The sequence below is a fragment of the Tenrec ecaudatus genome, chromosome 9 (genome assembly GCF_050624435.1).
Source record: "Tenrec ecaudatus isolate mTenEca1 chromosome 9, mTenEca1.hap1, whole genome shotgun sequence".
NCBI lineage: Eukaryota > Metazoa > Chordata > Mammalia > Afrosoricida > Tenrecidae > Tenrec > Tenrec ecaudatus.
In genome coordinates, this window is record NC_134538.1 from 157228173 (window position 1) to 157286833 (window position 58661).

The 58661-nt window shown below is 48.2% G+C and overlaps 1 protein-coding gene and 1 pseudogene across 1 annotated transcript; one reads left to right on the forward strand and one right to left on the reverse strand.

Annotated features, from left to right (window-relative positions):
• Positions 1 to 221: 221 nt before the first annotated feature.
• On the forward strand, positions 222 to 47110 carry IFT56 (intraflagellar transport 56). The gene is made up of 18 exons (XM_075558722.1): positions 222 to 554; positions 975 to 1112; positions 2954 to 3046; positions 4746 to 4860; positions 6284 to 6333; positions 10617 to 10762; positions 12994 to 13165; positions 16405 to 16479; positions 18697 to 18799; positions 21102 to 21157; positions 21657 to 21710; positions 24455 to 24518; positions 28806 to 28894; positions 29088 to 29171; positions 37045 to 37114; positions 37873 to 37979; positions 41030 to 41163; positions 45167 to 47110. The coding sequence occupies exons 1-18, from the start codon at positions 552 to 554 to the stop codon at positions 45276 to 45278; spliced, it is 1665 nt and encodes a 554-aa protein (XP_075414837.1). The 5' UTR covers positions 222 to 551; the 3' UTR covers positions 45279 to 47110.
• Positions 20008 to 20741, reverse strand: LOC142457346 (small ribosomal subunit protein uS3-like; annotated as a pseudogene).
• Positions 47111 to 58661: the final 11551 nt, after the last annotated feature.

Here is a 58661-nt window from a genome sequence, read left to right on the forward strand (position 1 = left end):
GCACACATTTAGTGGTTCAATCAACAAATAATTATGACTTTTTTTTAAAAATTGGGTATAGGTACCTAAGGTAACAAGCAACCTGTTGGTGCGTTGTTTTGGGGGCGCCGCAGCTTCCAAACGTTCACTCCCTGCCCAGGCGAGGCTTTCTCCGAGCTTCCGGTCACGTGCCAGCAGCGCCCCGGAGGTTGCTATGGAGCCCGACGCGGTCCAAACCGGAAGTGGGTCCCGGGCAACGACTTTCCCGAGAAACTTGCATTAGAAAGCAGTGCTTACGCGTTGACCACGAGGCCCCCGTCCCTGAAGTAGCGCCGCGGCAGCGGCCGGGGAAACTCCGGCTCGCGGAGAGGAAAGCGCCGCGTCCCCAGCGGCCGAGGCGCAGCGGAACCCGGACGCGGGCGGCCCAGGCTCCCGGCGGGCGCTGCTCGCGCAGGCCCAGCCTCCCGGCGGCGTTGCCGTAGAAACGGGGCGCGTCGAGCGGACGTGGCGGCGCGCCCGGGTTGCGCCTTCGCGGTCGGTGGGCCGAGGGGGCTCAGCGGACTGGCGCCAAGATGGTTAGTGGCCCCGCAGAGGGAGGGGGGACTTGGCGTGGGCGCCTGGGCTGGAGACGATTTCCGGGCCGCGTCGGGCTTTAGCGCTGGGCTCGGTGGCGGGCGTTTGCTCTCCCCGGGTTTCCGCGGGAACGGGGTGTACCTGTCAGGACCCCCCCCCCCCCCGGTGCTCTCTTCCCACCTCCCTCCCCTGCCCGCGGTCCTAAGCCGCGGCGGGCGAGAGGAGAGGCCGAGGGCAGCCGGAGATGACAGCCGCCGGACCAGTCCGCGCCCCGGGGCCGGCCGAGGAGTTGAGAGACGCTGAGAGTAGCTTTTGGTCCCGCAGAAGACTCCGTTATTGGACTCTGTGTTGCGCTCAGGACCCCAGGGACCGCCACCTGCCGCGGGGAGTGGCGCTCACGGCTGCCCTTGTGTCTTTCACAGATGCTCTCGAGGGCCAAACCCGCTGTGGGCGGGGAGCTCCCGCACACGAGCAAAAGGAAGAAGAAAGGCAGGAAGATTCCGAAGCTAGAGGAGCTCCTTTCTCAGCGGGATTTCACCGGCGCTATTACCCTTTTGGAGGTAATGTCCCACGAAGATTGCTGCCCCGGAGGTGACGGTCGGAGCAGAGATGAATGTTTCCCTTGGAACCGGTGGGCGTATCCTGGGGCTCTTCCCAGGAACCTCTTGTGAAGGTTGCATGGACGTAGTAGGGGCTGCAACAGCGCGATCAAACAAAGCCACGATGGTGCCCACACCAGGCACAGTTTGTTCTGCGGCACCGCAGTGCTCCTCATGTCAGGTCTGTGGCTCCCTGGCTCCCTGCCTTGGACATGTTATTAGGAGGGACCAGCCCTGGGAGGAGGGGGTAATGCCAGGTGAAGTAGAAGCTCAGGTGGGGTGGGAGGTGGGGAGAGAGAGAGAAAAGACCCTCAGTGAGCTGGATTGGCCCGTTGGTTGCACCAGTGTGCTCTCAAGGTGTAACCTTTGTGATGATGGGGTTTCCTGTGCACACAGGGTCGCCGTCAGTCAGAACTCCACTCTTAATAGGCCTTGGAGTCATCTAGACTTGTGTGCATTACTGGGCTCCTGCCCTGGGCAGTCACATTTCTCCCATGGGAAGCTGTGCTCTGACAGCTGAATCCCAGGAAACTGTTCTGTGGAAGGGACGCTTTACAGACTTGCTGTAAAGGGCGTCAAAAGGAGACGTTGGGCACTATTCCTACTCAGTCATTGGTTTCTTACCAGTGCGCTTTTGTGTTAAACTCATGGAATCTCTTTGGTGTCCCTTGTCAGGTATTGAAAGCTTGAACATTGACTTAAAAGCACCCCCTGGTGCTGTAAGTCGGGGCTGCCTGGGTTCTGTGGGCTTCTGTGTCTCTTCGCTGTTTCTTTCAGGCAGTGGCCACATGTTCCTAGACTGACTAGAGTGGGCAGGGGCCCAGGCTTGGTGCCGCAGGCATCCAGGGGCAGTGCCAGGCTGTGAAAGGGAACTGCTGTGCTTTGGGATCATGAGCAGACCTGTGCCCACACCGGTTTCTGGGCAAAGTAAAAGGAGACCGCAAGTAAGAATGGGTTCAGACTTAAGTTACTGATCTCAAATTGCTAGCATTTGGAGAAAGGAGGATTTCTCGTGACGTGGAGTTGGTTATGCCATACGTCTTTATCTCTGACCATTTGGTGTTAAAGGAGTGGCTTCTTCATGGGATGGCAGAGGCACTGCAGTGCTGTTGGATGCTTTTTCAAGACAGCTGGCTCACTGCTTGGTGGATCATCCAGGCTTTTCATTCATTGCCCTGCAGTGAAAAACCATGGTCTGAGATGGACACGTCACCTTCAGAAGTGTACAGGTGCAAATGGAGGCATGCCAAGAAACAGTAGCTTCCCTTTTTGGTGTTTTTTGTTTAATAAAAGTCTGATTTTTGCCACATGGTTTTTGACTTGCATTGTATGTTTTTGTGCCAGCGGGGCGAGAGTGCAGGGTGGGGGTGAGTGCAGCCCAGCAAGGGGCTCGTCTGTGGTGCATCTCCCTGCCTTGAGTTCTCTGTGCGACCTCACACCTCGGTCACTGAGCATGAACTAACTGCCTCCTCTAACACTCGGCTCCTTGCTACCCTCCAAGATGTTACTCTGGTCCTGGCAAATGTTTTCTGGAGGAAGGTTTAAGTAAATAGAGCAATGTCAGTGTGCACTCTTTGAAAATACAAATTCTTTGCTAGTTACGCTCCATCCCATAGAGATCAATTTATTTGAAGTGAATATTGTTTTGCTTCTGTTACTTATACATTCCTATCATTCATCAATAAAGTAAAGAGTGTTTAGAAACCATTCATCTTTTGAAACCAGAATTTTAAGATGCTTGTTCCTTAAACAATTGAAGAGATTAAAAAATATTTTTTGTTTCCATGATTTTTCCTCTGAAGTTCAAACGTCACGTGGGGGAGGAAGAGGAGGACACTAACCTGTGGATGGGCTACTGTGCCTTCCACCTGGGCGACTACAAGAGAGCCCTGGAGGTGAGTGAGAACATGGCACAAGTGTGCACAGAAAGGGGGCTTCCTCTTGGCACTGTCACAGAGCATGCCCGACACCCAACTCATGCCTGCCCTCCAGGGTTTCTGAGATCACAACTCTATGGGAGCTGAAGGCCTCATCTTTCTCCTGGGAAGTGGCTAATGAATTTGAGCCATAAACCTTGCAGTTAGCAGTCTGGTGCTTTCTTGACAGCACCACTAAGGCTCCTTTACTAATATGAAAACAGCCAAACACGCTGCCATCGATTCAATTCTGACTCATAGACACCCTATGGGACAGGGCAGACCTGCCCCTGTGGGTTTTTACGACTGCAATTCTTTATGGGAATAAGAAGCCTTGTCTTTCTCCAGAGGTGCAGCTGGTGGTTTCAAACTGCTAACTTGTGGTTAACAGCCTGACGTGCAAACCACTACTGCCACCAAGGAGGGGAAGAAAAACACAAGTGCTAAAGTCACTGTGCCTGCTGCCCCAGCTCTCCCCCATGACAGAACCGCCCCCAGTGGAAGTTCCTGTGGTGTCTTGCTTCCAAGCCTCTCTGGGTAGCTGGTGGAGTGTTACCTTGTTCCCTTTTGGTTTCTGATGCACACAGTCATACCACTGTTCAGACATATTTTGATAGCTGACGCTGATTGTCATCCCCACAGTATCACAGCCTTCTACCCCCTGCCTTCCTCTGCTTCCTGCTGCCACAGACTGTCTTTCCTCTCCCTGCCTTCTGAGCTGTCTCTCCCAGCAAACGCTGCCTTTTGACCTCATAAGAGTGGTCAGTTTAAGGAGAGTGCCAGATAGTAGCGGTTTATTAGAGAATGTTCAGGAGAGGAAACAATAGCCAGTTCAGACAATTGTATGGACATATATACTGTTGCTATTTCAACCCTTTGCAGCTGGCATGAAAGGTACAGCCAATGTCTCTTTATATAAAATGTTGCCATTTCAACCCTTTGTAGCAAGTGTGAAATGTACAGCCAGGTCTTTCCCAGCGTTTTCCAGCCCCCTTAGGAGAGACCGGTCTCTTCAGCACCCCTCACCCTCTCACCCACCTCTGGTAGTCTCTCCTCACCTTTGCTTCCTGAGCATTTGCTCCTCATAGGGATCAGACAGGATGTGTCCTTTTGTTTCTGCTTAACCCCCTCAGCAACATATTTGTATCCATTTGTAACATGTATCCATTTGTAACATGTGGGAACTTCATTTCTCTTTACAGTTAAACAATCAGCCTTTTGTATAAGATTGTGTCTGTGTGTGTCTTCTTTCAAAAGCGGTGCATTTTACTTAGTTCTTTTCTTTCTAGATACAGGAAAAATAGGATTATCTTTACATGTCCCAAGTATTGTTTTAGCAACGATGTTTTTTCCCTTCTCCTTGTAAACCCTCCCCATCTGCAACTCTGACTGTAAAACAAAGGATCCAAACTGAGAGAAAGAGACAGTCGCTCTGGGTCCAGCTACTTTCAATTCACACATGAACTTGTTCAACACGCCCCGCATATTCTTGACTCCCAGAAGGCATCCTAGAGAGAGTTGAAGGCTCCTTTTCAGGTACTGAGCATTGGGGAAGCAGATAATAGTCCCCAAATGTTCAGTTATCCCACCTTGGCAAGAAATCTTGCTCTGTCAGGAAAGCACGGCCCACAGGTGGCTTCACTGTCAGAACGAGATCACAGCCTCACCTGTGTTTCAGGAATATGAAAACGCAACAAAAGAGGAGAATTGCAACCCTGAAGTCTGGGTGAACCTGGCCTGCACTTATTTCTTTCTTGGGATGTACAAGCAAGCTGAAGCAGCTGGATTTAAAGGTAAATTAGGATATTCTTCACTTTGGAGGCTTTAATACAGCTCATTCTATTTCCGGTTATGGTAAACACAGTGGCATTAGAAAGCATTTTTTAAAATAGCCTTTAAAAAATAAATTTGAATAATTTTGTGCTTGAGGGGAAAGTTCATTCCCCGCTGTGCCCCCACCCCAGAAGCAGCTGCAGCTGAAAAGCAGCAGGAGGAAAGAGGAAGGATGAGCCCTCACTCAGGCCTCGAGGTAGCGCTGGGGGAGCCTCTGAGGCTCTGAGTGGCGGTGGCCCCTCTCTCAGGTCCAGTGGTGATGGTGTATCCTTTCTGACGCTTGGTGGGGGTGGGGCTCTCTCAAGCCCTGTGGCATTGGTAGAACCTCTCCGAGGCTCTGTGGTGGTGGTAGGGGGTCTCTCTAAGTCTTAGGGGGTAGGGGATGGGGGGAGTTTTCTCTCAGGCTCTTAGTGGTGGTGGTGGTAGAGGTGGAGAAGCCACTGACAGGGCCTTCTCAGGCCCATGATGGTGCTGGGCCTCCCTCAGGCCTGTGTGTCTCAGTCCCTTGTGGCGTGGTCCTCAGGCTGTGGGCAGGAGGTGGACTGTAGTTATCCACCCTCGGTGGATCTGACAGCAGCTTCCCCCACTGCTGAGTGAGAAACCCAGTAATTTTCCCTTGAAGAAGCCAGACTTCTCTTTCCTGTTCTGACCGTCATCTCGGGAGAACTGTTCTTAAGATCACAGTTGCGTGTAGGCGCCAGAGAGTAGCCGTGGGAAGATGATGGTGTGGACCAGATGAAAAAATGCAGGCAGTGTGGACAAAGGTGAGAGAAGAATATCCCTGGGGGAAGTCTTAAGAGACATAACTGATGCTCAGTTTGATGGAGAATGTGGAACTTGAAACCTTTACCCTCCCCTCTCTCCCCCTCCCCCACCCCACCCCTTTTTTAGAGCGAAGTGTGACATTTTAGAGCAAAGTGTGAGATACAGGATTGGACATTCAGAAGGAGGAGAGTCTGCTAAGGGTGTGAAGGAAGCTTGGAAGTTGAACAGTGTTAATTAGCCTCCTGCCTGGGTTGCCTGCTTCAGTGTAGCTGGTGGTCATCACCTTAGAGGAGCTGTGGGATTGAGGTCGGGCAAGTCTTTAGGCAGAGCTAGCCGTGGATTGTGGAGCAGGAGGTTCTGGAAAGGTTTGGCCAGGAAGAACCGCTGAAAGAGAGGGCCCTCGCACCACGCTGCGACCACTGCAGACCTGTGTCCATCCCCGTGCTCAGTTCAGCATGAGCAACACCTGTGGGGCGTGCTCCCTCACCGAGTGTGGAGCCTGTACTGTGGGTCACGGGGTCTACCGGGCTGCAAAGAGCAGAGCCCCACAACACTGCCCACAGAAGGTTCCGCTCTTAACAAGCAGTTGAGTGAGCAGTTTGTTTGTTTGATTTTCAGCTCCCAAAAGCCGCCTCCAGAACCGGCTGCTCTTCCACCTGGCTCACAAGGTACCCATGTTTCCAGCTCACGCTGCTTCTAGCTTGCACCTGCCTTTCTCTTGCTCCCACCTCGGGTCCCACCCTGGAGAAAGATAATCAACTAGAAATCCGCGTTCATGGTATTTCCTACAAGTAGAAATAAGTTCGAAGTCAGGGTTTCTCCTCCCTCCATGGCCTCTGCCCATGGACTCTGTTTAGAGATGCTCGCTTTTAGGTCCTGACGCTGTGGTGGTTCAGGAAGGTTAGTCTGTCTTTTAGGAAAAAGTTAATGGAAAAATGAAATGAAAAGATAAGGGAACTTTTCCAGGCTCTGCCTCCTGGGTCTCTTGCTGCTGCTTTAATGGTATAGCTGCCATCTGGATCCAGGAGGTTCACTGTGCAGAGATCTTAGGTTCAGAGGAGAAACTATTCCTGCCTCTTGCTAGTAATAAGATTCTTCCTCCTCCTGCAGAGGGTTAATTTTATACACAGCAAGGTGGCACTCCAGGAAATCCTGGTCCTAATTACTCACAGGTGAATCCTGTAAGTATCTTCCCCGACCTTCTTCCAGTGCCCATGAAGGGAAAGGTCATTAGTAGGTGGGGGTGTAGTACTACAGGTAGGTATGTATTTTCTTCTAGCGTTTTTGAAGATGGTCCTTCATTGTTCTCAGCTTCTATTGTTTCCACCCAGTCTTATTGTAGCTCATTTAAAGGTTGTGTGTTGTTTTTCCTGACTGTGCTTGAGATTTAGTCACTGTCTTTGACTTTTAACACCCTGAGAATGGACTATGAAGAATAAATACAAGGGGGTGCCCCCCCCTAAAAAAATAGGAATTACGCTGGGCAGTGGAGCTTTCACAGTAGAATGCATTTTTGCAGCTCACTCTGCGTTCGTGCACCCAGTGGGGTCACCTGGGAAGACTCTGGTCACGGTGATTTTTTTCCTAAAAGTAGTTTTGCTTGAACCTGTGAAGATGTTTCCTGTTCAGGGAAAAGTGCCATAGAAACTGTTGTGAGTTGAACACAGCTGACAAGGACAACACTGTGGGGAAACTCAGGTGTGCACATGGTTTTTGTTTAAAAAAGATCAAGTATCGATTGATGTCAAGCCTCGTTCCGGACACCCATCAGCTTCCCAGACGGATGAAAATGTTGACAAAATGCATGCACTTTTGCTCGGGTACCGACGCTGGGCCATTTAAGTGATGGGGAAGTTATCTGGATCATCTTGGAGCTTGGCTCGGCGAGTTTGAACAGAAGATTTGAGAATGAGAAGGGTTGGGTGAAATGTGAGCCTTGGGTTCTGACTGACCAGGAAAAAGAGGGTTGAGTAGAAATATGCCGAGCTTTGAAAGAACAACTCTGAGATGACCCATATTTTGTTCCAAGGTCATTACCGGTGAGGAGACATGATGCTGTTCTTACAACCCTGAACCCTTACAACATCAACCAAGCCAAGATGTCATCGTCACCTGACCCCCAAACAAAAACTGCTCATCAAGTGAAATCAAAGATCAAGACGATGCTTATTTGTTTTTGTTTTTATTGAGGGGGATAGTGCATTTGGAGTTTGCTCTACCAGGTCAGGCGGTTAATCAAGCTTTCTATTTAGAACAGTGGATCTCAACCTTGCTCATGCTGCGGCCCTTTAATACAGTTCCTCATGTGCTGACCCCCCCCTACCGTAAAATTACTTGTGTTGCCACTTCATAACTGTAATTTTGCTACTGTTACGAATCGGGCAACCCCTGTGCAAAGGTTGTTTTACCCCCCCAAAGGGGTCGTGACCCATAGGTTGAGAACCGCTGTTTTAGAGGTTCTGAAAAGATGTGTGACAAAAAAGGCAGATGGGGGACTGGTTTTGCCACCACATTTGACAATGCACTTGTTCACACAGTGATCTCAGTGCACCAGTTTTTGTTAAAAAGAACCCCAGCATACCTCTCTTGCCCCACGCCCCTGACTCACTTGACTTTGCTCCATGTGATTGTTTTGTTTCCTTGAATGAAGAGGGATATGAAAGGACAGCAGTTTGACAACCAAGACGAGGTGAAGAAAAAAACAAGGGAGGTGCTGTCAGCCACTCAAACAGATATGTTTGAAAACGGTTTCTAAGAATGGAATCACAGAGTTGACAGATGTAATGGAGAGTACTTTGAAGACGATGTAGTTGTTTGGTGTAAAATTTTAACTACCTAGCTTAGTGAAGGGATTCCACTTTTTTGGAGGATGCCTCCTCAGAGGCTGTCCAGTTCAGAGGAATTAGCCACTGACAGCCTTATGGGTAGACTCAGAACATTGTCAGATCCTGAAAAGCTCATGAGTAGAAGTAGAACATTATCAGGAACTGTGCCAGGAGATGAGCCTCTCACTAGGAGGGAGGCAGAGCTGCCTTCTCCAAGCAGAGTCGGCTGTAGTGCGTGGAATGAGTAAAGCCCAGGTGGGGAAGCCTTGGGGACCTGCATCTGCTCATGAGGCAGGACCCAAAGCAGCTGCAAGTCAGTCACTGGAACTTGGAACGTGTGAAGTACGAACTAGGAAAATTGGAAGTTAAAACTGAAATGGAACACAGGAAGATTGATATTCTAAGTGTTAGTGAGCCGAAATGGACTGGTATTGGCCATCAAATCAGAAAATCATACCGTTTACTGTGCCAAGTTTGACAGATTCAAGAGGAATGGCATTACATTTATTGTCAAAGGGGACATTTCAAGACAATCTTGAAGTACAATGCTGTTGGTGATAGAGTAATAATCTATTTGCCCACAAGAAAATACAGGCAGTACAACTATTATTCAAAAGTTATACACTAACCACAGAAGTTCAGTGATGCAAAAGTTGAAGAATTCTACCAATGCCTTTGGTCTGAACTTGATCAAATATGCAATCAAGATGCATTGATATTTATTGGAGACTGGCATGCCAAAGTTGGAAACAAAGAAGAAGGAACAGTCGTTGGAAAATGTGGTCTTGAGAGAAATGAAGCGAGAGATCACGTGATTGTATTTTGCAAGACCAACTACTTGTTCATCACAAATACCTTTTTCAACAACACACATGGATTTCTCCATGTGGAATATATAGAAATCAAACTGACTACATCTGTGGGAAAAGATGATAGAGAAATGCACTGTCAGCAACGAAAACCCGGCCAGGGGCTGACGGTGAAAAAGACCATCAATTGCTCATGTGTAAGTTCAGGTTGAAGCTGAAGAAAATTAAAACAAGTCCATGAGAGCCAAAATACGATCCTGCATATGACCCACCTGGGTTTTGCCTATATCAAGAACAGATTCGACACATCTCAACACTAATGACAGAAGACCTGATGAGCTGTGGGGTGACATCATTCTACCTAATCCGAACGCCGTATTTAACAATTTTTCCAGTGTTGTGATTGACGTCTTTCCTATTTTATGCCCAGTGCAGTAGTACTATCTGGAGCCAATTTTCATGATGTTTATTATCAATTAAACAAAGCACGCACAGGCAGAGAAGGAAACAGACTCACAAGCCTTTCTGAGCTTGACCTTGGCATCCAGAGCTGCATTTCTTTGCTTACCGCATCAAGTCAAGCTTGAAATAACTCTTACAGAGATTCCTCTAATGGACCAGTGATCAAAGTGGATTTTAGCTTCAGAGTTCATTTGTGTGTATGTGGAAAGAACTTGGTTTTGCAGCTTTTAAGTTTATAAGCCAGTTTCTACACCAGGCGGAAGTTGTCTCCGAGTGCCTTTAGGCCACTCCGAAGAGCGTGGCTGCACATGCCCTACCCCAAAAAAGGCCGCCATGATTTCAGGGCCTCTACCAAAATCCACCCTTCCAGGGTGGAAGGGAATTCTGTCTGTCTGCAGCCATCACCGAAAAGCCGATAGACTTACATAGACAGGAAAAGCCCCACCTTGAGAAAGACAATCAAAGGAAGAAAGAAGAAAGACCAAAAGTCCCCGCCATCGAGTCCATTCTGACTCAGAGCAACCCCCATGGGTTTCTGAAACTGACTCTGCGGGAGTAGGACGCCGCCGCCTGTACAGAGAACGTCGTAGGAGAGGCTGAGAGTAAAGAGCCATAGAAAGAGGAGAGGAAGAGAGTGGGAAGAAGCAGAAGTCACGCACTGGCCTTGACTGCGGGCAGTGCCTCCAGAGGCTGCCCTCTGAGGGAGGAGGACGGGGTACCAAAGGAGCTGGGAGGAGGGAGAAGCACAGAGGTGGAGGGGGGGGAGGGGCTGGAGCCACAGACATGCAGGGCTTGGTTTCCATAAGCAGGGCCCTAATAAGCAAGCATTTTCTACTCTCTCTTTCACGATTTTAGTTTAATGATGAAAAGAAGTTGATGAACTTCCATCAGAATCTTCAGGATATCACAGAAGACCAACTCAGTCTGGCCTCCATCCACTACATGAGGTCTCACTACCAGGAAGCCATCGACATTTACAAGCGCATTCTGCTGGATAACAGGTCCGTGCACTTCTTCACACACAGTGCCATGCACCTTCTGATACCCTTCTGCAGCCAGTGTGGCTGGGGGCCTGGTGTCCCAGTCAAGGCACCGCTGCTCAGCCAGTGTCCTGATGAGACGAGGAACCCAGAGAGTGTCTAGGCTCCCCAGTCACTCCTTGCCCCGTCAAGGATCCTGCTTTGACGTCTCCCCCAGTCATCCCCCATGAAATTCTCACACCAGAGGGACACCGTGCATCTCTTTGTGGGCTGTATGTCTGTATGAGGGTTGGGTAAAAAGCCTTGCTACTGGGGTTCCAGTTGGTATACACATGGTACATTCTAAACAAAATGTGTTTAGATGTGTGATCAGTAGAGGGCTGCAGACAAGTTCTCTCTGCAATACATTTGTCTCCTTGATGTTTCTTTCACTGAAAAAAGGTCCAAGGCTATCAGCTGGGCCAGTGCAGTGCAGAGCAGAGTGGTCAGCTTTTGGAAGGTTCTGGTAGCTGTTTAGGGAGGTTTCCAAATGGATAATCTGGATAGATTTTCTCAAAGGCCACGGTGTAATCATGGGCACCTTTAAGGGAAGAGGTTTAAGCCAATGGAAGACTGAAATTGTTCCCCTCAGGTTCATGCACCTGCTTGCTTTTCTAAGGGAGAGCAAGGGCTGACTTCTAAGAATCTCACCAGGACAGCTTGCCCCATCTGGCGTCTACGTCTCTTACCTATTCAGACTTCTTTTTGTTTCTTAAAAGGACTACAACGTGAGTCCCTGGAGGACGCCAAAACAACCGCTGTGACTTGGTGGTCAGCGCAAGAGCACAGAGTCCTTTTGTGTCAGGGGAGCCAGCCCCTAACATCACCACAGGCCCGGCAGGCGCAATTGTACAGTGATAATAAGTAAAATTATAGTAAAGTCATAGAGAATAAGAGATGGAAATGATGGAGTCAGACTCATTTCATGGTAGCACGCTCACCTCAGCTCCTCTTGGTGGTAGAGGCCAGGGGGGAGGGGAAAGGGGAGGAGACCAGGGAAGAGGGGATGCGGAAGAGAGCCAGGAGGAGAGAGAGAGATTCATTGCTAACCAAGGCATATATATCTTTGGGAGACGTGCAAGCCCCCTAATTACAGGTAAAGACATCCGTCACAGGCAAGGGTTGTATTATAGGTAATACAGTAATGGGAGGGGGACAATCTAGGGATGTACATGCAGTAGGAAGAGGAGGGATTAAGGATAGAAATGTGACAATATGGGTGGATCCTAGATTCATGACGGCAGTTGAACCTTGATTGCCCTAGAGCTGGAGACTTTATTTAGCCTGAACTTTCAGGGGAAGCAATCCACTGTCCCAAACAGCAGGGAGTGAGCCCCACCTATTGTGGAAGGAACAGTAGTGTCTGCTTGCTCTGGAGGGCTGGAATCTTCAGGGAGATAACTTTGACAATCATTTTACCATAAGTTTCAAGCAGTGTCCTAAGTCTAACATATCTATTTGGGGGAGTAGAGCTGGGGAACAGTCTTTTTTTTGAGTGGGGGACAGTCTTTTTGTGTCCCACACTTTGGGGGCAAGAGCAAGAGCTATGTGTATATACCCAGATGGAGGACATGCCCGGAAACAGTAACTTTACCTTTTGATATTTTGTTTAACAAGAGTTACTGTGATTCTCTAATGACTTATCCTCATATGTCTATACATACACGTAAAATGAGTGCAGTTTTCTCACACGTACACACACGATCCATCTTCTGCCCCTGTGAGGGCAGTGCCCAGTCTCTGAGAACCAACAAGCTGGGTGTTGCAGTCCCAATGCCATCGTTAGAGTATCATAACTCATCAATAAATGAGGATCAGGTCATTCTGAAGACCATACCTCTCCAGCGTCCTGGTCACCGAGCCCCCGTGGCCTGCCTGGCCATCCTCTGTGTGGACTGTGCCAATCTGTGTTAGGCTCGGGCCCAGGCGGGCTTGGTTAGTGTGGTCAGTGTGCCATCACCAGCAGGTAAGGTAGGAGATGACGGTTCTCGTCCTTCTAGTCTTCATGTTACAACAGCAAGATCTTTCCGGGGGTGGGGGCCGGGGGGGCCGCGAGGGAGAAGAGCAGATCATCAGTGTTCCGCCCCTGCCCCCGTCTTCACATGGCAAACTCAGGAACTGCCCTCCTGAGCCACGCACAAAAGGCTGTGTGTTCCGACATTTCTGGCAGTAGGCCCAAGGAGCTGTTAACCTTTCCTCTTTTCACTTCGTAGGGAGTACCTTGCCCTCAATGTGTACGTGGCCCTCTGCTACTACAAGCTGGACTACTACGATGTGTCTCAAGAAGTCCTGGCCGTTTACCTGCAACAGATTCCTGATAGCACCATCGCCCTCAACCTGAAGGCCTGTAATCATTTTCGCCTGTACAACGGCAAAGCAGCCGAGGTAGTCAGATTTATCTTGAGGAGGTTTTGTAAAAATGCCCTTTGTCAGATTCATTTGCTTCCTGTGTGAATTTTCTCCGAGTCTTGTGTTAATAGTGCTCAGCTATAGAATTTTATCAACACCATGCATTTTGCATCAAAAACTCAAAAACTCAAACTCACTCCCATCAAGTTGACGACTCCTAGAGACCCTGTAGGACAGCCCCCCTAAGCTTCTCTCATCACCTGTAATGGCGGCAAGTCCTACTGAGATGTTTTCCTGTGTCAAGTAAACTTGACCCATTGAATTGATTTCACCACATAGTGAAGCCTGTAGGACACAGTCGAACTGTCCCATAAGGTTCCAAGATGCTGGATCTTCATGGAAGCAGGTAGCTTCGTCCTGCTCCCACCCAGTAGCTGCTAGCTTTCAACCACCCACCCCCAATGCTTAACCGACGAAGTCACAAACCCAACTTGGCTGGACTGTGTTTCTTACTTTGTATGTATCCCAGGACTCACTCCACTCATTGTTTAAGAATTTTGCAACAATACTTACTGACATTGATTATAAATTTTCTTTTTGTGTTTTTTGGGGGTATTGCTCATAGTAGATTCTACCACGAGAGTTGTACCCGCCTCACTGAATGAACTGGGGAGGCTGCCACACGTCTCGGTTGTCTTGAGGAGGTTGTATGAGGCTGTGTAAGACTGAGTCTATTCTTCAGTGTTTGGGAGAATGTACTGATGAAGAAATCTAGGCTGGGCAGGTTTTAAATGGTCAATTAAAGGTATTCAATGGTCATAAGACTAATTCACGTTTTCTACTTTTTCTTGTATCATTTCTGGAAAGTTGTATTTTTTTCAAAGTTTGAACCTTATATTTACATTTTCTTTTGTGGGGAGAGGGTGGTTTTTGGAACAACTTTAGGTCTTCTTAATAATCTCGTAATTGTTTTTAAAATAACTTTTTGTACTTTTCTCTATTAGTTTCTTTTGTTTGTGTAGTGATTTGCTGTGATTTTTTATGTGCTTGAAGGTGGGTGCTTAGCTTATAAAATCTCAGCCTTCTTTTCTCACATACCATTTAAGGTTATAGAGTCCAAAGCTCTTCCTCCTGCTCCTGATTTCGCTGCCTTTCAGCTTGGAGAATCTACGCTGACATCTCATGGTCAATATGAGCTCGTGCTTTGGGGTAGCCGTCCTAAGTTTCCCCGAGGTGGGGAATTTTCCAGTGACGGTTTTGTCTGTGATTTGTAGTATCATTGCATTATAGCCTGAGAGCATGTCTTGAATACTTTTGTCAAATTTCTTGGGACTTGACTTGTGGCTCCAGGATACGGTGAATTTTTCCAAGCTTGGCGTGTATCCTTGACTGGAATATGTACTTTGAAGATATTGGTGCAAAATTTCATATACAAGTATCCCTACTTTTGAATATTTTGCTGTGTAGCACTTTTGCTTTTACAAAAGAGCCTGTTTTCATTAACTGAAAGAAATTGAAAGCCGGTTTTTTTCTTTTACAAAAAAACGGCAAGAACAAAAGCAGCAGCATTCGGTGTTTGCTTTGTGGTGAGCCCTTAGGAGACAGCGCAGGAGCGGCGTCGTCAAGGTCCCTCTCTGGGGACGCCACCCCACGTCTCAGCGTACTCACCACACCAGAGCTCCGGCCGGTGTCTGGACACTGTGTGTCAGCGTTCTTTCCTGTGACTTGCTGGGCTGTGTTGACTTTGGGAGTCCTCAAAAAAATGCCCCGTTACATTAATGGTCATTGCTACTTCACTTTACATTTTAGCTTATGAAAGATTTTATAGGAATCCTTTCTCTACTTTTGGATAGTGAGCAAAACTTACATGTCATTTTTTCTGCCGTTTGACAGTTTCTCTATGTTCCTCCCATTATATCTGCTGAACACCAGTTACTGAGACAGGTGTGTTTAAATCTCCCACTCTAATTGTGAATTTATCTCTTTCTTCCTGATCCTTCCATTTTTACTTTATATATTTTTTAGTATATGTGCCGCCGAAGCAAGCACACTTTATATATTTTTGAGGCTTGATTTTACAAGCATGTAATTTTAAAGTGCTAAATCTTAGCAGTGAATTGAGCCTTTTATCAATATAAAATGATCTTCTTTCCCAGTTTGTTTGTACTTTTGTCTTAAAGGGATTCTATAGGTTATTAATGAAGTGATCTGGTTTCTTTTTTTTTTTTAATAAATCATTGTATTGGGGGCTCTTACAACAATCCATACAGCAGTTATAGAAGCACATTTGTACATATGTTGCCATCATCATTTCCAAAACATTTTCTTTCTACTTGAGCCCACTGTATCAGTTCCTTCCCCTCCCTCCCCCACCCTTGGACTCTTGATAATTTATAAATTATTTTAAATTTCATATTTTACACCGTCCTCTGTCTCCCTTCAACCAAACTTCTGTTGTTTGTCCCCCTCAGTAGGGGATGTCCCCCTCAGTAGGCGATCATTGTGATCAGTTCCCCATTCTCCCCCTTCTCCCCCTACCTTTCCCATCGGATCTTCTTGGTATCGCTACTCTCATATTGGTCCTAAGGGGTTTATCTGTCGTGAGTTCCGTGTAGTGAGAGCTCTTATCTGTACCAGTGTACATGCTCTGGTGTAACCGGATTTGAATGGTAGACTTGGGGTCATGATAGTGTGTGGTGGGCAGGAAGCATTAAAGAACTAGAGGAATGTTGTATGTTTCACCTGACTGGCTCATCCCTTCCTTTTGACCCTCTGTGAGGGGATGTCCAATTGTCGACAAATGGGCTTTGGGTCTCCATTGATACCGGTTCTCATTAGGTTTGTGTTTTTACTCACTTTCAGACTCTTTACGACCGTATATTTCAAGCATACCTCTGGTGACATATAGTTGGATTTGTCTATTATCTGGTCTTTTGTCATGGTCCAGGAGCCCTGGTGGCATAGTAGTTATGCAATGGGTTGCTAACTGCAAGGTCAGCAGTTCAGAACCGCCAGCCACTTGGCAAGAGATAGGTGAGGTTTTTTACTCCCCAAAAATGAGAGACTCAAAATCCACAGGGGCAGCCCCACCCTGTCCCATAGGGTTGCTGTATGGGAATCTACTCAGTGGCAGTGAGTTTGGGTTTGTCTGGGTCATGGTGGTTGAAAGAATATCCTGTTAAAGTCTCCGTAGACTACAGAGCATTGCTCAGCTCTGTGGCCCAAAAACCATGTAGCCGTCCTTTTCCCAGAGCACTCCTGTCTCCCAATTTCAGGCAGAACTCAAAAGCTTGATGGACAACGCCTCTTCCTCTTTTGAATTCGCCAAAGAACTCATTAAGCACAATCTGGTGAGTAAGGGACTTGAGAGGAGGATGGGGGAGGGGCTCCCTAGCAGGTGGGGCTGAGAGCAGGGAACCCCGTGGCTATGGAACTTGCATTTCTGGTCTCCTCGCTGGTCTTCATGTGACAGGGCACCCCTTCTCTGCCATCTTTACTCCCTTCCTCTGCTCCTTGGACCTTGTGTGAATGATTGACTCAGAACACACCCTCCAGGGTCCTGCCTCATAAACAGCACAGTCCCACTCTCCGCGGGATGAGAACCTCAGGAGAGAAGTTCGGATTGACTACACATACTTCAGGGAGCATAATTTAATTCTTCTTTGTGGACATTTTCCTTTGGTAATACCGTGGGTACACGTGGCTGGCAGTTCAAAACCACGAGCAGTTCCTTGGGACACAGACTGGGCTTTCTGCTCCATAAACAGTTGCAGTCTGGGAAACCCACAGGGGTTGCTGAGTCAGGACTGACTCTATGGGAGTGAGAGAGTTAACTGTTTACCTCCACTGGACATTTTATTTTTATAATTCAACGAAACAAAAACTGTAAACCACCAGGACACTATAGCCCTTGGTAGAGCATCAGCTTTATTTGTTTGTTTCGCCTGAGCAGACAGACATTTATTTTCTCACAGTTTGCAAGACTAAAAGCCCGCGTCCAGAGCACAGCCTGGCGAGGGCTTGCTTTTGCTGCGTTGGCTCTGTGGGAAGGCCCTGGACTCTTTGGTCCCTGCTTCCTGGCTCCGTGGAGATCTCCAGGGGGCTTGACCTCCCTTCTCACATCTATACTTCTCCACCCACTACCTTGTCTCCAGAGGGATGGACCCAACCCTCCCTCATTAGCACAGCAAAGAAAACCCATGTCCAAATGAGATTATCATCGCAGGCATGGAGGCACAGAGTATCAACTTTGAAAACAAACGTGAGGTCAGAATCTCGTGACAGCCTGTATACCTGGTAAGGCTGAGCAGGTGAAGTAACCTTGCCGAGTTTCCGTGTTCTCCAGGACACAAAAGAGAAAACCATCTCAATTGTAATTAAGGAGAACAGTGATTAAGTCAGGCGTTCTCAAACTATGGCCCGCGGGCCACATGCTGCCCGCCTAGGACATTTATCCGGCCTGCCGGGTGTTTTTGCCCTGTTTGTTTTTTTACTTCAAAATAAGATATGTGCAGTATACATAGGAATTTGTTCATAGTTTTTTTTAACTATAGTCCAGCCCCCTGTTTAAAAAGTGAATTGGCCCCCTGTTTAAAAAGTTTGAGAACCCCTGGATTAAGCCTTCAAAGAGACAAGCACACAAACACATGCCATCTGGATGCAAGGGTGGTGGAAGGTTATTAACATAAGGTCAGAATGGCATCTTCGTCTTGCTCAGACCTAGAGATTCAGAACCCTGACATTAGTCACCACCTGAAGGCATATGCCTTTGTGGTCTGTTGGGGGCTCCAGGTTGGCAGCTGGGGGAGCCGTTTTCCTGCCGTCGTCCTACCCCAGCCACAGAGCACTGCCAGAGTGCTTGCTGAGAGAACAAAGCCAAGCCACGCACCGTGTCAGCTCACTGAATCCTCCTCATGAGAACTGAGCTCACAAGGTCTGCGAGGCTAGGAAACTCCACCGCCATGCCGGGTCTGCATCTAGAAAAGGCATCCTCAGCCAGAGCCCCCGCACCCCAGGGCTGGCAGTTGGGAGGAAGAGGAGAGGAGTGAGCTGCAGTCAAAGCCAGGTTGCTTCTCTGCTGCTTATGCGCTCGGTGGTTTGCACAGGAGGTAGATTTTCAAAACCACATCGAACTCTCCGAAGACCTCACCGAGGCCCCACACTCTGGTCCCAGTTCTGGGGGTCGGATAGTTGTTCAGGAAGCCAGCATCATGGCCTGACCGTGGACCCTTGTGTGCCGGTGGCTGTACGGGGCGGACAGCTGTGTGTATGGCAAATGTAGCGGGCAGTGCTCTGTCAAGGTAAAGAGAGGCAGAGGCAGAGGGAGGAGGAGTGGAGGCAGTTTTCGAGGCGGTAGCAAAGAAAGGGTGATGTAGTTCAGGGTTGTGAAGGGGAAGCGGATAGGGCAGCAGCTGGGTAGTAGTCAGTTCAACAGATGATCTGGGTTGCTTACAGAGATGGGGTTTGTTTTTATTTATTTTTTGGGGGGAGGGGGATCCCGGGAAACTCCTGAGCCCCTCCCAGTGGGCACAGGCATGCTGCTCCAATCACAGAGATTCTCTCTCTAGGTGGTGTTCCGGGGAGGTGAAGGGGCTCTGCAAGTGTTGCCCCCGCTGGTTGATGTCATCCCTGAAGCGAGGCTAAACCTGGTGATTTATTACCTTTGCCAAGGTAAGGAAAGCCTGGCTGGGCCTTGCTCAGACCGAGAGATTCAAGATGTCTGAGCGCCTAACAGGTCCCTGATGGGGCAGTAGCCAAACACTTGACTGCCAACCAAACAGTTGCCAATCCACTGGCTGCCCCACTGGAGAAAGACGAGGCCGTCTGCTTACGGAAATCAGAGCTGCAGCTGTGGACACCTATGGGCTACTTCCACTCCGCCAGCCACACTGGGTCCGCATGAGTTGGAATTGTCTCGATGGCAGCAAGATTTGGGTTGGTTTCAAGCTCTAGGAAGGAGGCACCCGAAGAAGCAGCTAGTGCCCAGTTTCCTCTAGAGAGGACAGCCTGGAGAACCCCTCGGCTGGTTCTGCTCTGCCCTCAGGGTCCCTGTGAGTCGGCAGCAGCTCCTTGGCACCCAACGGTAGCACTCTTGAGTGACCCACCTGTGATACCTCTGTCTGTAACACTGCTGGCCTGGATGTGCATCGAGGTAGATGCTTGTCTTGCGGACTACTTTCTCCTCCAAGCCTTTGGTTTCCCATTCTGCCTTCTGCTGCAGACGAGCAGAGGCCAGTAGTAGCTTAGATGGCTCCTCACAAACTTCTAAGTCTCAGAGACATTGGTCATCAAACTAGGACCTGGAGCAAAACTTCATGGACTTCAAACCCAAGATGCCAGTCCTGCATGGTGTTTGGGTCTGTCAAAAATTAGCCATCACTGTGCCCCTGTGTGACTTATTCCATGTGTGAATACCTATGTAGCACATACACAGGTGCCTAGATACATATGTATAGACACACCTCTGTGCATGCATGTATGTAGTGTACATGCCCATGCCCTTACAGGAATATATGCAGATAATCATATGTATACATAAGGGTATATAAATATGATCATATATACATAAGGATATAGAAATATAATCATATATATACTTAAGGGTATATAAATATGATCATATATATTTTTGGCAGTTGCAAAATTATTTTCATCATATGTTTTACCTGTTGAATACTTAAATTCCAAACTAAGTATTGTATACCAGATATACTCGCATACAAGCCAAGTTTTTCAGCACATTTTTAATGCAGTTTTGGTGGTAAAATTAGGTGTCTTGGCTGATATTCGGGTCAGTTTATATTAGAGAATGTACAGTATCTATGTATCCTTTTTGAAACCTTTTTTCTTTTTCTTGTTGTTTATTATAGCTCTTTATAGAGCAACATCCACACACCAGATCCAGTTGCCAAGGAGACCCTGTTAGGCAGTGGGGACTGGCTGAGGCATGGCTGGCAGCTCTGGCTTCCCACCCTTCTGCCCAGAGATGGGCATAGTGGGCAGGATTTCATCCTGGGGTTCCACAATGCTCACATGGTCAGGCAGGGGCTTCTTAGGGCCAGTCTTACCACTGGGGTCCCGGGGCAGCATGATCTTCACTTTGATGCCCAGCACACCCTGCCTGAGCAGCACGTGGCACACAGCTGTGTCAGTGTAGTAGTTCATGGGGTCCCCGCTGTGGATCATGAGGCCATCCACAAACTTCTTCGATTTGGCCCTCTGTCCTCGGGGTTTCCCAGACACCACGAGCTCACAGCCCCTCGGCCCCGCTCTCCATGATGAACCGCAGCACGCCATAGCAGGCCCTCGGCACAGCAGTGTGTAGTGCGGGGACTCTGCCTGGGCATTGGCACACAGGCCTCTCGTGGCCTCCTTTACAGCATAAAGCTCCACGCTGCCCTCAGGGAAGCCAAGTCTCTGAAGGATAGCAGTCAACTCTCGGATCCGCCGACCCTTCTCACCAGGAACATGTGCGTCCTGGTGGCTGGGATAATGATTTCTGTCCTGGTTGGTGTAACTCAAACTTCAACTCCAGAGTCACCATCTTCATTCAGTCGGCTTTGAAGATGCCGTCAGGGACAAACTTCCACTTCTTGGAACTCTGCTCTGCCATCTTGCGCCGCGCGCCGCAGAAAAGAAAGGCAAGACGACCTTTTTTCCTTCCATTACACCAGTGCTATTATCCCAGCGAACAAAAGTAGCACTCGTTCTTTGGTACCTAGGATCCAGTTCATATTTTCGAACTAGAAAACGTTCTTCAGGTTCCTCCTGGTTTCATACTCACCTTTTAGGAGCGTTGGGTTATCTCTAGGATAGCCATTCAACACTGAACGTCCTTGAGAGCTAGAGGTCAGACCGCGTCCTGTCCCCATGAGGGCTTGGGTTTCTAAGGAGTGTCGCTTCTCCGGAACTGCTCCAGAAGAGTTTGCTGGAGGAGGACACCCTGGACAACCACGGGTTTCTTATATTTCAGATGATGTCCAAGAAGCTTATCACTTAATCAAGGACCTGGAACCCACGACGCCCCAGGTAAGCCAGTGACTGCGCCTTTACTAGCAGGTTCTGTTGCGCGTCAGCTGCGCTCCCGGGACACCCTGAAGCCCGTCAGAGGCAGTTGCTGCTGTGGAATCCCAGGGCAGCCCCCAGCCTGCTCCACACTGCCGGCTTCCACAGGACGGAATCACTTGATCGCAGAGAATGGGCGGTGGCTGATGATAGGAAATTTTACATCAACATTTTGCTGTTAGTTTTTCAGCTTAGTGAATTGAAAGAAACGAACGATCTCTTGGAAACCTCCACCGAAGTATTTCCACCCAAGAATGAGAATTTACAGACTTGATGAAGTCTGTTCAGTTGAACCGAATGTCGCTGGATTCTATCATTTCAGCCAGGGCAGGGCAGAGTGACGCTGGGTCGCTGTTGTGACGATATGCCTTGTGTTGAGTTGACACCGAGAACTGGCTTGAAAGCCGTGTGTATGTAGCCCGACATTCTTCTCAGTGTAACTCATGTTCTTCCGTGTTTGCAGGAGTATATTCTCAAAGGAGTGGTCAACGCAGCGCTGGGCCAGGAAATGGGCTCGGTGAGTGGCCGGGCTAGGGTGTGTGGGAAGGAACCAAATGGGGTCCACTGCCCTCAACAATATGCCTACAGGCAGGACAGTCCCGATTTTTAACAAATTTTCCCACGTCCTGCTGCGTTTTTTAAAAGTCCTGATTTTTGGAAAGAATGCACGACAAACTAGGGTAGACGGTTTTCGACTGCCATGTGGCTATTTCACCAGGATATGAGTTATATCAATGGTGTCCTGCTGGTGTCCCGCTTTACCAATGTTAAAGTCTGGTCACCTTAGTACACATCGGATCCTCTGTGGCTCCTTTCCTTTCTCCAAAGCCCCCAACCCAGAGTCCATTCAAAAAAGAACCAAATGGTCGTTTGGAGCAGAAAAAAATACAAGCTTGAACACCAAGTTGCTTTGTTTTAAAAGAACCTTCGATCCAACAGCCCCAGCAACAGACAGACCACTGCTGCATCCTGAATTTCAGGCCTTGGTTTATTTCCTCACCTTGGACCTTCTTTCTGAGCTATAATTTGTCATCTGTAAAATGCTTTTACGAACATCAAAACACTGTCTAAAGATAAACTCTTAGGCATTTTTTTTCTTTTACATTTTATTAGGGACTCATACAACTCTTACCACAATCCATACATATACATACATCAATTGTATAAAGCACATCCATACATTCCCTGCCCCAATCATTCTCAAGGCATTTGCTCTCCACTTAAGCCCCTTGCATCAGGTCCTCTTTTTTTTTCCCCAACTCTTAGGCATCTTAATGCACTCTATTAAGTAAGTTATCTTTCTCCCCACCAATGCCCTTTCTTTGTTTTTGTTTTTTTTTAATTTTAACAATTTATTGGGGCTCATACAATTCTTTTCACAGTTCATATATATACATACATCAATTGTATAAAGCACATCTGTACAGTCTTTGCCCTAATCATTTTTTTCTCTTTTCTTCTTTTACATTTTATTAGGGACTCATACAACTCTTACCACAATCCATACATATACATACATCAATTGTATAAAGCACATCCATACATTCCCTGCCCCAATCATTCTCAAGGCATTTGCTCTCCACTTAAGCCCCTTGCATCAGGTCCTCTTTTTTTTCCCCTCCTCCCTCCCCCTTCCCCCCTCCCTCATATGCCATTGGTAATTTATACATCGTTGTTTTGTCATATCTTGCCCTATCCGGAGTCTCCCTTCCCCCCTTCTCTGCTGTCCCTCTCCCAGGGAAGAGGTCACATGTGGATCCTTGTAATCAGTTCCCCCTTTCCAACCCACTCACCCTCCACTCTCCCAGCATCCTCCCTCACACCCTTGGTCCTGAAGGTATCATCCACCCTGGATTCCCTGTACCTCCAACCCTCATATGCACCAGTGTACAGCCTCTGTCCTATCCAGCCCTGCAAGGTAGAATTCGGATCATGGTAGTTGGGGGGAGGAAGCATCCAGGATCCGGGGGAAAGCTGTGTTCTTCATCGATACTACCTCACACCCTAATTAACCCATCTCCTTTCCTGAACCCCTCTGTGAGGGGATCTCCACTGGCCGACACTTGGGCCTTGGGTCTCCACTCTGCACTTCCCCCTTCATTTAATATGATATATATATACATATATATACATGCATATATACATATACACATATATACACATACATACACACACTTATATCTTTTTTTTTTTTTTTGCATGATGCCTTATACCTGGTCCCTTGGGCACCTCGTGATCACACTGAATGCCCTTTCTTTGTCTTATTCTTTTCCAAACCATTTTATTAGGACCTAATCCAGATATCATACCATTCCATACTTCAGTCATATCAAGCATTGTTGTACAATTGCTACCAAAATCACTTTCAAGATCTATTAAATTTTTTAAAATCATTTTTTAAATCATAGTGGGGCTGGCCGTACGGTCCTGTCTGTGCATTGGGTGCTCTGAGCAGGGATATGGTCCTCAAGGCTTGGTGGGCCAGGATGTGCTCTACTGTCTTCCTCCCCTTCATTTGCTCCCATGTGCTTTGATCAGACCTATTCCTCCCCCTGACCTATAGCTTCAGTGCTGTCCTCTGGAGGGAGGGCTGTTACGTTTTTTTACGAGCAACCAATCCATTGCCATTGAGTCTATTTCCAACTCCTGTGGCCCTGGAGAACAGATTGGATGTGCCATATAGAGTTCCCGAGGCTGCCATTAGGGAAGCCGATTGCCACATCTTTCTCCCTTGGCATGGCTGCTGGGCTGGAACTGCCAAGTTTTGGGTTATCAGCTGAGAGTAAACCACTGTGCCACCAGCGCTCTGCCTTTGTTGGAACAAAGTGGGTCCTAAGTGAACTTTTTAATCTCTGCTTCACTCCATTCTCCCATGTAGGAGAGAAGCAGTAAATAATTGTTGAATACAAACTCTAATATATTTCATTGTGACAGCTGTAGCTTTTACTGTTGCATCTGATAGGTGAGAAAAGAACAATACGTATTTGTTAAATGAGTAAATGAATGAATTCATTAAGTGAGGGTCCTATGAAGGTAAAATTGGATTTGGGATTATTTTTTTTCATCTCTTCTGTCAGACCTTGAGTAGAGCATCATTCATTTTGGGATATTTTCTAATTGCCTAGGCTCCGAAGGCTTGGTACTGTTTTTGTCGACAGTAACTGTGTATGTGAAATCTCTGCAAATAGGTCAAGGCCAGAAGTTGTAAAACAAATGGGATGAGTCCCCTTCTTGCTGTTTATCAGCTACTTTGTTTTTCAGAGGGATCATATGAAAATCGCCCAGCAGTTCTTCCAGCTGGTAGGCGGCTCGGCTAGTGAATGTGGTAGGTCGGCAGTCTGCCCAGGGAGCCTGGCTCACCCCTGGACCTGAGCACAGATCTACTTGGTGGACAGGTGGGGGGTTGTTCTCTCTCCAGGGGCATGTTTTCAGGACCACCACCACCCCTCACACACACACCTTATGGAGTACTGGGCAGGGGTATTCTCTATGCAGGGGTGTGTCTGTGTCTGCAGGATCCCCTTTAGGGAGTAGGAGGTCAGAAATAGGGGAGGTTGGCATGCACCCTCATCGGTGCCTTGGCTAACTCAGCTGAGAACAATACTAAAACCCTCAAACCCACTGCTAGTGAGTCGTTGCAGACTCATGGTTGAGTCCCGACTAGGGAGCACACAGCCTCGTCTTCCTCCCTTGGGGTGGCTGGTGTGCCACCAGGGCTCCTAAGAGTGAAAATACAGGCAGGTAAGCATGGTGTTGGCTCCCAATTCAGCCTTGATTTCCACGTGCGTTTTCACTGCTGCAGCAGGGCTCCCTGACACTTCCACGTGTTGTCTGCTGCACAAGGGTCCTTCTCCTTGTGACTGGTGGGGGTCAACCACCACCCTCTTTTTTTTTTTTTTTTTTTGCCTTCGGTGATTTCTGAGACTGTAATTCTTTTTTTAAATAATTTTATTAGGGGCTCATACAACTCTTATCATAATCCATATGTACATCAATTGTATAAAGCACATTTGTACATTCATTACCCTCATTATCCTCAAAACATTTGCTCTCCATGGAAGCCCTTGGCATCAGCTCATCATTTTCACCCTTCCCTCCCCACCCTCCTTCCCTCATGAACCCTTGATAATTTATAAATTATTATTTTGTCATATCTTACACTGTCCAACATCTCCCTTCACCCACTTTTCTGTTGTCTGTACCCCAGGGAGGAGGTTATATGTAGATCCTTATAATCAGTTCCCCCTCTTTACCCCACCTTCCCTCCACCCTCCTGGTATTGCCACCCTCACCACTGGTCCTGAAGGGATAATCTGTCCTGGATTCCCTGTGTTTCCAGTTCCTATCTGTACCAGGTTTCATCCTGTGGTCTAGCCAGATTTGTAAGGTAGAATTGGGATCATGATGGTGGGGAGGAAGCATTTAAGAACTAGAGGAAAGTTGTTTGTTCCATCGTTGCTACACTGCACCCTGACTGGCTCATCTCCTACCCGCTACCCTTTCGTAAGGGGATGTCCAATTGCCTACAGATGGTCTTTGGGTCTTTACTCCACACTCTCCTCATTCACAATGATATGATTTTTTTGTTCTGATGATGCCTGATCCCTTTGATACCTTGTGATCGCACACAGGCTGGTGTGCTTCTTCCATGTGGGCTTTGTTGCTTCTGAGCTAGGTGGCCACTTGTTTACCTTCAAGCCTTTAAGACCCCAGATGCTATCTCTTTTGATAGTCAAGCACCACCAGTTTTCTTCACCACATTTGCTTATGCACCCGCTTTGTCTCCCGCAATCGGGTGGGAAGATGAGCATCATGGAATCCCCGTGTAATAGAACAGAGTGTTCTTGTATTGAGGGAGTCGAGTGGACTGCCACCCTTCTGATGGAAAGTCTGCAGTATTCTTTTTTCTCTGTCATGGAAATACTAGAATTCTTGTTCATTAGGTTCATCTCTTCTATAGTGACTTTGTACATGGGTATGTAGCTTAGAAAATACGGTCAAAAAGAGAGAGAGTTCATACCTCACAGTTCATGGTAATAATTTTCCTAAGAACTAATACCAAACTAGTCCCAAGAAGTTGGAGATTGAAAAAGTCCCCAAAGTTCAATTCTTGAAAGATGCTGATTTGTTCCATTCCCAACTCCCCACCCTCCCAGTCCTCGCTGGAGTCTCTTCCCTCATGTCTCCGGGTGCTGCAAATCTCCGCTGTGCCCCTCAGAACTCATGAACGTTTGCGGGGTGCCTCCCGTGCCACAGGTGCAGGTCAGTGCAGAGTGCACAGGCCAGCCCTGGGGAAGCCCGATGCTCGGCCAGAGGACGGGCTCCACTCCTGGCTTATGCCGCCTACTCCTCAGTGTCCCATTTTATACGCAGCAGGATAGCACTGCAGGGCACCCTGTTCACAAGGACTCACAGGCGAATCCTATCTGTCTCTTCCCCGCCTTCTTACCAGGCCCATGCAGGGGAAGGCTATTTGGTAGGAGTTACTACATGGTTCAATCAGAGCGTACCCACATGTTAACCATCCATCCACCACCCCTGGACTGTGTCTTATCTCTGCATTTAGGGCCTGGGGCCTCTGGCACTCACCTCCTCCTAGTCAGAATCAGCCAGGCTTTCCCCAGGCCACTCCAGAACAGTTCTCCATCTCCTCTCAGCCACACCACATAATTCCCTACATCCATTGTAAGGAACTAAGATGACTGTTAAACAGGGAGAGTGGTCCGATCCACGGTCAGAACTCATCTCACCCCGTTCCTGTCCGTCAGCAGACAACACCCTTCAGAACAGGCAGACCCACTCCAGAATTGCTGTATCTCACACCGGATGGTGCCTGGAAGGGCCACATAAACTGAGCATAACTCAGTTATAAAAGAGCCACCTACACTGTCCACTAGTAGTTGTGTGTCATTATCCAATTGTGGGTTCCATGAGCATGGTATGAAAAGGGCTGGACACCCAACTGACACATGGCTGCCCATGGCCGGCAGGCATTCTGACTCGCCAACATTCATGCTGAGCTGGTTAGAAATATATATATTTTAATCATTTTATTGGGGGCTTGTATAACGCTTATCACAATCCATCCATCCATTATGTCAAGCACATTTGCACATTTATTGCCATCATGGTTCTTAAAACATCTGCTTTATACTTGAGCCCCTTAGAAATATTTTTATCATGCTTTGCTAGCCATTTTGAAACATTTTACTGACATTGTGTTAGTCTGGGTAGACTAGAGAAACAAATCCAGAGACACTGTGTAAGAGAGAGTTTTATATCAAAGAGTATTTGTATATTAAGAAAACATCCGAGCCCAGTCCAGATCAAGTCCATAAGTCTGATATTAGACCAGTCTATAAATTCCACCTCAGACACACACACACATGCAATGACGCCAAATGCAAAAAGATCACAGGCCAGTGTGTGGAAAGTCTTGTGGATTCAGTGGCAGCGGAAGCATCTCAGCACTGGCAGTGGTCTCCGTGTGGCTCCTCCAGCTCCAGGGCTTTGGCTGTATCATCGCAGCTCCATGTGCCCTGTCAGCAGAAAGACGAGTAGAGAGTGCCCCCCCTCCAGGGAACTTTTTATCTCCTCCGTGCCTCCAAATGAGGGCATCAAGCTGCGACCTGATTGACAGGCCAGACTCCACCCCTTTGAAAGTTGACAGGAGATTATGTAACTACCACAGACACTATTTAGTATCTTCCTCATTTCCTTCCTTCATGCATGCAGCACAAATTCATTGACGTGGTGGGGGTGTAGTAATGAGCAAATGAAACAAATGCCCCTCCCCCGCCTCAGCCCCTGTGGGGCTTCCAGTTTGGTGGGGACAGACAGACACCCATAAATCGATGAGCCAGTATCTCTGACGGTGACAAGTGCTGTGGCAGGCACTGAACAGGTCTGGGAGGCGGGGTCTGCCTCAGGCGGAGTCTGCTGGCAGCCACAGAGCAGACTGAAGGGCAGGTGGCTGCTGGCAGGGTATTTCTGCACTGGAACCTGGAAGTGCTGAGCTGTCCTATTCAAGGGATGATCCAGGCTAGTCAGTGGAGCCACATCAGCCAAGTGGATCCACACAAATGTGGAGCTGGCTGAAAGGCAGTGCCGAGAGGGAGGCAGGAATTCTGCAGCCCGCAGACTTTGGACGAGCTCCCCTGGCTCTCTGGAACCGACCCCTAGGCAGTACCTGGCCACTCAGGGTAACCTGACTCCGCCTTTAGGCTGGCTCCTGGCCTGCCAATGGAACCCATGACTCAGAGTCTAGAAAGATGTGGGGGGGGGGGGTGCTGCCTTGGGTTAGGCTCCTGGCCCCTGAAATACAGCGAAGTTAGCAACAAAGCACATTTGGGGGCCCAGTGCCTACAACGATGTCTAGGAACTGCACCAGCGGCTCGGGATAGTGGGGTGAAGTGCGATGGCTGTTGGATGGAGAAGGGCCCCAGCCTGAGAGCTTGCTGGAGCAGGGTTGCCCCAGGCCGTCAGTTTGTTACAAAAGAAGTAAAACCCAGTCGCTAAGACATGCAGTAGTTCAGTGAGGTGAAGGGCTGTAAAAGCAAGCATGACTGCCTGCCTGGAAACACCCACCCGACCTCTCCCTGCTCTGTTTCAGACACCATCCCTGGACGGCAGTGCATGGCCTCCTGCTTCTTCCTGCTGAAGCAGTTTGACGACGTCTTGATCTACCTCAACTCCTTTAAGGTAGCCAGCCGGCCGCAGGTTAAGGGGCGCTGCTGAGAACCAAGGTGCCCTCAGAGCCGGCCCTGCGGCCGTGTGGGGTTAGCAGCTGCTTCCCTAAAATGGCTTGGTGTTTATCTGCTAAGCGGGTGGCTGGTATGCTATTGCTTGATGTGACCTGTGCTTGGGTTGTTGTTTTTGTTTTTATTTTTCCCAGAGTTACTTCTACAACGACGACATCTTTAACTTTAATTATGCACAAGCCAAAGCTGCGACGGGCAATACCAGCGAGGGTGAGGAGGTGGGTGCCTGCTCTGCAAAGAGACTGGGTTTGTGCGCAGTCACCCTTGTGTGTCTCTCTCACACCGACATAAGGTGGTCTGAGCTAAAGGGTCATTGAAGGTCCCTGTCCCCTGAGGGGGACATTAAGAAGGTAACAATGGGAGTAGACATCGCCTTCACAGTCCACGTTTCCATCTTCAACTATTTAATAGAACTATCCCTGCTGAAAAGAGTACAAGTCATAAGGGTATAGCTTACAGCATTATCATAAAATGCACGTATCCATGTAATCAGGATCTAGATCATTAAACAGAATGTTATCGGAACCTTCCACTTCTAGTCTCTTCTCCCCTGTCTGAATCTGAATCGATAGGAATGAAATCACAGAGCATGGGCCCCTCTACACGGCTTCTTTCATTCAGCAGTCTTTTTTTTTTAAAACAATTTATTGGGGCTCATACAACTCTTATCACAGTCCACACATATACATACATGAATTGTATAAAGCACATCTGTACATTCTTTGCCCTAATCATTTTCTTTTTTTTCTCCTCTTTTCTATTTTTACATTTTATTAGGGACTCATACAACTCTTATCACAATCCATACATATACATACATCAATTGTATAAAGCACATCCATACATTCCCCGCTCCAATCATTCTCAAAGCATTTGCTCTCCACTTAAGCCCTTTGCATCAGGTCCTCTTTTTTTTTCCCCTCCCTCTCCACTCCCCCCTCCCTCATGTGCCCTTGGTAATTTATACATCGTTATTTTGTCATATCTTGCCCTATCCGGAGTCTCCCTTCCCCCCTTCTCTGCCGTCCCTCTCCCAGGGAGGAGGTCACATGTGGATCCTTGTCATTCAGCAGTCTTCTTGTGGGACCCTGCCACCATGAGATTCACTGGACCCTGGTTTCCCATGGCTTTAGCCCAGTTTCCTCTCGGTGACATGGGGTTCTCCTCCACTTGGAGCTCAGAGAAAGGTTGCTCACAGGAACACTGGTGGCCGGCCTTTCAGGGAGAAGGTCGGCCTGAGTTTCCATCGGGCTTATGGCTGGGATAGGGAGATGGCCGGTGCCCAGCTGCTGGGGCACAGGGGCTGTGTATGTTCAGCTTGAGCTGATGTGGCCAGAGAGTTTTCCCAGTGGTTGAACCGGTTTGCACAATACCAGCAGTGTGAGAGCGCCAGTTACTGCACATCTGTGTCAACACTTTGTGTTGTCTGGTTTTTTTCCATTTGGGTCATTCTGGTGGACATGTAGAGGAACTGTATTACAGGCTTCAGTTCGCTGCCCTGGTGACTAGTGACTGACTTGGTAAGGTTTGCGTGTACAAGATAACCTCTTTACAAGTCTTCTGCCCCAGAGGTTTACTTTTGCACCTGCTTAGTGGTGTCTTACTGGCAAATGGAAAGTTACATAAAAACTACATCTTAATGTACTCTTAATTTAAATTTTTTTAAAAAACATTTTATTAGGGGCTCATACAACTCTTATCACAGTCCATACATATACATACATCAATTGTATAAAGCACATCCATACATTCCCTTCCCCGATCATTTTCAAAGCATTTGCTCTCCACTTAAGCCCTTTGCATCAGGTCCTCTTTTTTTTTCCCTCCCTCCCCGCTGCCCCCTCCCTCATGTGTCCTTGGTAATTTATACGTTGTTATTTTGTCATATCTTGCACTATCCGGGGTCTCCCTTCCCCCCCCCCCTTCTCTGCCGTCCCTCTCCCAGGGAGGAGGTCACATGTGGATACTTGTAATCAGTTCCCCCTTTCCAACCCACTCACCCTCCACTCTCCCAGCATCGCCCCTCACACCCTTGGTCCTGAAGGTATCATCCACCCTGGATTCCCTGTGCCTCCAGCCCTCATATGTACCAGTGTACAACCTCTGCCCTATCCAGCCCTGCAAGGTAGAATTTGGATCATGGTAGTTGGGGGGAGGAAGCTTCCAGGATCTAGGGGAAAGCTGTGTTCTTCATTGGTACTACATCGCATCCTGACTGACCCATCTCCTCTCCTAAACCCCTCTATGAGGGGATCTCCATTGGCCGACACCTGGGCCTTGGGTCTCCACTCCGCACCTCCCCCTTCATTCAATATGATATATACACACACATGTATACATATACACACACATATATATACACATACACATATATTTTTTTTTGCATGATGCCTTATACCTGGTCCCTTTGGCACCTCATGATTGCACTGGCTGGTGTGCTTCTTCCATGTGGGCTTTTTTGCTTCTGAGCTAGATGGCCGCTTGTTCACCTTCAAGCCTTTAAGACCCCAGACACTATCTCTTTTGATAGCCGGGCACCATCAGCTTTCTTCACCACATTTGCTTATGCACCCATTTGTCTTCAGCAATCCTATCATGGAGGTGTGCAGTCAATGATATGATTTTTGTTCTTTGATGCCTGATAACTGATCCCTTCGGGACCACTCGATCACACAGGCTGGTATGTTCTTCCATTTGGACTTTGTTGCTTCTGAGCTAGATGGCCACTTGTTTATCTTCAAGCCTTTAAGACCCAGTCACTATCTCTTTTGATAGCCAGGCACCATCAGCTTTCTTCACCACATTTACTTGTTCATCCACTTTGGCTCCAGCCGTTGTGTCGGGAGAGTGAGCATCACAGAGTTCCAATTTAATAAAAGAAAGTATTCATGCATTGAGGGAGTGTTTGAGTAGAGGCCCAAGGTCCTTCCGCCACACCTTAATACTTAACCTATAAATATAGACACATAGATTTATTTCCCCATCCTCCTATATATATTTGCATGTACATGTCTTTGTCTAGACCTCCATAAATGCCCTTTGACTCCTAGCTCTTTCCTCCATCTCCCTTGACTTTCCTCCTGCCCCACTACCATGCTCTATCCCCACCTGGGCTACAGCTATACCTCTTCTCTACGCAACCTTACCCTTGATCATTCCCCACCAGGCTTGCCACTCCCCCCTCTCTACCATTTTGGGTCCCATGTTGTTCCCTTGTCCCTGTGTTTGTTAACACCACTTCCTTACCCCCCCTACCCCCTACCCCCTACCCCAAGTCGGTCTCATTGTTTTTCCTCCAGATAGTTTATCCAGCCTGTCCTATTCAGACAGACCTGTGGAGACACTAACATGCATGAAAACAAGACAGAGGAAAACAAAGCAACAGTATACAACCAGACAACAAAACAACAAAAACAAACCACTGACAAAGAACAAAACAAAACACTTCACAAAAGAAAAGCTTGTAGTTAGTTCAAGGATCGTTTGCTGACCCTTAGGAGCGTTTTCCAGTCCAGTCTGTTGGGGCACCACGCCCTGGCCCCAAAGTCCACTTTCAGCATTCCCTGGGGACCTTGCCGCTCCATTCCCTTGCTGTTCCGCTGCACTCCCCCAGTGCTTTGCCTCGGTGTGGTGGGATCAGGTCAGGTGCAATTCCCACACTGTGTCTCCGGTGCTGTCCCCTGTATCGCCCTTAGTCACTGAGGGGCATCATTTCTCATAGTGGGGCCAGCCATGTTGTTCTCTCTGTGGACTGGCTGCTCTACTCAGGAACATCCTCTTGGCCTGGTGGGCCAGGCTGTGTTCCACTCTCTCTTCCTGCCCCTTCATCTGCTCCCGTGTGCTCTGATCAGATATGTCCATCTCCCGGAGCTGCAGAGTCAATGTCGTCCTTTGGAACAAATTATTTTCGGGGGAGAGGCAGGAATCCACTTAATTTATGGTGCTTGGGCCAGCCAATTTAAATTTTTTTATGAATAGCAACAGAAAATCTTTTTAGCTCAAGAAAGCGTTCAGGAGCCCTGGTGGCATGGTGGCTAATCATTGGCCTGCAAGCTGTCAGGTCAGCAGTTGGAGACTGTGAGACGCTCTGAGGGAGAAAGACGAGACTTCTGTTCTCCCGGAAAGAGTGACAGCCAGGAAACCCACGGAGCAGTTCCCCTCCGCCCTGGCGAGTTCCCCTGGCAGCATGGCAGTGAGTTTGGTTTGGTTTCAGAGGGCTTTTCCCAGGGAGTATTTGTTTTTATTAATAACTGCCTCCTGTTGAGCTGCCATAATCAGTGTTCTATGATTTGAGCTCTGGTCCCTTGGTGGTTATGAGTTAGACTGAGATCCTCAAGTGCAGCAGTTTGAAACTACCAGCCACTCCAAGGAAGAAGGGGCCTTTCTACTCCTGCAAAGAGTTACCGTCTTGGAAACCCACAGGGGCAATTCTACCCTGTCCTACAGGGCTGCCGTGAGTCTCCATCCACTCAATGGCAGTTTGAGTATGCGGAGTATGAGTGAATGTATCATTAGTCTCTTATATCCATTGTAATGGCTACACAGAAATTCACAGACAAGAACTCATGATTAAAGGGTGTATTAAGGACGTTACCAGGACATGTTACAAAGTTTCAGGTCTGCTCATGAAAGCCCAAAGGTGGGGCATACCACTGAGCTGTAAGGCTTAACCTGAAGGCATTCCGCTCAAGCTCTGTGGTCAGCAAGCCCAGCTCCCTGAATTGAGTGCGCACAGGCACCCCACTCCAGCAAGCCTCAGCCCAAAGGCACTCAGCGACTCTTGTGTTAGTAAGCACGCCAAATTCCCAATTAAGTGCCCGAGGTACTCCCCTCAGCAAGCCAACCTCCTGCACTCAGCCTTACTTGCTCCATGGGCTGGGAAGGCCATCCCTTGTTCCTTGCTGCTGCTCCTGTAATGGTATGGCTGCCTTCTGGATCCGGGGGGTTCCCTGCACAGGGATCTAGGGTCAGAGCATGCACTCCTCTCCTGCCTCCTCCTGGCCATGAGACCACGCCTTCTCAGGGGTCTCATTTGACATATAGCAGGGTGGTAGTCCAGGGAATCTTTTTCCTAATTACAGGTGAGTCCTTCTTACCAGACCCAGAGAAAGGTCATTTGGCAGGAGTTAGAGACTTTGCCTACAAGAGCCACATTAAGGAATTCTCTGCCCCTGCAGCCAGCATGCCAGTTTCATATGGGCTGGGATTGTTGGCTCTTTTGTGCACAAATGTACCCAAATGCCTAAATGAACGCCTGGCACTTAGAGTTCCTGTAGTTTTGTTGAATGAACCTATAAGTGAATCAGTCAATCTCAGGATCCGTGGGAGGGCGGGGGGTGGGGGGAGGAGAAAAAAAAGAGGAACTGATCCCAAGGGCTCAATGGAAAGTAAATGTCTAGAAAAGAACAATGGAATATATGTATGAATATGTCAGATACAATCGATGTGTGGATTGTAACAAGAGTTAGAAGAGCCCCCAATAAAATTATTTAATAAAAACTTTTTTAAAAGGTTGAATGTGGAAAAAAGCTGCAGAAGGACCCATGTAGTCTGCTTTTATTAATAGGAAGTTCAAAGTCACAAAACTAAAGAGCACAGAGAAAGGGGCCTGTTCTGGTGGTGGAGTCCCGGGACGGGGAACCTCCAGAGAAGACCTCGGAGGTCAGGGCCATGTTTCAGTGGGGTTTGTCTCCTTAAATTCAGTGGTGGGTACACGTTCACTCATGTCTTACTCTCTCTTGTTTATGTTTTATAGTCTTTTGTTTATACTGAATACTTTATTCATTTTTGAACTTTTAATTAGTGGATTAGGTGAGGGCTTACGGGGCAGATCATCAGTTCTCCATTCACCAGCTCATACTTTTTTGTGTCAATTCAGCCATTGCAACCCCCTCCGTGTACCGTCACGTGTCCCATTCCCTCCCAGGATTTCCTGGTCCCTTTCCTCCTTTTTTCCCAATCCCCCTTCCTTGGTCAGTGCTACCCTTTAATCTTACTTACTCTCCCTGCTTTATAAAGCAGCCATGTTTTAAAGGAGGCAGCCCGGGCCAGCTATTGAGGTTTCCAAATGTGTGTCCGAAGGCACAAAGTTCTATTTGGATGTCTGAACTCAGACGAAAGCCCAGGGACTCCTAAGCCCTGAACAAAGGTAACACAGAGGCAGTTTGATTTCACATCCTCTGGCGTTCCCACCTCTTCCTAGATGTCTGCCGGCAGTGCCTGTTGCTCCACGCTCCCAATGGAGGGAAATGTTTGGATCACTGGTGACATTTCATGAGCTTCATAAGCATATTTGAAAAGACATCCATCAGGGTCTGGGGCTGCAAAGTCTGATGGAGATGAAATTGTCCTTTCGGGTGGAGAATCGGGGGGGACTTGCTGAGAATGGCGAGTGTCCGTCTCTTCCTGGTTCAGAAGCCTTCACTTTTTAGTCATTCAACATTGGAGACCTAATTCCAGTGCAAAATAAAGCATAGAAAAGAAACTGTCACTGGCATGGAGTTGATGGAGACTCACAGCAACCCTAGAGACCAGGGTAGAACTGCCCCTGTGGGTGTCTGAGACTAACTCTTTACAGAAGCAGAAAGCCCCATCTTCCTCCCTCAGAGAAGCTGGATATTTTGAACTGCTGACCTTGTAGTTAGCAGCCCAACACATAACCACTATGCCACCGGGATTGGTCATCCAGTAATGCTGTCACAACAGCTTACTCCTAAAGCCGTGTGCATACCCGGTACTGATTTGTCCAGTACCGGCTTTACTCTTGTTCAGATCTGAAGCCAAACCTGAGGTGGTTGGGTTTCTTAACCTCACACATTTTCAAAGCAAGAAGGGAAAGAGTCTGCAAGGTGATTCTAGGAAGAATCGCCTTGACTCAGCAAACCAAGCAAGTAGTGGGTGCTGGCTGTGTGGACAGACAGCGCATGGGGCTGGAGTCCCTCCCTTCAAAGAAGGAGACAGACAGTAAGTACTGGGTACAGTAAAGGAAATGGAGTGGGGAGCTGACAGCCGAGCCAGAGATAGGATTCTTCAAAGCAATGAGGGAAATGTGCTGGTCCAGCTCAGGAGATGCTCAGGACAATGGTCTCAGTTCAGAAGCTAAATGATGCTCAGTCAACCTCTGGGTCAAAAGATAACCTTGGGGTTCCGTTTGTTTGAAAAACATGAGGGAGCTTCAGACAGTTTGTGGGGAAATGGAGTGAAAAGGTCCTGGACTTGACCCACAAATGGACTGAAGCCCCCTGTGCGTGTTTGTGCACATGCGCACCGTAAGTCTTGGAGGACATACAAAACCATTGATGGTGCCTCCCTCCTGGGACTGGAGCCGAGCAACGAAGAGGGGCTTTTGCTCCACATCTTTCCCTTGACTTTGAATCGTTTGCCAAGAATATCTCGATTTTCCATTTTTAGAAAGATTTACGTGCAAGAAAAGATGCTTTGAGTCACTCCAATGTGTTCAACGTTTGAGACGTGCACGAGCTACCTCTCAACAAGGTGGACAGACTCAGAGGCTCCGACCCTGGGCTCAGCCGTGGCAGTGACTGTGAGGCTGGCGCAGGGCCGGGCCTGTCTCCTGCTGCTGTGTATGAGGTCGCTCTGAGACCTAACAAGAAGTCAGAGTTGTTTTCCTCAGAACATTATCGTACTCTAGAGTGTGAGATAGGTAACAGTGTGATGTGTAAATGATGTCTGATCTCTTCATTTTCAGAGCCAGGGTTATATTTCTCTGCTTCATGTTCAATCTTCCCCTTTCTTAGCAAACTGGGTAGAAAGTCTTCTTCTGCGTGGCTGCTGCTACTGCTGCAATATGAGGTCTATTTGACCCCTGTCTTCCTTTATGCTCCCGGCAGCCCTGCAGAACAGAGCAGAGTAGAACTGCCCAACAACATTGGCAAGGCCATCACTCTTACGGAAGCAGATTGCCACACCTTCCCACAGAGCCCAGCCTGCCACCTTCTTAGTTACCAGCCAAGCCCTTGAACCTCCTAGGGCACCTCTGTACCAAAGGCGGCTCCTGCAATCACCAGCCTAAGGCAAGCTGGCAACCAGGACTGTCATTGTCACATGATCCCCGCTCTCTTCTTCCTGCAGGTGTTCCTCCTGATCCAGAACGAGAAGATGAAAAACGACTACATCTACCTCAGTTGGCTAGCTCGGTGCTGTGAGTCTTCTTTGACACATGGCTCGGGGGGTCGGGGATGCCTCCCTTTCTTTGAAGTCTGTAATCTTCCAGCCGGGAATGCGGGGCACAATGAGTATCCAGCACCAGCGAAATGCAGCATTGTTGGGGGACTCAGGGCTGTGCTGTCTCCCTGGGATTTGCTGTACCAAACACCCTTGGCCTCAAGCCTGCTGCTAACATTCAGTCTCCATGGGCAGGGCCTTGGTGAGCTGCACCTCCTCACTGGGGTGCTGGCCTGAAGACGACAGCATGTCGGGGGCCACTGCCTTCCCGCCCCCTCCCTTCCCCTATGTGTTGCTCAGCTCAGCCCTAACAGTGGATGAGAGAGTGTGAGAGAGAGAGAGAGAGAGAGAGAAGAGGAGGAGAGGAGAGAGAGAGAGAGAGAGAGAGAGAGAGAGAGAGTGTGTGTGTGTGTGTGTGTGTGTGTGTGTGTGTGTGTGTGTGTGTGTGTGTGTGTCAGGTACCCTCAGGGAGGCCGGGCTTTGAGTAGATTGGCTGGGTGGCCAATGGCCTCTTTTCAGGACCTGAGCACACTGAGGGCTACTGACTGTCAGCACAGCCTAAAAAGGCGGGATTCGGTGGCAGCCACACAGAGGCTCCCACGTCGGAGAATTCCGATCCGATGGGAAGGCAGCACCGCACCACCCCCGCCAGCTCTCCTGGGTCTCTGTGGGGTATGCAGAGCCAAGCAATCTCTTGTCCACTCATCAGGCAAGAACCTGTGTTTCTCTTGGTAGACATCATGAACAAGAAGCCCAGGCTGGCCTGGGAACTCTACCTCAAGATGGAGACCTCAGGAGAGTCCTTCAGCCTCTTACAGCTCATTGCTAATGACTGCTACAAGGTACGTCTGGGGGGGCCTCCAGGTCAGTGGTTCTCAACCTTCCTAAAGCCGTGACCCCCCCAACCATCAAATGATTTTCCTTGCTACTTCATCACTGGCATTTTGCTACTGTTATGAATTCGGCAACCCCTGTGATAGGGTCATTTGACCGCCAAAGGGGTCGCAACCCACAGGTTCAGAACCGCTGCAGAGCATTGTGAATGACTGCTTATAAGGTACATCTGAGAGGCATGCCTCTAGATCAGCACTCTGCTCCACTGGCCAGCTGAACTCACCAGGGACACATGGCCCAGAGGCCGGCTGGACACCACTGGGCAGGGCAGTTGCTGAGTAGTCTCAGAAATGCCCTTCCCTGAATGAACCGGCCCCAGAGTTCTTGTTTGTGTGAAACAGAGAGAGTGCCGAAGAGTGTGGGTCCAGGGCACCACTGGGCAAGAGGCGTGCGCATCTGGTAGTCAGAATGTTGGTTCTGACGCTCAAGAAACCTGTCCCCTGACTTCTGGAGATACAGGCTGGGTGACTCCAGCATGTGGGTGGTAATGGAGGCCTTGGGGAGAAGTGAGGTAACCTGGGGCACAATGTAAAGGGAGAAAAGTAGGGCATTTCAAGCCACGCCCTGTCCACCAGATTAGTAAAGGGGTGTGTGTGTGTGTGTGTGTGTGTGTGTGTGTGTGAGAGAGCGAGAGAGAGAGAGAGAGAGAGAGAGAGAGCAAGAGAGAGAGAGAGAGAGAGAGAGCGCACTTCAGGAGCTGGAGAGTGGAGGAGGAGGAGAGAAGGCTATGGGTGCTGGTCAGATCAAGTGTAGCTGTTAGTTGCCATTGGGTTACCATGACTCTGAGTGGCCTGGTCTGTGCAGAGCAGAACTGTGCCCAGGGTTTTCTTGGCTGTGATCTTGGCAGGGCGAGGCCCTTTCCTTCCCCAGGGCTGCTGGGAGCTCCCAGCCGGGAACCCCAGTCTGGAAATGAAAAGCTTTTTGAAAAGCTCGTCCTGGGAGCCAGGCCACTTCCTGGATTCCACACTCGGCTGTAACCCCACCACTTACTTGACTGTCAGCCAGAATGCTGGCGAGACTTCCTGGAGCAGTAGTCCTGCCTCTTTTATGCAGCCGCGCTCCCTCTTCATCAAGGAGGGGCTCTCCTCTACAGGGACCTCCAGGACTGACATGGAAAGGCTGCTTGCCCTTAGTCTGTCCCATCTCTGAAACTCACCCAGGGCAGCCCTTCGCATGCAGGCGTCATGCCGATTTCTCCCCAGACAGAAGCAGCGGACCTGGGACTTCAGCTGTTGGTGGCTTCATTGTAAAGAAATTACTTTGAAAGCCAAAGTCCAACATAAATTTGAAACGCATGCTTGGATGGTGGTATTTGTGAACTCTTTACTTTTTGTTCCACATAAGAAGACCAACGAAATAGCAAACATGGATGACTCCAGGTTTGGTTTTTTGTTGTTTTATGCCACGTCCTCCAGTTTCAGCCATTATGAGGAAAAGCACAGTTCATCCTGCAGCAGTAAGGTCTAACATACAGTCGAATTTGAAATACAAAAGAGATGTTAAAACATGACATATATATCCAAACCTCATTTCATGACATGTGAATAAACCATCACCGTCTCTGAAAAAAAAAAAAAAAGAAATACGTCAACTGGAACTATCACCAACAATCTAGAGATGAATCGGATAATGTTCATAGAAGCAAGACCAAGAGTGCGGTAGGGATCACCTTCTGAGGGCAGCAAAGTGAGATCCCCTTGTCTCAAGGTGCCTACACAACACAGGTGCTGGCTCCTTAGAAGTGGAGGCGCTGGGGCCCCTGGAGGTTGGGGGGGCGAGGGGGCGTCTAGAGTGGCTCCAGGGAGCTTGTTTTCTGACCAGGGTGTGGTGACTCTCATCTTCACCTTCCCATCCCCCACCCCTAGCCTGGCAGCTCTATGGTTGTCCTTTGTACCCTCCTCCCTGTGCGATTTTGCAGTGAGAAACCCCTTGGGAGAGAATAGGAAAAGGGGCCAGGCAGAGAGGAAATAGGACACTTTTTTGTGGAGGGGTGGATGAGTGAAAGTGTGAAGTGAATGTTTGAGCCCCAGGGTGGGAAGTGGCTTTTGCCCTGTGGGGTTACGAATGAGGCAACAAGACTGGAGAGGGAGCCAGAGAAGAGCCCGAGGCACAAGGCACAGAGCACCGGATGGGTGGGAGAAGGAACTAAATCATATGGACTGACTGAGGGGTGGCCTCACAGCTTGAAGCTTTCAACAGAATTGGAATCGCTGGATCGTTCCCGGTGCCCATCAGGAAAGCTCCTCGAACCGAGTGCACCTGTTCCTTCCCCACGTTCTCAGAGACCAAGGACGCGCAGGGTCTGTTTGGGGGCAGTGTCTGTCGAAAGGAATGGAAGGTTTCCAAGATTGAGTCTCTGAGTTAGGGCACATCTGGGCATCCTGGGAGTTTGGGAACCAGGTCAGGGAAGAACCGCCCGCTCTGGTGGAACCTGATCAGATTAGCATGAGGTGAGTGGTTAGTCTTACGTGCAGGATGTGTTCAGGGGACTTGGAAACATCCAAGTTTACAGCACAATTTGCAGGGAGTGTCCAGAATTAGAACACAATGAGACGAAATGACAAAATGGGTTGTGAACAGCATACCTCGACCATCTGCAGAACCAAACTCCCTGCCATCGAGTCAATGCCAGCTGACAGCAACCCAAATGGACAGGTAGAGCTGCCCCTCTGGGTTTCCCAGACTAACTCTTTATAAGAGCAGAAAACCTCGTCTTTCTCGCATGGAGTGGCTAGTGGTTTGAACCGCTGATTTTTGTATCTAGCAGCCTAACTCCTCACGCAGTACACCTCCAGGGCTCCTTTAGTTAAAGGTAAGCGGGTATAAGTGGAGGTCACCAGCTGGCACTAGGAGTTCCCTTTCTCTTCTTGGGACTTGGGCAGGGATCTGATTTGCTGGCTGAAATGTGGCCCTGATCCTCCACGCTTTGTCTCCTGCTGCCACGTGTTTCATTTCACGCTGGGTCCCGGGTTTCACCAGGCTACCTTCCTTCATGCAGATGGGCCAGTTCTACTACTCAGCCAAGGCCTTTGATGTCCTCGAGAGGCTGGACCCCAACCCCGAGTACTGGGAAGGCAAGCGAGGCGCCTGCGTGGGCATCTTCCAGATGATCCTGGCCGGCCGAGAGCCCAAGTAAGTGAGCACACGGAACCCTGCTCCTGTCCTCCAGCCGGCTCCTGGGGACTCCACTGTTTTCTGGGATGGCATCTGACCAGCCACAATTAGAATGATGTTGGAGGATGATGAATAAAGTGATCAGATTTTATAGGAAGGAACTTCAAAGCATTTGTGTAAAAATGCCATTGGCTTTCAGTTCCACTTTTGCCAGACTTTAAGGTCCCAGGAATAGTCTTCCTGTACTTTTTCCTCCAGCATTGTCTTGCTGTGTAGAATTAGATGGTTCTGAATCTCAGCTCCTGGGCTCTGGACTACATGCCCAGCTCCAACAAGACCAGCCACACACTGGCTCCATTCCTGACCAGTCTCTTTCCCTCTCTGCTCTCAGCCTGGCGCTCTTGCTTGTATTTTTTAATTTAGGTTTCAGATAATTCAGAGTGAAGTCGATGTGCCATGAGCATAAAGCCAAAGCAGCAAAACCGCTGCCGAGTGGATTCTGATTCATAGCGACCCTACAGGTCAGAGCAGCACTGCTCCTTGGGGTTCCAGAAACTATAACTCTTTATGAAAGCAAGCAGCTTCATCCTTGTCCCTCATCATCATCATGAAGGGTAGATTTATTTGTTTGTTTGTTGTGCCTTCCAGGAGCAAGTGAGACGTGGTTGTGGTCAGGTGCTGTCGACTTGGTTCTGGTTCATGGTGACACCACGTAGACCAGCACAAAGCACTGCCTGATCCTGGTCCACCCTCACAGCCACCGTGTCGGTGCATCTTATTAAAGCTCTCCTGCTTTCTCCAGACCCTCTGCTTTACAAAGCGCGGTGTCCTTTCCCAGGGATCCCTCTCTCCTGACAGCATGTCCGAAGTACAAGACCAAGTCTCACCACCCCCAGGGCAAGCACATTCCGGCTGTGCTTCTTCCGAGACAGATCTGTTTGTTCTTCTGGTCGTCCGTGGCTCTTTCCGTATCCCTTGCCAACACCGTCATTCAAATGCACCAGCTCTGCTGTGGGCGTCCTTATTACCCAGCTCTCACGTGTGTGTGAGGTGACGGAGCAGACCACGGAAGCTTCAGGAACACTTTACTCTTCCGAGTGACATCTCTGCTCTGTAACACTTTAAAAGAGGTCATGCGTAGCAGATGTTTGCCCAGTGGAATGAATCCTTTGATTGTCAGGGGAAGCCAGCCCCTAACACATCATTACGGGTCCGGTAGGCACAATTGTGCAGCGATAATAAGTAAAGATCATAGTAAAGTCATAGAGAGCATGAGAGATAGAAGTGAGGTATTGAAATAAATGGAGTCAGACACAATTCATGGTAGCATGCTCACCTCTGCCGCGCTAGATGGTCCACATGGAGGGAAAGAGAGAGATTTAATGCTAGCCCAGGCTATTTATCTTCTCTGGGGACATGCAAGCCCCCTAATTACAGGTGAGGACATACGTCACAGGAAGGGGCTGTACTATAGGTAATACAGTAATCAGAAGGGGTGGTCTAGGGACATACACGCAATAAGAAGAGGGATTGAGGGTGTACATGTGACAAGATGGGCGGAGCCTAGATTCAAGATGGCGACCTAACCTTGATCATCCTTGGGCAGGTTTGACCTCTCTGGGGTCTCCTACAAGGAAACAGACAACTACTATCCTTATCAGAAGGGAGTGGGCCCTATTTGTTGTGGGATAAACAGTGGTGACTACTTGCTCTAGATGGTTGATAGCTCTCGGGGAATAACCCCTGACCTACTTCTGATGACCTCCAAGTATAGTCATTCCCAAGCAGCTGTCTGGCATATATTTGGGGGAGACAGCTTGGGAGAAGTCCTTCTGTATCCCACATTTGATCTCCTGACTCCTGCTTCCACGGGCATTGATTGTAGATCCAAGTTCGGTGGAACGCTTGACAGCTGGAGTCTCTTCTCTGGTTACTGCTAGCGTTTACTGGTCCAGTTGGGAGGATTTTGTTTTTTCCATATTGAGGGGTAATCCATAAGAAAGGCTTTGCTCTCTATCAACAAGTGCTCCAAGTTCTCTCACCTTCAGGAAGTAGGAGAGTGTCACCTGCACGTCACAGGCTGTTGAAGAGCTTCCCCCCACCCTGATGCTGCGTTCTTCTTTATGTAATCCAGCTCCTCAGCTATTTGTTCAGCATACAGATTGAGTAAGGATGGCGAAAGGATACAACCTTGACACACACCTTTCCCAATTTTAAGCCCTTATTCTGTTTAAACAGCTGCCTCACTGTCTATGTACAGGTTCCATGTGAACACAATGAAATGTTATGGAATTCCCATTCTTAATGTTATCTGTATATTTGTTTATGATCTTTGCAGAGTCAATAACATATAAGTAAACCCTTTCTGGTATTCTGTGCTTTCAGCCAAGACCCCTCTGATGTCGCAATGATAGTCCTTGTTCCATACCCTCTTCTGTATCTGACTTGAATTTCTGGCCGCTCTGCTATTGTACTGTTGCATCATCATTGAATTGCCTACAGCAAAATGTTACTTGCATGTGCTATTGATTTGTTTAAACACTTCAGTTGGTGTTTAGACAATTCCTAGAGCTTTGTTTTTGGCTAATGGTTTCACTATAGCTTGTACTTCCTTCAAGGTCAGTGGCTCCTGATCATATGCTGCCTCTTGAGATGGCTGAACACCGACCAGTTATTTTGGGTAGATAACTGTATTCTTTCCTGTGTCATCAATATTTTGCCTATAGAATCGTTCTGTATTGTAACCCGAGCTGTGAATCCTTTTTCACTTCTTTCGGTTACTTTGTCTTCCTGAGCTGCCCTCTGAAACTTTCTGTTCAGCTCTTCGGGTTCATGGCTCCCAGGCACTTGAGCTTCTCCACATTCAAGAACAAGTCATGGTCTCTCCCAACACCTGTTTTGGTCTTTTCTCTTTTTCTTGTCTTCTTGGTGACTTCTGGCATCTTCACGTATGATGTCCTTGCTGTCCTCCCACAACTCCTTTGGGCTTCAGTATTCAACGTGCCAAATTTGTTCTTGGGATGGCCTCCATCGTTAGTCGAGTACTACATAAAATTAACTGGCTTTCCAGCCCCATTTGTAACAGTCAACAGAAAGCCACACTCAGTTTTCTGAAAATAACATCATAGACTGTTTGTTCCTGCCTCATATCTAGTGCCAGACCTACACAAACACGAAAACGACTGTGGTTAGGGGCAAGAGGTCGTGTGAGGAGGGACTACAGAAGTGGAGAATCTGAGAGGACCTTGGGGAAAAGCAGGCTTGTTAGAGTAAATGTGAAGTTTTAGTCTGCAGAGCAGCAGCTCAGCACACAGGAAGAACCTCAGCAGGCTGGGTGGACACAGTGGCTGTAGCCACGGCTCACACTTAGCAACAGTTGTAAGGATGGTGTGGGACTGAGTGGTTTTCTGGTGTACGTGGGTCCCTGTGAGTCAGAGCTGACTTGATGGTGTGTAAAAACAGCAGCAACAACTTAAGACACATGTTTTAATTGAATTAATAGACCAATTTGGGTCATCGGCCAAGCTTAGTCCTTAAGGTGCCTCTATTCCATATTTTTAAAAACGGATTTGTTGCCTGGAAGGAATCCTACATGCTTTTGGCTTGGTGATATCTTGTAAATACTGATGGTGACCCCCAGTATACGAGTTCTTTACCAACAAGAAGTCTCACCTATCTCAGATGGGTTAAGTGATGGGTTAATTTTAGAGCTAGAAATTGATCCCAGCTATTTCAAACTTCCACGTAGCCCCTCTGCCCTCTGCTATGCAGAACAAGCACAAAATGGGGTGTCCCAGCTACATAAGCGAGGTCAGACTGGCTAGGGCTATTTCCACAGGCAGTGCCCTGAGCCAGCAACACGGACTGGTGAAAGGCAGCCACCCCCACCCCCGGGTGCTCCTGTCACGAGTTTCCGAGCGCCCAGTACAAAGGCCACACTAGATGTGTGTAAAGAACAGCTGAGTGATTGTCTCTTTGTCAGTGTATTCATGGAGCCCCTCTGCCCTCTGCCCCTCTGCAGAGAGACCCTCCGGGAGGTGCTGCACTTGCTCCGGAGCACGGGGAACACGCAGGTGGAGTACATCATCCGCATCATGAAGAAGTGGGCCAAAGAGAACCGCGTGCCCATTTGAAGCCACAGGCTGGCCAGGCACCAGGCTCGTAGGGCCACAGCGTTGGGAAGCACTGGGACGGCGAGAGGTGGGGCACGGCCTTCCAGAGCGAGCAGCATGCTCAGGCCTGCCCCGCTGAACCACCAGCCCTGGTGGGCGGACCAGCAATAAGACCTCGACCTTCCAGGTGCCTGCCTTCCACACACGCTCCCAGCGTGGAACGTCCGTGCTGCCAGAACAGCGCCTCCTAGCTGCAATAACAAATGTCCCAAGCCTCTAGTCACCCCATCGTCTCATTTTCCGCCATCTCTGGGCGTTGTCCTGGCTCTCAGGGGAATCCCACCCAGGGTTTTGTAAGGCGCCTCTGAAGCCCAGGGAACCCGAGGTAAGTCCTGTATCAGTGCTCGGTCATCAACAGATACTGGGTTTATAGATTCCTCCCAGCGGGGGAGCTCTGGTGGTAATGACACTACCCGACCCGGAACAGAGGGCGAGGGCTGCAGTCCTTGCAGGTGAAGTCTCTGAAAGCCGGCTGTGCCACCTGGCAGCCACCGGCGTTCAGGAACAAGCAGACACAGCTCCTTCGTCCCTACTCCCTATGTGATAGGTAACAAAACAGATGCATCTTGCTAAGCAAACGAGTTCAGGAAGCAGGGCGACAGTGCTGGGGCCGTTGGTGTGATGGCAGGGCATGAACCCCTGACCCAGTTTCTCAGCTATCACAGCACAAACATTCGCTAACCCAGAACATTCTGAGCTCGGCAGTTCTGTTCAGAAACAGAGTCCCAGGCCCCTGTGCAGCAGGCCCCCTGGGCTTCTACGCCCCATTGTTGACTTGTGGTTATTAGTTCAAGGGGCTCAGATGGGACAAGTCGAGAGCAGGGTAAGCCACCTCTCCTAGCCAAGAAGGAGGTGTGGGAGAGATGCGGCGTGCTGGCCATTCCTAGTACACTGTCCCCAGCCCCCACTGTAAACAGAGTAGCTGTGTGGAGCGGAGACAGGACAGGATGGGGTAGGAGTGGAACAAGCCAGGGAGAGAAGATCAAGGGCCTAGAGATGGGTGTGGGTCTGTTGACAGCAGCGGGAGGCCTGGCACCTCCACTCAGAGATAGCCAGCTTTCTGCCTCTTAAGTGGAACCCCACCTGCTCAGCCCCATCCCACCCTTCCTGCTCTCTGCAGCCTAGAGAGCAGTGCTGCATGGCAGTCCTGTGCCAGTGCCGTGTCCCTGTCAGGCTGTGCCCACACTTGTCTCGGCATTGAGATGTCAGGTGGGTCAGAGAGCGGAACCTGCTGAATCATTCTGGCGACAAAGGTCATGCTGGGGAAGACCCAGGTGGACCTCCCCCAGGGGAGGCCAGTGGGGAGGTGCATCTCCCAAGGCTTCTAATCCTTTGAGCTGTCCCCTGCTGAGACAGCGGCTCCAGGGCATGGGCTTCCATCCAGTGAGCTCTGGTTGGACTGAACCTCGTCGCTTGCACACAAACTGTTACTCCACACTCCAAGGATTGTGGACCCTGTGCCGAGCCTTTTCCAGCCTGCTGCATGGAGCCCAACCCACCAGCACTCACATAACGGGCGGTAGCCCCTTCCTGTGACTGAGCAGGCTGCCTCCTGAAGTGTCCCCCGGGGCGTCGCTCCTGCTGCTGGTCTCGCCTGTGCTGACAGGAGGGAGAAACTCAGGACGATCCTGGTTTAGGACGGTGTGGACCGTGCAGTTCAGAGCATCAACGTGTCATGGATAGACTGCAGTACACACGACTTGCAGGTGGGAATACAAATGCCTTTTTCACAGTTACTTCTGTATTTCAGAAGGATCATTCCCCTGTAATGTCTTCACATTAAAGTTTTTCACTTGGCCCTTGTTATTGTTGTCTGGTGGCTTGGGTGGGGGCGAGCCCTGGTACATACATCAGGCCTCTGCAGACCCTGCTGACTGAGACGGGGAGCAGAGGACTTGAGAGACCGAGAGCGGTCTCCTTCCTAGCTCCTGTCCAATGTGTGCCAGGCACATGCCAGGGTGAGGCAGCCCGGCTCTGGTCCAGCAGGAACATCCGACAGTACCTGGGACTGGAGTCACCTGGAGAAAAGACAGAAGCCATGTTTATGTCCTTGGGAAGGGGGCACCTCTGGCGCCACTTGAAAGCAGCGAGCAGAGTGGCTTCAGAAAGGGGGCAGTGATTGGGACCTAATGCAGCAAACACAGATATGCACGTGGGGAAAACCCCAAACCACACCCACTTCCATTGAGTGGATTCTGACTCAGGGACAGAAGTTCTCCCTCAGGATTCTGAGGGTGTTAATCTTTCCAGCAACAAACAGCTTCATCTTGCTCCTTTGGAGCTGTTAGTGGGTTCCAGGTGTTGACTGGGAGGTTAAATACAACTAATTACGCCTCCAGGGCTCCCAGAAAAGTCCTTGCAAAAACCTGGAGTCCTAAAGGTAAATGCTTGTCAGGTGGGACCAGGGCCCCAACGTGCCTCTCCATCCAAATAGCTGGTTCAGAGTATCCAACACACATAATCAGCCTCGGTTAACACTAGGAAATGAGACAAGGAAAACATACAATGTTCCTCTAGTTCCCAAATGCTTCCTCCCATCCACTATCGTGATCCCAAGTCTACCTTACAAATCTGGCTAGACCAGAGGATGTCCACTGGTAGAGGTAGGAACTGGAAACATGGAATCCAGGGCAGATGATCCCTTCAGGACCAGTGGTGAGAGTGGTGATACCGGGAGGGTGGGCTGGAAAGTGGGAACAGAGTATAAGGAACTTACATATAACCTCCCTGGGGGACGGATAACAAAAAAGTGGGTGAAGGGAGACGTCAGATAGTGAAAGATAAGAGAAAATAATAATTTATAAATGATCAAGGGTTCATGAGGCAGGAACAAGAAAAATGAGCTGATGCCAGGGGCTTAAGTGGAGAGCAAATGTTTTGAGAATGATGAGGGCAACGAATGTACAAATGTGCTTTATACAATTGATAAGAGTTGTATGAGCCCCCGATAAAATGATAAAAAGAAACTGGCCGACCAAGAACCTCAGTACAAAGTGGACATGAGCGTGAATGTTGTAACTGAACATTGCACTGGGATGGAAGGCAGTATGTGTGCAATGCTACCTCGTGGATAAGAAGTATTGAGAGGCAGTCATGGAATAGCTCCCTGATGGCACACTGGATTAGCATTTCTACAGCTAACAAAAGGGTGAGAAGTTCAGGTCCACCTAGTGATGTCTCAGAAGACAGCCCTCAGCCATTTGCTTCTGAACTGTTCCAGCCTTGAGACTGACACGGTCAAAATCTACTCAATGGCAAGGAGCAAGCCCAGCACAGATCATGTTGTTGGGCTACAAGTATGTGTTCCAATGCCCAGTTAACATGCAGAATTGGAAAAAAATACATCTGATCGCATTTTGCCCACAATTTGAATTTTAAATTTCCAAAGAAATTGAGGATTAAGGACATTCCAGAATGATTCCACTAGAACAAAAATAGGAACTTTCTAAATGATCGGAAGTCATGGACACAAAACCTCACTCTCAGGATCTTTTTAAAGGTTTCAAGTGAGAGCATGACATAGTGTGACAGGTTATGCTCAGACATACACCTCATGTCAGAATATGGAAATGGGCGCAACATCTTGTTACTATCACTACCATGACCCCAATTCTATCTTACAAGTCCGGCTAGACCAGAGCACGTGCATGGACAGATAAACCCCTAATGACCAATATTGAGAGTAGCCATACCAGGAGGAGAAGGGGATAGTGGGGGGAGAAAGGAGGAGCCGATCACAATGATCTAACTATAACCCCCTCCCAGGGAGATGGAGGATGGGGGGAAGAGGGGGGAATAAGTGATAAGCTGATACCAAGGGCTCAAGTAGAAAAAATGTTTTGTAAATTATGATGGCTATGAATTGTGATCAGAGTTGTACAGCCCCCAATAAAATGATTACCAAACAACCAAAAAAGAAAACAGAGACCAGACCTTTTCGAGGGCCCATGGAGCATGCAGTAGAAGTGTACATTAGACCACGAAGAAAACCACGTCGAACCCTGATAGACACGCTTACTTGGCACCAGCTGCTTTTCAAACCCCTAAGACATTTACTCACCGCCACAACCACCTTATAGTGTGTGTGCCTTATGAGGCCCATTGTGCTGATGAGAAGCTAAAGCACAGAATGCTGGTGTCACACACACCAAGGTGATCTACGGGGGAGCCCACGGAGTCATTACCCATCAGGCAAGAGATCCTTCCAAAACGTCCACAAAGAAAAAGAACACTTTGTCATCCCAGTGTTAATGAACCCAAAGTGAATAAGCCAATCTCAGGCTATTCATGCCAGACAACCCCTACTTGCCCTTCAGAGGCTCCATACATTTGCATCCACTTCTCTACCCACCCACCGCCCACTGCCACGGAGTGGATGCTGACTCATAGCGACCTCACGGGTCAGAGTAGAACTGCCCCCGTGGGTTTCCGAGATCCTAACTGTATGGCGTCCAAAGCCCCCATCTTTCTCCCGAGGAGCAGCTGGTGGTTCCAAACTGCTGACCTTTTGGATCTCAGTGATACAGCCCAGTGAGTAACCTCTAACTAGTCTTTTTTTTTTTCTCCCAACAGCATTAGTGGCAAATCTTTTCTAATGCAAATATCCTGAGCACTCAAGGCACCTGGTGGGGCTTACCAACCTCTGCTTCCAACAAATTCCTCATCACCCCTTCAGGAGTCGGCCATAGAGCTTTAAAATTATTGACAAGGCTTTGAGCCTTTCCCGGCACTAAGCCCCAAACCAAACTCTTTGCCATGGAATCACCTCTGATTCAGAGAGCCGAGAGGACAGAGCAGAACTACACCCGAGGGTTTCCAAGTCCACAAATTTCTAAGGGAGAAGAGTCACGCTAAATCGGAACTGTGTGCACCTGTTCTGACTTAGCGACCCTCACCTAGGCTCGCGTGGGCAGCACGTAGACTAACATTGGCTACACTGAGCCACTTGAGAACACACTTTAGAATGGATCTCATTCACGACCTGGGAGTTGCCTATAATCAAACCTGAAAAAGTAAGACTCCCGCCACCTAGAAAATGTAAAGAAAATAAAACCAACCAACCAAGTAACAAGAACAAAAGCCCTCTCTTGGGTAGAAGACAATCCCAACTACACCCAAACTGGGTGAAAGTTCAAACTCAGGGCGAATTATGGCCTTGGTAGCTTAGATTAAAAAGAGAAATTTAAAATGAATGACTAAGCACATTATCCAGAAGCTATATAACTACAAGAAAGAAATATTCTAAAATTGATTGTGGTGATGACTGTACAACTCAATATGATCGAACTATTGAACTGTATGATAGGTGAATTTTTTTTTTATTTTAACAATTTATTGGGGCTGATACAATTCTTTTCACAGTTCATACATATAAATACATCAATTGTATAAAGCACATCTGTACAGTCTTTGCCCTAATCATTTTTTTCTCTTTTCTTCTTTTACATTTTATTAGGGACTCAAACAACTCTTACCACAATCCATACATATACATACATCAATTGTATAAAGCACATCCACACATTCCCCGCCCCAATCACTCTCAAAGCATTCGCCCTCCACTTAAGCCCCTTGCATCAGGTCCTCTTCCCCCCCCTCCCTCCCCATTCCCCCCTCCCTCATATGCCCTTGGTAATTTATACATCGTTATTTTGTCATATCTTGCCCTATCCGGAGTCTCCCTTCCCCCCTTCTCTGCTGTCCCTCTCCCAGGGAAGAGGTCACATGTGGATCCCTGTAATCAGTTCCCCCTTTCCAACCCACTCACCCTCCACTCTCCCAGCATCGTCCCTCACACCCTTGGTCCTGAAGGTATCATCCACCCCGGATTCCCTGTACCTCCAACCCTCATATGTACCAGTGTACAGCCTCTGTCCCATCCAGCCCTGCAAGGTAGAATTCGAATCATGGTAGTTGGGGGGAGGAAGCATCCAGGATCTGGGGGAAAGCTGTGTTCTTCATTGATACTACCTCACACCCTAATTAACCCATCTCCTCTCCTAAACCCCTCTATGAGGGGATCTCCATTGGCCGACACTTGGGCCTTGGGTCTCCACTCTGCACTTCCCCCTTCATTTAATATGATATATATATACACATACATATATACATATACACATACATACACACACATATCTTTTTTTGTGTGCATGATGCCTTATACCTGGTCCCTTGGGCACCTCGTGATCGCCCTGGCCGGTGTGCTTCTTCCATGTGGGCTTATTTGCTTCTGAGCTAGATGGCCGCTTGTTCACCTATGATAGGTGAATTTTATGCCAATTAACCAAAAGTTATAAAAGTACATTGAAACTAATCTGAGCACTTCACAAAGAAAGACAACTAGGGAGATAATGAATTGAAAATTGGAAAGATTATGATAGCAATAAAATAGTCAAATAGCTACTTTTAAAAAATCATTTTATTGGGGGCCTATTATGAAATAGCAAACTCTGTAGGAAAAAAATGTAAGGCAGTAAAATAGGTGAACCTTTAACCAATCAAGAGGAGGGAAGGAACACCAGCACACAACCCACAGACAGGGAGAGGCTGGGTTACATGGGAAATGTTTTTCTAATTTTGCCATATACTCAGGAACTGTGATATTCTGGTTCCCACCCGCCAGCAGTGAATGACTGAAAGTAATGTTTTCCATACCTCAGCAGCGTAGTGCACCTATTTTTAACCTGTTCCAATTTGATAGAACAGTATGACCATATTGTTACTTCCCCCAGAGTGTTTTTTAAATATCTATAGTGTTGTTCTTTTGCGGGTTCAGTCGGTCCTAGAATTGGCATCGTGTTTCGCTTGAGTCACAAAAGGATTTGGGAGTTTTCCTATATCCTCCCTTAGATATGTCCAGCCATTTAGAATAATACAGCATATACAAACTGTAACTTTTCCCTTTAAGATCTGATCTTTAAAAAGATCTTCTTTAAGTGGAAGAATCTCAGAAATCTTTTTATGTGTTAATTAAGATCTGCTCTTTAATACTGCATCCCAGATGGTTTTCTTAGAAATGCAAATGAAATTTAAATCAAGATGCCTTTATTTATGTCTCAATCACCACTTGCCATCAAATTTAAACTCTAAATAATAATATAAAAATCATCTAAAACAAAATCATCTAATATACCCTTTCCACGTTTGCCCTACATTGTAACACCCTGAAAATTAGTCGCCCTTCAGTCTGTTTTTTTCTACAATCTACTTTTGAAAAGGATCCCGGAAGAAGGGCAGCCAGAATGCTCCTTAGAAGCAAAGTAAGATTCTGTACCTTGTCTGTTCTCAGGAGGTCTGTGCCTGGAAAGCAGCACCGTGATGAAGTGGGGTCAGTGACAAGGAGGAGGGTCCTCAACGAGAGATGGGTTTGTGTGATGGCTGTAACACAATGGGCTCAAACAACAATGGTGAGAATGGCTGACTGGGCAGTGCTTTGTTCCGTTTTACACTGGTCATTAGGAGTAGGAACTGACTCAACAGGACTGAACATTACAGACAACGCCTCATCTGGTGAAAACACCTCAATGTTTTCCCATTGCACTTGTAATTTCCAAATTTCAAATACCTTATGATGACTCACATGGTCCTTCAATACTATCTTTTGCTTGTTTCCGACCGTATCATTTGCCAGTCATTCATCCTGATGCTCTGCTATCTTACACGGTGGACTGCAGGTGGACTGTCTACTTTCCTTGGAGAAGAGTGGCGTGGAGGAGGCAGGACACGCTGCATCACACGCCCCGGGTCACTATTGTTTTGGTCACAGTTGACCGATCCAGGGGTGAGAGGACGCTGGCCCAAACAAGGCCAATTAGAGGTGCTTCCTGAAGATTCTGGAAGTGGATGTGAGAAATTGGGGCTGGCTTCCCTAGCCAAAAAGGCGTAGTGGTTATTCTTTGGGCTGCTAACCACAAGTTTGAAACTTACCAGTTGCTCTGCTGGAGAAAGCTTTCTGCTCCTATAAAGAGTTAGCCTTGGAGACCCACTGGGTTTCCTTAGGATCACGATGAGTCCAAATTGAATTGATGGTAGTGAGAGAACTCTCCTACAAAGAAGACCGTAAAACATTTCGTGTATTACGGTGGGCTCTCTGCACCCAACTGTGTAACTTTGGGCACAGAGAGCCAGTTCATTGAGAGGGGAGCAGATTGAAGCAGATCTAAGATAGAAGCAAGAGTTATGGCAAGTTAAAGTTTTAAGACATGATTCCATTCTAATCCCCACTGCTCCTCCCCCTGAAGAAATGGAGCACATGGAAAAAGTAGAAGCCGCACAGCCAACATGCTTAGAGGCAAGGATGGCGGGAATTCGTCTCATGAATTTCGGACATGTCATCAGGAGAGGCCAGCCCCTGGAGAAGGACCCCATGCGCGGTACAACAGAGAAAAAAAGAAGACCTTCGACAAGATGGATGGACACGGTGGCGGCGACAAAGGGCTCAACAGAATAACTGTGGAGACGGAGCAGGACAGGGCAGTTTGGTTCTGTTGGAAGTGGGGTTGCTGTGACTTGATGGTCCTAACAACATGCTTGTCCAGGAAGTTTTCCTGAACACCCCAAACGTCTTTGATTTCTCTCTTCCCTGAATTCTCATGCATCATCAGCATATTGACCCAAAAAACATGCAAGCAGTTCTCCATGTCCAGTGTGTCCAGCGAGTGGCTAAGGCTCTCTCCTATGCTCTACCAGAAATTCCACAAGTGGATGTGTAAAAGCACCAAAACTGAAAAAGACAACAACTTTCAAACTGCTTTAGGTGAAAGTTTACCGGGCAAATTAGTTTTCCATCCAACTGTTCGAACATTTTGTGTTGTGTCTTGATTGCCATGCCCACAAGGTTCACTCCATCTTTGTACTTCCTCCTTGTGTCTACCACGTCCATTCGTCCTTCTTCCCCTCCCTCCCTGCTTCCTGGGCTCCCCACCTGGACCAGTCCTGCCCTTTGGATCCTGCATGGTTCCCTGCCTCAGGAGTGGGTACTTCCCGGCTAGTCTTGGTCACCTTCCAGCTTGGCAGAATGTTTGGCTGAAAGTTGAGTTACAAGCGTCAGTTTAGTTCCGGGATTGACGCGTGTCTAAGGGCTGTGGACTTGGGGGTTCCACCAGTCTCTGTCAGAATAGTAAGCCTGGTCGATTTTCGAATTGTGAGTTTTGACCCACATTTTTTCCAGTCTGTACAGGACCTCCTCCTGCGGCCCCTTTCCCAGGGGTCAGCTGTGCTCGCTGAGCAGCAGGTGTTCCTTGTGGCCTCAGGGTCCTGGAGCGTGGTTTGATTTTCCTCACTCTTCTTTGTTCCAGAAGGGGAGAGACCAGTGATTGCAACTGAGATGGCTGTTCACACGCTTTTAAGACCCCACTTGCTACTTATCAGAGTCGGCTGTAGAACACTGTCTTTGTGCAAATTGTTCTCCATGGAAAGAGACCAAAAGCATTCCCCCCATTGTGAGTGGGAACCAGACAAGGCCACCCTTGATCACCACTCCTGTTCAGTGTTATATGGAAGCCCCAGCCTGAACAGTAAGGCAAGCAAGGGAACCAAAAGGCATCTCGATTGGCAAGGAAGACGTAAACCTCTCCCTGTTTGCAGCTGATACAGTTCTGCACATAGACACTCTCGGAGACACAACAGGAAAATGACTAGAACTGACACACCGATGCAGCACAGTGGCAGGGTACAAGATCAACAGGCAACAAAATCAATTGGATTCCCCTATGCAAACAAAGAACTCCGAAAAGGGAATCTGGAAAACAAAGCCACTTACAATACCCGACCAAAAAAAAGAGGTAGATTTAAGGAATAATCTAACCAGAGATGCAGCAGAAGACCTATACAAAGGAAATGCCACAACAGGACTCTGAGAAGTCAAGGGAGGCCACCAAGGTGACTGGCAGCAAAGAGGTAAGACCACACCCGAGGCAAGACCTGGACAAACAAAGCAGTGTTGCTTAGTTCCGGTGGCCGTGGGAGGGCCCACAGTTTGTTTTTCTACTCACTGCTGAAGGCATTTGCTTAGTAAGCCAGGGTTGGGCCACTATGAACTATACACAGTTCTAATTACCCACAACCATCACCTCTACCCCAGCCCCCCCTCCTTACGTGGTAGTTGCATAATCTGGTGTCAATTTGAGACTATGAAGAGTGAAGGGAAGAGACCCAATGCGCATCTATAGACAATGGGACATCGCCTCACAGAGGGGTCACAGGGAAGGACAAGCCAGTCAGGGTGCAGCATAGCATTGATGAAACGCACAACTTTCCTCTAGCTCTTTGGTGCTTCCTTCCCCCCACTGTCATGACCTCAGTTCTACCTCACAAGTCAGATTAGACCAGAGCATGCACACTGCTACAGATAAGAGCCCGCAACACAGGGAATCAGGATAGATAACCCCCTCAGGGCCAACAGGAGAGTAGAGACACCAGGAGGATTAGGGGAGGGTGGGGGGGAGAAAAGGGGAATCGATCACAAGGATTAACCTAGAACTCCCTCCCAGGGGGACAAATAACGAGAAAGTGGGAGAGGGGCGACAGAAAACAATGTAAGATATGGAAAAAAATTATCTATAACTTATCAAGGTTTGTGAGGGAGGACAGGCAGGGAAGGGAGGGGGAAGAAATGGGGAGCTGATCTCAGGGGATCAAGTGGGAAGAGAATGCTTTGAAAATGATGATGGCAGCATATGTGCAAACGTACTTGACACATTGGAGGAATGTATGGATTGTGATAAGAGATGTAAGAGCCTTCAATAAAAGTGTTAAAATAGAAAATGTAGGGGTGGAGTTTAGCCTGTCAATCAGGTCGCAGCTTGATGACCTCAGTTGGAGGCAGCTCCTTGGAGGCAGGACAGAGACACAGACTCTGCTTTGTCTCCTGCGGACAAGACACATGGAACGACACCAGAGCCCTGGAGCTGGAGGAGCCATGTGGAGACCCCTGCCAGCCCTGAGATGGCTTCCACTACCACTGGATCCACAAGACTTTCCACCCACCGGCCTGTGATCTTCCTGCATTCAGCGTCATTGCATGTGCTGCTTGAGTCTGGAGAAGAATTTATAAACTGGGGACGGACATATGGGCTAATAGTGGATTTACAGACTTAACCTGGACTGGGCTGGGATGTTTTCTTAATGTATAATTGCTCTTTGATATACATTTCTGTCTTACACATATATGAGTATATCTGGATTTGTTTCTCTAGTCAATCCAGACTAACATACCCCCTCATCAATCCTACCTAACACTCCCATTGGTTCTGTCTGTCATTCCAAACGATCAGACATATCAGCACACTGAACAATTACAATCAATCACAAACTTAGGTCATTTTAGCTCGACGAAATTAATTCCATTTTTACTTATTTTTGAATGAGTAAGACCAAAGGTGCCAAAGGATATGTGGTGAAGTCTTCTTAAGGGTGGTTCAGTCTCAGATCAATAGATATACTTCCAGAGATATGTATGTACAAATACATTATTTCCCCAGTTTATAGCATGGATTATGACCCAAATCCTCACAACCAAATCTACAGGTAACATCATGATAAATGTAGAAAAAAATGAGGTTGTCAAAGATTTTGTTTGGCTCGATCCCACAATCAATGCTCATAAAGGCAGCAGTCAGGAGATCAAAAGACAAGTCACATCGGACAAGCCTGCCACACAAGATCTCTTTAAAGTCTTATTAATTTGAGGACTAAGGTTTGCCTGACCCAAGCCAAGGTATTCTCCCTTGCATCATATGCATGTGAAGTTGAGTAAGGAAGGTAGTAGAAGGATGGATCAATTTGAATTGTGCTGGAGAAGAACACTGAAAGTACCACGGACTGCTAAAAGGACAAACTAAGCTGTCTTAGAAGAAGTGCGGCCAGAGTGCTCCTGGGAGGCAAGGATGGCACGATTTAGTCCTCCCTAAAGAAGGAGAGGAGACCATACTTGGTAAAGTGATGGGACAGCAAAAGAGAGGAATGCCCTTCATGAGATGGATGGACATGGTGGCTGCAAGAATGGCTCAGGCGTAGGAATGACTGAGGATGGTCTAGGACAGTGCAGTGTTGTGTCGTTCTGTCATGCACAGGATTGCCACGGGTCAGAACTGACCCAGTGGCACCTCACAACAACACAGAAATGTATGAATTCTTTGATTTGGCAACTGACTCAAGTTGAACATGTTTCTTCTGCTGAGATTTATATTTGCTTTAAACGAAACAACCACTCCATATTATTTCCCATTTTTCTATTAGGCTATTTGTGACAAGGGTGTGGAGGAGGCCACCTCTGAGCTCCTCTGTCTTCCTTCTTTCCATGGCAGGGGTCAGCCATGCCTCCCCTTCCAGCCTTCTTTACCTGCCCTGACTCCAACTGCCTGGAGCTCTTCTTCTATGCTGGCATCTCTCTCTAGACCCTGTTCTGTTCCATTTGTGTCAGTACTAGATGACCAAAATAACCAGGCTGCCTGCCACCGGGTCAAAGCCAACTCATAGGGACCCTCGAGGACCGGGTAGAACTGCCCCAGTGGTTTTCTGAGACCGTCACTCTTTCAGGACTAGAAAGCCATTTTTCTCCTTCAGAGCAACTGGTGGTTTTGAACTACAGGACCTTGTAGTTGGCAGCCCAATGCATAACCGCTACTCTATCAGATCCTTGGACTGCATGAAAGAGCCCTAAAATGTTGGTGGAACTGGCTAGAGGGTAGACATGTGTCAACTTGGCCGAAGTGCAAGGCAAACGATAGTAAGTGAAAGGTCATCAAGAAACGACAATGGTAGGGAAAACCAAAGAGAGGAGTACAAGACTTAGACAATGGAGGTAAATGCCGCCACATAACACAATTTACAGTAATGTTCTCTGCAAACAGGTGTGTGGATAGACACGTAGGCTGAAAGGTACAGGGGAGACAAAGGGTGTGTACCAAAAAATACTTACAGGTTTCACAGAGAATATTGATACGTGGGCATTTACCTTGGCTGCAAATGTATCCATGGGTGTGGTGGAGCAAAAAGCTGCCAACGTGATAAAAACTTTTTGGCTGTAACAACTGAATACCTTGAAGGAAGGAGCCCTTGGGCCTGGGGAATCAGGAACAGTCCAGGGGAAACTAAGGTCACCTGATATGGAACTGTCATTATGTACAGGTTATATGGTTATTTATTTGGACAATGAACTGTTTCCATGGAAATCTTAAGCGCATTAATCATCACCAAAGCTGGCAAATAGATTGGTTTGCCAAAATTAATGGTGTTTCTTTATACCAGCAATAAATACTTAAAAACTAGATAGCACTTAAAAGTGGATAGAGGAACCCTGGTGGCACAGTGGTTGCATGTTGGGCTACGAACCAAAGGGCCGGT

Coding starts and splice junctions, on each gene's coding strand:
- IFT56 (XM_075558722.1), top strand. Junction 24,519..28,805: donor CGGCTCGGCTAGTGAATGTG/GTAGGTCGGCAG, acceptor GCTCTGTTTCAG/ACACCATCCCTGGACGGCAG. Junction 29,172..37,044: donor ATACCAGCGAGGGTGAGGAG/GTGGGTGCCTGC, acceptor TTCTTCCTGCAG/GTGTTCCTCCTGATCCAGAA.